Source organism: Manis javanica, chromosome 4 (genome assembly GCF_040802235.1).
Source record: "Manis javanica isolate MJ-LG chromosome 4, MJ_LKY, whole genome shotgun sequence".
NCBI classification, from domain to species: domain Eukaryota; kingdom Metazoa; phylum Chordata; class Mammalia; order Pholidota; family Manidae; genus Manis; species Manis javanica.
Window position 1 is genome coordinate 17,885,922 of NC_133159.1, and position 53,853 is coordinate 17,939,774.

The window sequence follows — 53,853 nt, forward strand, 5'->3', positions numbered from 1 at the left end:
TCTGGGCTGGGTGGGGCGGGGCTGTGGGGATTCCTGCTAATAGGGTCCGGGCCTAAAAACACTGGGACACCAAGGCCTTGACCCAGCTCCCAGGGTCTCAGACACTGCCCTCTAGCTGGTTCCAGCGCTATCGGCAGGCCTGGGCTGCCTGCTCAGGAGACCAGAGATCTCAGGGACCCAGCGGCCTGGTGCCCGCCCCTCAGTGGGGACAGGGCCAGCCTGATGAGGGTTATAGGACTCAGAGCTTTTTCCCTCTCCTCGGGCACTCAGATTCCACCCCCAAAGAGTTAAGGAGGAGTTGGGACATCTGTCTGTCACCCCAAGTTGCTTAGAGAGTTCTGTGGCTCCTATGAGCTTGAGGAAATGTTTATGGCTTTTAATAAAAACTGTGAGTTCCTGTCCCACTTTCTTGGTGAGAACAGTCCAGCTGTTAAGTTGTTTTTCATTACTGAATAAGGTGAAGACAGTCAACCTTTGGCCAAGTTTGCCCCAAGTGACGGGAAGCAGATTTGTTTGCAGTGAGGCGGGAGGGGGAGCTGCTGCTGAGAGAATGGGCTAGGGGTGCTCAGGAGGGTGGCCCACCCCTCTGTTATGGAGATATTGGGTCTAGGCCAGTGACCCTGAAGAGATGTTAAATATTAATTACGCGCAGATAAGAACACCACCACCAGGTGCTGTGTCACCGGGAGGGGAGATGTACAGAGAGGAGGGGAGACATACTGGGTACAGGGAAAGGAGCACACTGTACACTGGTGAAGGGTCACAACCGGACTTTGATCCTGTTTCTCAGAAATGTTCACAAAGGACTTTGGGACGGGAAGGTGACAGGGAGCATTTGCCCTCCAAAGACCCCATTGGGGCCCTCCCCTCCTTATGTCCCATTAGGCTCATACTACAAGAATCCAAACCTGTGTGGACAGTTCTTCTCTTATGAGGATGAAAAGCTCTAGGCTTGAGCTCCAACTGTGTCCCGGCCTCAGTGGGGGCCCTTGGGAGAGTCCCTTCTCCTCTCTGGGCCTCCGTTTCTTCATGGTAGGGGTTGTCTGCGTTGCACGTGATACAAAGGATGCCGAGCATTCAGAAAGCACAGAGCAAGGGGCCCTTTGCTTACACAGGAGCAGGTGTGGGGGTAGGAGGTCAGGGGACCACTGCGCTGTCTCTGGTGGGGTGTCGGGGAGGCAGGCCTGGGGGCTCTATGAGGAGGAGGTCCTCCAAGAACACCACCCCCCCCGCCAAAGCAGCTTGCACCTCCAACCCCAGGGAGAAGGCTCCATTTGCCTTTGGACCCTGTTTCTAGAAGGCCCTGTATACCCCCACCTCCCCCAGGCAGCCCAGCCTGGCCTGGAGCAATCCTGAGGAAATCAGGATACTTGGAGCCTCCGGAGAAAATGCCCAGTCTGAAGCCAACCTGCACTGGGGCAGGGGTCTCCTGTGCTACCCAAGGACAAACAAATCACAAAAGGACACAGCTACCATTTATTGGGCACTGCCCATGTATCAGGTACCATCAAGCACTTTACAGACATTATTTAATTTCATCCTCACCATAGTCTGGTGAGATAGGTATTATTCCCATTCTACAGATGAGGAAACAGTGATTCAAGTGTGCTTGAAGTCATGCAGCTGGTAAATGGCGAGGCTGGAATTTGGACCCAGATGGGCTGAACCCAAGGCCTGACTTTCCAAAGTTGTGAAGTAAGTACAGCTTCTTGTTGCGTCTCCTTCAAGGGCCCCATGTCTCCATGGTCCCATGTTCCTTTCAAACCCTGCTCTCAGGATAGGGACAGAAAAGCCGTGTGCGTCCTCCGTCCCCGGTGGGCCTGCACTCTGTCCCGTCGGAGCCAAGCTGGAGTGGTGCAGTTTCAGCAGCAGTGCTGGTGGGGAAGGCGTCTCCCCAGCTCATGACCTCTGGCTTGGCAGACACACAGTTTCTCTGGTTCTGCCCCGTCTGCTATGAGGTGCCCTTTTCCTGACTCCTGTCCTCATTTTGGGGGAGTCACAGAGGAGGCAGAGACCTCACTCTGTCGAACTACGTCATGGAACTGGCCAGGAGTGAGGTGAAGAGAGGTAGGCTCTGAAAAACTTTGCAGCCAGTGGTTCAGGAGCTGGGGGCCCTGGGGCCCCAGGAAGTCTCACTGCACCTACTCCTTACACACTAGCCACCAGACAGGCCCCGCAGAGCTCCGCACGCAGGTGGCACACGCCTGTAACTCCTCTGGCCGGAGTCCTCGTCGTGCTTCTTTGCTTCGGCGGGAGCTTACCTGTGGCAGGGGCCCTGCGTCCCCTCCCCCTGGATCTCTCCAGGGCGCCCACCGGACACTGGGCTGCAGAGGCCACAGCGCGGGCAGGAGTGGGAGTGGCCGGGGATGTGAGGTGGGGCCGGGGACAGGAAGGAAGACCTGCCCTGTTCTCCGCTCAGGGCTCCCAGTGCACCGTCAGGGCCAGGCCTCTGAACAGGGAGTCCAGCTCTGGGGGCTGCTCCAGGTCAGAGGGCCGAGGGCCTGGCCTCTGAGCCTCAGCCTCAGGCATGGGACCCTCATCACCGGGACACACGAGGGACTCCAGCAGGCCCCAGGGACTTGGCCCCTGGTCAGCCGGGGAACACGGGAGAGAAGGAGTGTGCAGAGGGAGAGACATGGGCTGGCCCTCGATCTGGACAGAGGAGAGGAGGGGCAGCTGGCCCTTTAGGCACCCTGGTGTCCCTGGCTCCCCTCTGTCCATGTGAACCCCCAGAGGCTGGTGGAAGGATTTTGCTTCTCCTGGCTCCTCCAGATCCAAGGAGATCACCCCCTGCAGGGAAAGGCCGCCTGGGATGTAGTTTCCAGCCGGTGTCTCTTTCTGGAGCTCAGCTTTAGGCCTGAGGTGTTTGGGACTAGAGAGGGCCACAGGTGGGGAGTTTTTGCTAGATCCTTCCATGCACATCCCATAGGAAAGAGGCCAGCTGTCTGGAGTGACCTGAGGGGTATAGGAAGGAGGCTGGACCTCAGAGATGGCCTGTGGACTATAGACTGGGGGTGCGGCTTCCGGGGTGACCTGCGGTGCATACGATGGGGGCTTGACCTCAGGGACAGCCTGGGGAGCATAGGACAGTGGGGACAGTGTCTGGGGAGGCAGTACGCTGGAGGGCTGGAGGATGGAGATGTCCGGCTGCCCAAGGTAGGTGACCTCAGACCGGCTGTGCCGTGGTGGGGCTTCTGAGGGCTCCCTGGGCCCGGAGACCTTGACTTGGGAGTACTGGATGGGCGGGGCCAGGCTGCCGGGGCCGCTCGGGTCAAAGACAGGGATCAGGATGTGCTCCCGGATGAACCGCAGAGGCTGGAAGGTCAGTACGCGCTGGACATTCTGTGCAGGGACAACGTTATGCCTGTTAGGGTGCATTCTAAACTCCCTGAGAGTGTGTGTGTGTGGGGTCCTCCACAGGAGGGCATGGGGGGGTCATTAGGGGCTTTCTCAAGATACATAAGTGGCACACCCCCTTCCCCTCCCAGAGAGGCCTGTCGATGCTGAGGCCTTTGCTAAGGGACATCGAGGGGCCACGTCTAAAGTCTGGGTTGTCTCAGGGAGGCTGTGGTTTCTCTAGGAGGGAGTAAACCAGGAAACTGGTGACCCAGATTTGGGGTTGCCTTGAGGTGCACTCTCAGTGAGGTGGCCCACACTGCTGCTCCTCGGGGTCCCTGATGTGGGCAGGGAGGTGGGAAGGATGGGGCTGAAGGGAGGCCGGAGCTGTGCAGGACACGGCCCATGCGGGCTTTGGCTTTGAGCAAAGTGGCCTCGAGCTCCTCTGTCGCTCCATGGGTGGGAGCTGGTTCCCGGAGCCCCGCACAGCTCGGCTCAGGCCTCTGAGCAGAGACACAGTTCTGGCCACAGTGGGGCTGCCCACGGGACTTGTGTGGTTTACATAGGGCTCTGCGTTTTAAAAATTAGTTGCCAACATTTGAAAATTGGGATTTCCCACTATAATCTGAAATTCTGACTTCTCCTGAAAAAAATGTGAAGGTCTGACAGTGGTGGGCCTGCGTTCCCAGGGGGCAGTGCTTGGCTGCCGCTTGGACAGGGCGCGAGCACCCCTTCTCGGTCCCTTGCGGGGCCTGCTCTCTTGGGTCCTGTGTTACCTGCCTGGATATGGATGCTTGGGATTCATGTGGGTTTTTCATCTCAAGTCCACCATTTCTGATCACCTTCCCCTCTTCAATACACCCTGCCGGCCATGACTTTGGTGACTTGAGGTTGGAGGGGAGAAACGAGGCCTAATTTTGCTGATCCCTGCCCTTGAGGGAGAGCCGGGGGGCCCTGGGCCTTGCCTTCTGCTGCTCTGGGCCCTCCCCTGGACCTCGCCCTCCTGCCCCACGTGCAACTGCTCACCAGGGAGTTGGGAGGGGGAGGCGGCTTGGTGACATATCTGTAGCTCAGGAAGCAGAGCCCTGCGACGAGGAAGCCCATGGAGAACAGGAAGGCACCCGAGAAGGAGTAGGTCCAAGTCCGATCTGCGTGAGCAAAGAAGCAGAACAGGACGGTGAGGCTGAGAGCTGGTCTGAGGCCAGTCCCAAGTGTGGATGCTGCATACCCGAGCTTTCCCTCCCCTGCCCTCTCCTACCCTCAAGATTTGCAGGGTCTGGGCCCAAAGAGAGTATCATAATGCCTAAATATTCAGAATTTATAAACCATGTTTTTATACTGTAAAGTGAAAGTGTTCTCTGTTTACCTTGACAAATGTACTTTTCATAACACCCTAGAAGGCCCAGTTTGGAGTTTGAACTCTTGGATTTCTTGGGGTACTGTGCTGAAATGGGGAGGCCTCCATGCCTCCCACACTGCCGGGGGCCTCATGCACATGGCCAGTTCCATGATGTAGTTCGACAGAGTGAGGTCTCTGCCTCCCCAGCTCACTTAGCCAAGCTCACCCATGTCTCCCAACAAGTAGCCGCCTATTGGCCACCCTTAGGGCCACGGGTCTGCACATCAGCAGACTGTCTCCCCTCATGAGGAAGGGGGCGAGGAAGATCTGCCTAGACCAGACAGTATTGAGGCATTTGTACAGTGAACTCCAGGGTCGCAGGCACTCAGAGTGTGGGCTAGAAGGGAGGTCACAGGCTGCAGGAGGACCTGTCCACTTGGACCCAAGGACTCTTCATCTTGTGGGGAGGGTCACGGCCAGAGCAGGGCTGGAGCAGAGCCTCCTAAAGCAGGCCCTTCTTGCCTGGGTGTGGGGACAGTCTGGCCTTCCTGGTAGGGAGTGTGCAGCAGAGATGGAAAGAGGGACACGACAAAGGCAGGGGCCTGTCCCCCAACCTCCCTACAGAGGTAATGGGTGAGGTACCAGGGAAGACCTTGGCTCTGGAGGGACGCTGGGGAGACACAACTGTTTCTAAAAGAGAAAAGAGAGTGGACTAAGGGCTTTGCTGCTGAGCCTTCTCCCTGGGTCGCACATCTTTGGGATGGACATGGTCAGTTCTTGTTATGACACCCTTCCTGCCACCAGTCCAAGATGGACTGGTGAGAAGCATGTAAGCTCTACCGATGTTATCCACCCAAACAAAGGGGCCAGGGATGCTCCCTTCTTACAGATAATGAAACTGAGTGTCAGAGAGGCTGAGTGACTTGACCAAGGTCACACAGTTACTCAGGGGAGAAGCCAGGATTGACATGTATAACTCCAAAGCTCATCCTCACAGCCACTACATAAGTGTGCCTCAGTTTCCTCATCTATAAAAATTGGATATTGGATGAGATGAACCCTAAAGCCCTTTCCAGCATCAAGATTCTTGGATGTTGCTCTGTGACCCTCCCAGACAGCCTGAGAGGCAGATAAAATGGGCATTCTTGGCTCTGAGGATAAATGGGCCCCAGGATACAGGGTCCAGGGCACACCATATTACTCTGAAATTGAAGTAAGGGGAATAAATCTGCCATAAAGGGGACTAGCTGTAAATAAAATTGCAGAGTGGTGGTTAGAGTCCAGGCTTCGGGATTAGATGAACCTAACTACGTCACTGACAAGCTGTGTGGTCTCCAACAAGTTACCTAACCTCTCTGAGCCAGAGTTCTTCCTTTGTAAAATGGGGATGATGCTACCCAATTTACAGGATTGTTATAAAGATTAAATGGGATAATATATATAAAATATTTAACACCGTGCTTGGCAATAGATTTGGTGCTTAATAAGTGGCAGGAATTATTATTAATATACTTTGTTTTTAAAGATAAAGTACCTTCTTCATGTCAGCAAGAAATAGCCCACAAGAAGTGTAATTTAAATAAAAGCAGCTACAGTCTTAGAAAAAAATGGTCTCACATCATGAGCTAGACCGTGGAAGGACAAGCCAACAGCAGGCCCAGGGTGGTGGCTGCATGCTGCAGGGCAGGCGTGGGCCAGGAATGGGTCAGTTTCCTTTTTCTAGTTCCCCTCTTGCCAAGTTCTATTCTGGGCTCTGCAGTGGCCCTTTCCCCAGGAAGGGCAAAGCCCGGCAAGTGGCCAGTGCCAGCTGGTCCACCAGGCACATCTTCCCCTGGAAATGAATGACGCAGGTAGAGAAATCAGTCTCTTGTGGGCTCCTGGGAGCAACAGATGAGTCAAGTTTCTGAACAAAGCTGAGGGCCAGAAGCAACTTGATGATTCTGCCAAGCTGCGGTTCAGCCCCAGGGCCCAGCCTCTAGCAGCCGCCTCTCCTGTGTTCACTGCGGCAGAAATCACCTACTGACATCGTTACTGTGAACATGATGACTGAGGTGGAGATGGTTATTCCAAATCCATCCAATCTACCTCACTTCCGTCCTCTCAGCTTGCAGCTTTGAGCATGACGACATTTCTATCTCTATGAAAAGAAACACTAATTAAAATATCATGTCGCTTATGAGGAGAGTTGAGTTTCAATGTGCTGGAGGGAGGGAGCACCCAGACACCCTCTCATTTTGAGCAGATGACTCAAAACTATTTCAATAGTAGTGCAATGGAGAGGATGTGGTCTCCAGAATTAGACTTGGTTCTTCTCCTCACCACTTGTGTGATCTTGGGGAACTGACTTAACCACTCTGAACCTTGGTTTCCTCAGTGAAACAAAGATGGTAATAGTACCTGCCTCACGGGCTGTGCAAGAGGACTGTGCTTACCAGTGCCTGGTCCCTGGTTAGCACTGAAGAAATTCACAGCTATCATCACCTGGAAAGTACTGAAGGATCTTTTCATCTTCTCTGCTCTCCCTTCGGCAGGTTATTTCCCTGTATATCTCATTTGGGTTAATATTAAGGCAAATTTGTTTTGCCAGGGTACACACACAGCTTGCCAGAGAGGAAATGCAGACAGAGGCTGACAGGTGGAAATTAAACATGTGCTGTGATAACCCATCAGCTCACTGATGTGTGCATAAACAAAGACTGACTTTGACAATACACTAGTCCTCCTTCTGTGGTTTCTTAGAGCACTGCCAAGCCTCCCCTTGGCCCAGGATCAAGACTTGAACTGACCACCACCACCACATCACCACCACCACCACCATGAGCACCACCATCTCCCTCTGGCGTTAGCTGAACTTACCTGGCAGCGTCTTTACCCGGCACATGTAGGGGGCACTCTCTTTGGACCAGGTTGGAACAAAAATCACGATGGTCCCAAGGAACTCTGTGTCAGGAGTCAGGCCAATGAACTCGTATTCTCTCTGCTTCCCTCCAAGGTGCTGAATTTGACAGAGAACCCAGAGTGACTCTTCATTCACACCCACCTCCACATGGAGCCCAGGCAAGCCTGCTCACGCCTCTGCTTGGGCTACTGCTCTCAGTAAAATGGTACCGCCAGCTGCCCAAACCAGGAACTGGTGGGTCAGTTTGCAGTGCTCCCTTCCGGTTCCCATCCCCCCACCTTCTACGTTATCTTCAAAGCCAGTTGGTCCAAGCTCCGTGAATGTCCACTGAGAATGGCATCTGGCACACAGTCAGCCCACTAAATACTAGCTCCTATTGTCACCACCACCACCACCACCACCATGACCACCACCACCACCATGACCACCACCATCACCATCACCACGACTACCACCATCACCATCACCACCATCACCACTATCACTACCACCATCACCACCACCACCACCATCACCATCACCACCACCACCACCATCACCACCACCACCACTACCACTATCACCACCATGACCACCACCACCATCACCATCACTTCTACCACCATTCTCCCATCATCCTTTCTTCTTCTAGTTCTTCTCCTCCTCCTTCTTCTTTATCAAATATCAAAAACTATTTAATGTCCGCCCCTCTCTTGCCTCCCTCACTGCTTCTACCTTCGCTGGCTTCAACATCTTTAGTCTGGACTCTTCCAGAGGCCTCCTTACTGGTCACCTGTCTGTGGTTTTGCCTGTCCATTTCCATATTCAACTTGGTGCCATGGGGATCTTTCTAAAAGATTAACTACAAAGAAAGAGAAACTGTGATCCATATTCAGGAGGAAAGATGGCCAATGGTGGCCTCACCCAAGAAGACCAATAAGGTGGACTTAGAAGATGATGATTTTAAAGCAGCCAGTAGAAATATGCTAAAGAAAATGAAGGAAAATGTACTCATAATGAATAAATAACTAGGAAATATCAGTAATATAGAAACTCTAAAAGTTGGAAACTTTAAAACTGAAAAATACCATATCTGAAAAAAAAACCCACTGAGTGGTCTTAACAAAAGATTGGAGATGACAGAAGAGTCAGAGAACTTATCAATTAAGATGAAAAAGTTAGAAAGAATTAGATAGTGGTAATGGTTGCACAACATTTTGAATATACTAAAAATCATTGAATCATTCAGTTTAAAAGGAAGAATTTTATGGTACGTGAATTATATCTCAATTTTAAAAAAGTCAAAATGTCAAAATGCTGTCTGTAAGAGATGCACTTCAAATATAAAGACACAGATAGATTGAAAACTAATGGAGGTGATGTCAAAAGATATACCATGTAAACTCTGAGTATAAGAAGGCTGGAGTGGCTATACTGATGGCAGGGAAGGTGGACTTCAATACGAAGAGTGTTACTAGAGATAAAAAAGGATGCTTCATAATGACCAAAGGGTCAATTGATCAAGAGGCTTTAACCATAAATGTGTATGTATTTGGTAATAGTTTCAAAATGCATGAAGCAAATATGCCCAGAATTAAAGGGGAAAAGAGACAAATCCACAATCATAGTTGGAGATTTTAATGCTCTCAGCAATCCAAAGAACAGCAGAGCTCCCCTGAATCAGGAAAGACAGAGGATCTGAGCAACACTTTGAGCCATCTTTATCTAATAGACATTTACAGAGCGCTCCACCAACAACCGCGAGATACAAATTCTTTTCAAGTACACATGGAATATTCACTAAGATAGGCCATCTGCTGGGCCATAAAACAAGTCTCCATAAATTGAAAAGGACTGCAATCACTCAGATTATGTTTTTGGAACACAAACAATTAAAGTGTAGGTCAATAACAAAAAAATATTCAGTAAAACCCCAAATATTTACCAAAATATGGTTGTGATAAGGACTCTCCCACCTCAACTATCTTTAACAGTTCCCCTTGACGACTGAAATAGTGAAAATTCCTCTGTTCACCACCCAGACCCCTTACAGCACAGCATGGCTGACTTTCCAGGTTTATCTCCCATGGTTCCTCTACATCAGTGGTTCTCAAACTCCAGGGTGGCTAAGAAGCACTTGCTCACTAAAATTCAGATGCCAGGAGTGCAATCTGAATTTAATTTAGTAGACTGGATAGAGGCCCAAGCACCTGCATTTGAAACAACTGCTACAGGAGATTCTGATGCCATAGGTTTGGGGCCATGTTTTGAGAGACTGTTCTATACATCTCTATCTCTGTGCTCCAGCCAGACTTGGCAGTTTTGTGCTTTTCAGTAATGTCCTGAGTTTTCCTGCTTCTCTCTCTGATCACATGTAGGCCAGTGGGCTTTGAACAGAGCTGGATTTGAATCCTGACTATGCTATCATTTGCTGAACAATCTTGAGCAAGTGACTGAAGCTCTCTGAGTCTCTGTTTTCTCATTCAGGAAATGGAGAAAAGAGCTCCTACCTTACAGGGTTGTGGTGAAGATTAAATGACATGACAAGCACATATTAATCAGCACACCCAGAAACTGGTATTGGCAACAGAGAGTTTTCCATTCTGGGAGTCTTCCCAGTTCTCTCTGAGCTGACATCTTCCCTGTCTCCTCCCCACTCCCACCCCACCCCATAAAATAACCTTATTTTTCTCTACCTATAGCTATTTGAATTCTTGTTTTAACTCCTTCCCACCCACTAGATTATAAACTCCTCAAGTGCGGGAATGGTCATTCAATGGAATTATGGCTTATTGACACATGTAAGGGGGAAAATACTACATTTTCTAAGTGCACAAATAAATAATTTTTATATTTATCATTTGACAATTTATGCCCTTGCCTTCTACTTTTCCTTATTACTCATCTTAAGACTGCCTGTATCCAGATCCAGGAAATAGTGGAGAATTAGCAAAAAGAACTGCAGCAGTAGAAATCGATTTCAGCATTTTCCAAAGTGAACACCTGAGAATGTTAATAGAGGTGGTTCCCCAGGATATTAGAAGGCATTAGGCAAAAAAAAATTATGCAAAGCCAAAGGAGTTTCTCTGGTCAAATAAATTTGAAAGATGTTGTATTAAACAAATTGAAACTGGCTTCTTGGCTTGGCAGGACAGATTAGCATACACAATTAACATGCTATTGTGTATGTGAATCTGCAAGAGGGACACTGTAGATATGTTTTGTGAAATGCTAATTTATATTAACACATCCCCTGTTTACCTACAACAATGCTAATGTAATTGAGAGAGAAATGGGTGTCCCAGGCAGGGAAGGCCCAGGGCAGTGCATATATTTACCATTTGGTAGGTGTGGTTGATGTGGAGCTCTAAGTGGTAGAATAGGTCATGGAAGATGTCCTCAAGGGTTAGCCGGTGGCCATCCCCTGCGTGGATGGGCGTGGGGGTGGGATGGACAACCATGTGGATGGATCTCACCTTTGGAGTACAGGTCACATCAGGTGGTTTGATGGTAGCTGGACAAATGGAGAGAGAAAAAAAGAAAAAGTCAGAACCAGCCGCCAGTGTCTGAGGTTGGCCTGGTTCATAGAAATGACTACTTCCCCTCATCTCCCAACCCCACCCCAGCTATGCTTCTGAAACCATCAGCTAAGCTACAGGGGAGAAGAAAAAGACGAAATGACCTTTACTGGTTTATAGACCCTTTGGGAATTTGATTGAATGCTATGAATCTTTTCTCCTCCCCAAATGGACATATACAAAAATCTTGTGCTCAATTTTAGAGATTCATGAGTCCCACTCCTCCTGAAGTTAATTTATGAAAGTCCTTCAAGGGTCCATTGATCTCCAAAATTAAAAACATCCGAAGTAGAAGAATGTTCAGTTCAGTGTTTTCTATAAAACCAAGAACTGCTTTAAAAGTCTTAAAAAAGGGACTTTGGGAAATAAAGTAGGGTGCCGCCATAGAACAGATCATTTTGCAGCCATGAAATATTTTGTGGGAAAATATTTAAGGACACGGGCAATGTTCATGATACCATTATATGAAAAACAAAACAACAACCAGATTACAAAAGACTAGAAACAGGTGTGGTTATATTCCAGTGTTCAGATTATTTTGGGCTACTTCTATTTTCCTTTGTGTATTTCTGCATTTTCCAAATTTTCTGCAATACACATGTACTCATTGAATAAGCCAAGAAAAAAATAATTTATTTAAGTTCATTTCTCATTTTCTTTAAAAACCAGGTGACCATTCAGTCAGTTGGTGACCATCACCACCTGCTTAACTTGTGTGGCCACTCGTATTCATTCATTCATTCGTTTATTCATCCATTCATCAATTATGCACTGAGCATCTCCTACGTGTCAGGCACTGTGTTAAGGGCTGGGAATACAGGGGATACTCCACCCACAGGCATCCTCCCGAGCTCACATTTCAGTGGGGGTGGTGGATGGTATACATGGAAGCAAGCACAATAGTTGCAGATTGTGAGTTGAGCTACGAGGACGACCTGTTTATTGTGACAGAGAATAATAGGTGGTGACCTAGTGAAATCAGTTCTGGGGGCTGGGAGTGGGGACGCTCACTTAGGAGGTGACGTTGAAGCTGAGACAAAGGCTAAGAACTGGAAAGGAGTCAAGGGAGGAGGAGGAGAGAGACCCAGTTAGGAGCCGTGGCTCTAGTCAAGAGGAAGATGAAGGTGGTCAGGATGCAGATGGAGAAAGAAGAGCAAGCACACTGGGCATGCTCTCCAGGGGCACCATCCCTAAAAACCACCTGCCTGATGGCCTCCCCCCAGCCCAGGAGGCAGAGGCCCTCTGGGCCATCCTCCCCTCCCCTCCCCTCCTCAGCAATATGAGCGGCTCCTACTGTGTTGCAGTGAGCTGAAACGGTCGGTCATCTTGGTGGCTGACCGGCCTCCCGCGCTGACGGCAGTTACCCTGGCATAGTAGAGCTCTGTGAGGTTGCCCGTCTCCATGGTCAGGTTGCAGAACCTCCGAGTGATCTGCTGGCAGCCCTCCTTCACCAGCCACTCTCTCTCTCCGTACCTGTAGGTGAGGGAGGGGCAGGAGCACACCTTTAATGAACAGGCCTGGCACCAGGCCTATGGTTTATTAATAATGATAAGATATCTAATATTTGCTTAGCACGTTCTGTATCCCAGGATCTTTATGTGGACAAGCCATCCATCCTCACAATGATCCCTTGAGGGTCAAACATTATTCTCCCTCTTTTTCTCTTGAGGAAGCTGAGGCTTAAAAGTAAAAATTTCCCAGGTGTTTGGGCAGGTGGGATTTGAACTTCGTCAGTCAGGATCTGCATTCCGGGCTCATCATCCCCATAAGCCTTTGGGGCAGGCACTGTTATCCATCCCCACTTTGAAAATGAGGGAACTGAGGCTCAGAGGGGGAGTGACTTGCCACAGGACGAAGTGGCAGGACCAGGCCTGGGACCCAGGTCTGCCAACCCTCCTCTCTTGCATGGGAAGGGAGATGAGCAGAAACAGGGACATGGGCTGGAGGGGGCGGGCACCACTTTTTGTCAACCTCCTCTGTCCAATAATAGTAAAACAGTTATTGGTACCTTGTTATTTGCCAGGCACAAGTGCTAATGACTGTCTTATCCAATCCACCTAACAACCTTATGATGAAAGCACTATTGCTATCCTTATTTTCTGGATGGGGAAACTGAGGCTTGGTGAGGTTACTTCACTGCCCAAGGCTATATAGGCAAGAGCTGGCATATAAGGATGGGCAGTGTGACTCCAGAACCTGTACCTTAACCATTATTTTACCCTCCCTCTGCAAATGAAACAAAGAGGAGGGGAGCTATATCTCTGGGAAAGAAGGCTGTGTAACACCAGTCTGGGTCGGGGTGTGGGAAAGGGGGGTGCTATTTTCTTGGAAGATTGGTTTTGAGGCAGAGTCAAAAGAAGCCAAGTTGGAAGGGAAGCCTACTTCTTATACTCAACACTGTAGACCGTGTCTTGGGGGGTCTCCGGCCCGCTGTCCCACATCAAGATGTTTTCGAAGTTGCTGGACTGGAATTTCACTTGTTGAAGAAGATCCGAAGTGTCCTCAGCGATGTAAGCTGCAGGAAGTGGGAGCAGGGTGAGCAGGTCTGCATGAGGACCCTGCCACCGCCTTCCAACACTGTCCAACGAGGAGGGTGAGAATTGAACCCCCCCACCGGAGACGATGCTGACCCTCACTGCTCTCCTTCACTGCCGTTTTTTCTCTTTAGTGAACTATAATTCACATTTCATACAATGCACTATTTGAAAGTGTACAATTCCACGGTGTCTTAGTATATTCACCAAGTTGTGCAACCATTACCACTATCTAATTGCCACTATCAGAATATTTTCATCGCCTTAAAAAGAAACCCTGTGTCCAATGTTACTCTCCATTCTTCCTCCCTCCCCCAGCCCCGGGCAACCACTAATCCACTTTTTGACTCTCTGGGTTTTCCTATTCTGGTCTTTCCATATAAAACATAGTTATATAATATGTAGCCTTTTGTGTCTTGCTTCTTTTGCTTGATGTATGTTTTCAAGGTTCATCCATATTGTAGCATGAATCAGTACTTATTTCCCTTTTATGGCTGAATAATATTCCATTGTATGGACATACCACATTTTCTTTATCTCCTCATCAGGTAGGCATTTGGGGTGTTTCTACTTTTTGGCTATTATGAGTAACGCTGCTGTGAACATTTGTGTACAAGTTTTTAAGTGGAATATGATTTGGTTTTCTTGAGTCTATAGCTAGAAGTGGCATTGCTCGGTCATATGGTAATTCTAGGTTTAATTTTTTTGAAGAACGCCAAGCTCTTTGCCAAACTGTTTTCCAAAGTAGCTGCACTATCTCACATTCCCACCGGCAATGTTGGAGTGCTGTCATTTATTCTGCATCCTTGCCAACACTTGTCATTGTCACTCATTCACTTTTTAACATCATCTGAGTTGATGTCCTCACCAACTGAATATTTTAAAGATACTCAACTAGAATATCTAAGTAACTTGCAGAGTCAGTAATTTCAAACAAGGGTGGAGATGATGTTGTGAATTCCTGTCTCTTTGCTGGCAGAACAACCCCTGCCCACCACACCACTTCTTAGGAAGGAAAAGGCACTTTCTGCAGCCACATGGACTCCATGGAGAGAGGGATGCTGACTGAGGCCACATATGGGTTGGGTGGGGTGACACAGGGGAAGCTTTGTCAACAGTTAGAACATCAATTCATCTCTAAAATGGGAAGGATTTGACTTACCTAAAGACAAACAATAATGATAGTAGCAGCAGCTGATATTCATGAAATGCACATGTAAGTGCCAAGTCACTTCATTAACTTCTCGTGACAACTTGATAAGGCAGTTACAATCATTATCCCTAATTTATGTATGAGAAAAACTGAGGCCCAGAGGCGGTTACATGCTTAGTGTCACAGTTAGCATGTCACAGAGCCTGAAGTATTCATTACGGTGCTGGACTGGTTGTGGGGTGGATACAAAAGGCCAAGGAAGGGACAGCAAAGGCCAGAGCCCAAAGAAGAGGACCGGGGAAGGGCACTGTCCCCAGGGCAGCCTTCACTGTAAATGAGAGCCCTGAACTCACAGAACTCTTCTTTCAGCCTCCAAGCTGGGTCTGTGGAATGGGACTGGGTGCAGGAAAATGGGGACCAGAGCTGGCAGCTGGCTCTGAGTGTGCTCAGAAGGGCCTGGTTGCCAGGGGTGGGAAATAAACAGGTGCAGACCCAGTTGCGTCAAGGCCTTGAGGCCTTGTGTATATATGTGTCTGTGATGTGTACATGTCGCCCCGGTCATGGCCATGAGCACCAGCAGGCCCAGTGTGTGAGGGAGTAGATCATTAGTTATTCTCCATTTCAGGCCCACCTATAGTATTTCTGCAAGAGGGGTCCATAGGCTTAGGGGGCACCTGTGGGAATGGGGAAGAATATTAGGACAGCCCAACCCTTCTGTGCACCCACTTGCTAAATCTAAGGCAACATTCCTCTCTGAGTCGGTCTGGTCAGGCCCAGCAGCTGGAGAAATCTTTGTGTTCCAGGCTTCCTGGGGCCCCCATAAGGGGGTCCTGGAACCTGGGTGGGTCATACTGCCTCTAGCCAGTGTGAAGGCTATTCTGCTGAGCCCCAAGGTGAGGCTGACATCTTGTTTGAATCTGAATCTGGGCAGAATTGGGTTATGTTCTGGAGGGATGGGTCCTTGACTCAGGGCTATGGCTTATGTTGAGCGAGGGAGTCCACTTGAGATCGGAACTGAATGGTGGCTTCAGCAGGGTGAAGTCAAGGGCAAGAAGGAGAGTGGGTGGAATTTGAGAGGCGGCCAGGGTCTGTCTCCCCTAGTGGTGGGTTGGGGTCTGCTGTGGGAAGCTTGCTGGTTGGGGTCAGTATCCTGGTGGGCTGTCTGGGTTGGGAGATGCTGGTGGCTGAGGCTGGGACATGCTCAGGAGTAAAGGGCTTAGGCCAGGTTGAGATTGGCACTATTTTCCAGGAAGGAACTAAATCTGGCTTCCTGAGGTTGGTGGGTGGGCCCTGGCCAGCAAGATCTGCCCTCTCCTCCCACCCTACTCATTCCTTTTCCTCCTCAAATAGGTCATCTGTTCCTCTACCTGTGTCACCTCTGTGCTTCCCAGGCAGAAGTCTACACTGTGAAATCCAGGGGACATAGGTACTGTCTAGAGACCGACAGACTGGTGGACTTTATAGGAGTTCGCACATTTGCTTAGAAAAAGTTAATCCAGCATGCTTTGGTATCGGCCCAAGAACACTGGTGTGAGGAGACCTGGGTCCCAGAGTGACTTACTGCTCTTAACAATCCCCTAAGAGCTGTTCCTTGGTGCCCACCTTAAAGAGCTGAGAACCTCTAAGACTTCCAACAAGAATTGGGGTGAGGGGGTCTAAAGGAAGATTCCTTGGGGTCTTTGGGGACGTGTCAAGTCCTCTCACTCATCATGGGCCCAGTGTAATGCCAGCAGGCGGACAGACTGCAGGGTCCTGGAAGCAGCTGGAAGCACTGCGGGTCAGGGGATGGCAGTGGAGGGTGCAGGGAAGAGCTGGCCCTTTAGGGGCCTCATCCTGCCCTGGGGCTGGAAGGGGCCCTGCAGAGGCCACCCCTCTCCACTCTTCAGCCAGAACTATGCTTCCATTTCCTGAGAAAGTTCCCTGAATTTTATTAAACATCTCAGGGAGAGAGGGACCATCTAGGATCTCAGGCATCCGTCTGAAAATTCTCCATAGTGATAAAAAAATTCACTTTATTGGATTTGAAAACTATACAGTGTAGTGCTGTTTTCAAAAGGGCCCTCATGTTTTAAGACCTATTAATGCAGCAGACCCGACTACTCTGGGAGAAAATGCTCTTTCAAATGCAGCAGGAAGGCGGGAAGAGGCCCCACCGGGGTGTGGAGGAAGGCAGCGGCTGACAGCGGAATCAAGCTTGTCCACCCTCCTCTCCTACCTCCCCTCGTCCTGCCAGTGCCAGCCAGAAGTGGAGGAGTGGATGGATGGCATAACTCCTACCAGAATGTTTCGAGGAATCAAAGGATGTCCGACTCCTTCAAGTGAATTCTCCATCCACATGGATGGGGGCACCTGGCACCCCAGTTCAGACATGGACTGTGTCTCTGAGTCCCGAGGGTCAATTGAGGCTCTGGAAGAGCCCATGGTCTGAGGAACCCTCCTGCCCAGTAACCTGAGCTGGCACCCACTTCTCCAGGGAAACTTGGCACCCAGCTTGGCCCTAGCAGAGAAGAAACCGAAACTGGGTGGTGTGCAGGGAGCAGACCACCCTTATTACTGGTTCCAGGCGGTGGGGGGATTCTGGTCCCGGGGTGATGGGCACTCACCAACCAGGGATCCTGCAGCTGCAGCCAGGATGGTCAGTAGTGTCCTCATTGGGGCCGGGCACAGAGCCCTCTTTTGGCCTCCGCTCTGGGCTGAGCACAGAGGGAAAGCTGGGAAGCTTGGCTGCCTTGGCAGCTGGCTCCACCCTAGTGGGCGGGGAAAGAGGGGAGCCGGGTACAAAGGTGCCCAGCCTCCTTCGGAATTCCAGGTCCTGGGCGGGGTCCAGGGGAGTTCCCTTCCTAGCTGCAGGACAGCAACAGTGACAGGCTGGCCTGTTTATCTGGTCTGGTGGCTGATTCATCCCAAGACTCTTTAGTGGTTTCTCAGAGAGCTGAGGGGCAGAAAAGGTGAAAATAACCCAGGGCGAAAAGCTTTATCAGAACAGTTTGGCACAGGGCACCAGAAGCCTGCAGCACACGTCCGCCGTCTGTCCCAGTGATTCTGTTCTCAGGGATTGTCCCTGAGGCAACTAACTGGAGCAGTCAAAGAAGCAGAAAATATGTTCTAGAATTTTCCGGTGTCAAAGGCGAAGCTGTGAGTCCTTCACTTTTTTTTGGCAGGAGGAGGTGTACGAAGTCTGTGGCCACTCCTTGGGCCCCATGTCAAAGCAGGTCCCCAAGCTGGACGATAGGCTTGAGGGTAGACTCCCCTCATAGAGAGGCTGATGGGGGTGGGAAGCCCAGGTACTCTTCCCTTGAGTCTTTGGGGTCTGGGGCCTGTAAAGGGCAAGGAAAAAACAGTGTAAACTTCAGCAACTCTACTGTGCCAGAGATGGGAGCAAAAATTCATGAATGAGCCTCTGGTTTGAGACACTGAAGATTCAAACTGCTCAGTCAAGCTGTCATCTGCCATCTAGAGCTGTGTACATACAGATTACTATGAGATTCAATGGGGTTCAAGTTTAGGAAATGATTTCCTTCTGCTCCCTGGGCCTCAGAGAAGACTGAAGGGGTGGACATGGTCAGAGCTCCGAGTTCCTAGGAGAGTTTGGCTGGTCCTAGTCAGACAAGAGCAGGCTGAGGCCTACGGCAGGAGAGCTGGTTCCCGAGGGAGGCTATGAAGGGTTTGGCTTTTGATGCAGTAGGCTGTGATATCTGGGAATCTATATTTAAGATTTTCTTTTCTGTGTTGCAATAGTTTACTATTATCCCTGAGTCTTTGATAAAGTTTGTTTGAAGCTGAATTTGAGCTGTGCTTTAAAGGAATTAAAATATGGCTCATGCTAGTCCTTTATTGTAATTTCAGGAAACTACGTTTCTTACATTTCCCTTATTTACTGCTTTCTGATAGACTCAACCAATGGGAGGCACTGGAGGAAACTGGAGAACTGGAGGAGAGAAGGCACGGCATCTCTCCCCTTCTTTCTCTGTTTTGAGCAGCAGCCCCAGCAATGGCTGTGTCTCCTCTGAGCTGCAGTTCCCTCCGGCCAGGCAGCCGCCACCATCACTCTGTCGGGTGCCAGCTCCTGGGCTTTGGTATCACCCCAATTTTTCCCTTTAGCTCAGAGGATGGAACAGCTCCTGCTGTGGGGAATCTCTGGGCTGGTTCCCAGGCCCTGACTGAATTCTCAGCTCTTCCATCACCTGGGTAACCGACTCCCTTGTATTAAAGCCTCTTGGTTTGAAACACTCAGGAGGCTTCATATTCCTGAAGGGCCATGATGGATGCAGGGCCTTTGATGATTTTGCAGACAAGGTGGAGGGGAGATCATGGTTGTAGAAACAGGTCACAAAATGCCAAGAAGGGCCCATAGGGAGAGGAGCAGTCACTGGAGCAATCTTGGCTGGCTGGCTGGGGACAAGCTGTGGCTCCAGCAGACGGGCGGGGGGTGGGGGGCTTCCTTGGGGACTCCTGGCAGCACCTGCCGGAAGGAACCTGGTGGAAGAACTAGGCTCCCGAGAGTTATGAGGGACTATGGTTATATAGGAATTAAGGTGAAGGAAGACACTTGGACTGTTAATGAACTGGGGAACATCCAGACTTCATTTCTGAAAGTAGAAAGAAAAAAAAAAATATATATATATATATAGAGAGAGAGAGAGAGAGAGAATGGGGATAGCTTCATGTAACAGTAGGGGTTTGGTTTAATAGAATAATGGTTTGTCTGCCCCGTGGAAGACAAGTGCAGTCTTCCAAAAATGTTGTAGCAAAATGTTTTGTAGGCTGGTAAAGATTCACCATATTTCATTAAGTGAAAAGAAGCATGGCCTAAACTATGGTGAGTGCAAACCTGGTTAAAACACATAGAGAAAAAGTCTTGAAGGATATATGAAAACATTAATGGAGTGAAGTGATCTGTGGGTGGCATTAGGATTACAGGGGGTTTTTGTTTTCTTATCTTTGCTCATCTGCATTTTCTAGAGTTTTTATAGGATAATTTTAAATTATGTATATCCTTATAAAATACAGGAATATTATTATTATTATTATTAAATAACATAAAATATTATTTTATATTCAGGAAAAGCAAGGGTACTTGCAAAACAAGTGGGCATTAAAGACGTGTCTTGGTCTGGGCCATACCCACTCCTGAAATGCCATTACCTCTCCCTTAGCCAAACTCCCTCTTCTTCAAGGCCATCTGGAATGTCCGTCTCCTCCTGCGGGCTGACTGTGACACCAGCTCCAGCCCACCGAGGTCTCACTTATAAAAACCCTTCTAGAGCTCTGGTGTGCTGTGCATTTGGCACATTATTCTCCTGTTTGAGATGCGAAAGTAGAGACTCAGGTGAGGCAGAGGTGAGATGCCAGCAGCATCTTTAATACGGGAGGGGCTGTTGCATGGAGAAGGGTGGAGCCCCCCTTTGTGTATAGGAAAACCAGGTGGGTAGGAGGGGACATGTTAAGGAGGCAAATTTCTTTTGATTTAAGAAAATAGCTCTTGCCATGATGGTGTGATTGACTAGGATGGGCTGCTCTTGGTTGCTGGGAGGGCTGTGACCACTGATAAATGTTCCCTTGATAACCTCGTTCGATGTTCTCTAAAATTCAATGGTTCTTGTCTCCCCAGTGAGGAAGAAAATGTCCTGAGTGCAAAGAGCACCCCTTGTATTTCTCTGTTCCCTCCACGTGGCTGAATATAGAGCAACTATCCAACACTGGCTTACAGAATTGGCCTGTATGGCAGCAGATTCACCCTAGTGATTCTCTCTGACTCAGACTGCCAGGAACATGCCTTTGTTTTCTCACTGGTAAATTTCCCCAGTGCACTTTGCTTTCTCTTGCCTCTGAGTCTTTGTCCAGCTGTACCTGCTGCCTGGAACACCTTTCCAACCCCCTTTCTTCCTAATTCTTGTTCATTCTTCAGATCTCTTCTCAAATTCACTTCCACCAGGAAGCCTTCTGTATGTGAGTCACTCAAGGACTGGGTTAGGGGCCCCAGCTCTGTGCTCCTGTGCCCCTTCAATCACCCCCCATCCCAGTGCATATGGCAACATGTTATTAGTTTCCCCTGCTGCTTCCTATGGGGACAAAGTGTGTAACTTGCTCTCCTTGATAGCTCAGCGTCCACCATGAGCTGGCATGGAACAAGTACCTAGTAATGTTTTCTGAATGAATGAGTGTGCTGGGCGGAGCTGGCTTCTACTGACTGTAGAACATCCCTAAGCTGTAGAAAAATCATATCCTCAAACGACAAATATGAGTGTGACCTGCTCCTGTCCCTTCTTTCAACACACACAGATGCCGGAACCTGTTTTGCAGAAGCAAGAACTTCAAAAGGCAGTGAGCTGTGCTCTGAAGGAGGGCAAGTGCTATGTCCATGGTTGGTGACACAGCAGTGACAGAGCCAGAAGGGGGCTCCTGATCATTCATGGACCAGAGGAGCAAGAAACAAAGCTTTGGCAACCCACCCCAGGGCCTCTTGTTACAGAAAAGCCTGACAATCAGAGTCGTGTTTGAGTCCATCTGGCTCCAAGCCTGGGCTGTATCAACCAGGGACACTGACTTAAATGTCCCAGGTGTGGAGCCTGGGTCTGGTCCCAACCTTGCACCTAACTCCAGGTGACCTTGACCGATCCCTTCTCTGGGCCTCTGTTTCTCTGTCTGTAGAGGAGGCAGAGTAAAGAAGACCTTAAGGGCCCTTGGAGCTTGAACGGCCCCCTGATTCTGTGTCAATTTGGGGTTAGAAACCCCCTGACATCCCAGAATTCCTTTCATGGCTACCGTCAGTGAAGAAGCACAAATTCAGCTCCGTGTTTATTGACTCGGCTTATAACTTCGGCTCCCTTTCAGGGTAAGGAGCTCCTGAAGCTTATGGCATGCTTATATGACCAATGCTTCTTCATAGAACATTAAAGATCCTGCGTCTCATGCTGGGATTGGGGGAACAGTTTCACATGCACCCTGGAAGCCAGGAAGCAAACAGAATATGGGCTTTTGGCAGGCTGCCCCGGGTTGGAATCCTAGCTCTGCCACTTTCCCACAGTGTGCTTGTCTCTTAATCACTTACCGCAGCTTTCTCTCTTAACAGCTAGATGAGCGGTGAGGAGCCTTTGACAAATAACCCCCTTAGGAGGACAGATAACAGTCTCTGCTCCTCGGGGTTGCTAGGAGGATTAACAAAGCTGGTATCTCTGGACAGTTTCTGAGCAGGAAGAGTCTCATGCAGCTAGTGTCCTCTGTTACAAAATAAGGAACCAAGGACCAAGAGAGGTCCCTTAAAACCCTTTGCAAAAACCTGGACTCCTGGGTGTGTAGGCTTGGGGATTGTGGGATGGAGCCATGTGGGCAGCGAAAAATATTCCCTTAAAAGTCTGAGTGGCTGATAGTTTCTGAGGCCAATTCCAGGGATGGGGGAAGTGAGTGCATTGCATCCTACAGGTTAGACCATGTGGTGGGATTAGAGTTATTTAGAGGGGGGACATTCCATGAAAGGGCCTGGAACTCTAAAGATGGGAGTTGGGGTGGGGGGATTCTGAGCTCCTGTTGGAATCTGGCTTCCAAGACGACCATACCATGCCCAGAGAAGCCGAGGCTTAGAGTAGGGTGGGACATGCCCTGCAAGAATGAATGGGACTCACCCTGCAGGCATTGGGACCTGAAGAGGTGCCCCCACCTGCTGACGGCTTGCATACCAGGGCAGTGACCTCCGAGGCGTTCTTACCTTGGGATCTCCACTTCTCCTCCTAACCCACTTAGAGAGGCTGTAAGGAGGAGAAAAGACTCTTGATGGTTTATAAAAAGCTGTCACCCCTCTATCCTGTACCATCGCATGTGGCAGGGCGGGGCTCCCTGGGCTGGAACTGTCCTGGTGCCAACCAAGTATCTCTTCAACAATTGACTCACAGAACTGACTCACCCATTTAGATACAGTAACTTCTGATCTGTTTTTTTTTTTTTTATAACCCCACAACCCTCATCACAATCATCCCACTCTGTGCACACAGGAATGAGCTCAAGGAAGCTGTATGCCAGCAGCCATTCACGGAGCCTAAGTCATTAGGGAGAAAATTAGAGTTCGGGGATGAAGGTGCTGTTTTGCCTCCTACTTCTGCCCCCTCCTCCTCATTCCACTCACCAAGCAGCAGGGACCCCCTCTGGCAGATGCTGGAGTGGGGGACGGCAGTCATGAGTTTGCAACTTACAGGTAAGGTGACTGGAGATCTTGCGTCAGATGACACCATCCCAGATCCCAAACGACCATGTGGCCCCGGGAGAATCTCTGGAAGCTGGGAGCCCCTCCTCAATAGAGATCTGCTGGAATGAGTTGGGGTTTGCTAGGCCAGCCCCAGAGGATGTTCTGTAACCTATGGACCTTCGTTGCCACAGGGGGAGCTTCCAGGGTGGTGTGCATAGCTCTGGCCTCACTGTAACAGGCAACGTGGGTGTCCTAGCCCACGTCCCCCGACACACACACTCATTTTTCTCACACACTCAGCTTGATAGATTTCAAATGGATGTACCTCTGTGTGGGGCACATCTACCCAGGGCTGATGAGGGCTGGTGGACAAATGCCCCCACTTCTTCCTCTGGCAGGGGAACAAATCTGAAGGGTCCCACACTTAACTCCCAAAGCCCCCCAAGGGGGACTGAGCCCCGGTGGCCCAAGCAGTGCCCTGTTTGATTACGTACCTGGACTGACTGCCTTCCCTCCCTGTGTCACTCCCCGCTTCCCCTATGGGTGCCTTCTGGAATCACTGCCTTCACTTTACACTCCCAAATCCCAGGTTCTGGGTCTGCTGCTGGGAACCCAACCCAAGAGCCTTGTAGCCTTAACAGCTAGATGAGTGTGAGGAGCCTTTGACAAACAAGAGCACAGGCATTCCCATTCAATTCTGCCTTTTTCTCTAAGAGTAGAACTTTTTATTTAAAACAGTTTAGGATAGATACCAACAAGCATTAGGAAATTATTTAAATATGGTATAAACAGAGGACTAAATTAGAAATAAATACAAGTACCTAAGAATACTATGTAATCTTTATAATGGTGCTTTAACCTGAGACATCGTCCCTTCCTCACCTTACGTGCTCCAAGCGTGGCCTGGAGCTCATGCTATGCAGTTCCAGGCTGCTGTGTATGGGGAAGGGGCTTTGTAAACAGTGAAGTGCTGAGCACACCTGACACATTATATATGGGTCACAATGCTCTTCCTAATGCTTCCCATGGTTTTTTGTTAATGACTTCATGACTAAAAAGGAGCTGGAATTTAGAATCACTAAACCTATCTCAGACATTAAACACTGAAAAAAAAAATACTTAGAGATAATAAGGCCTAAGACAATAGACATGATAGCTTTTAGTTTTTTGAAATTACCTTCATGAAGCAACTTGGCTGGGTCCTAGAAAAAAACTTCAGCCATGGTCTGGGTATTTTCCTGGGATCCTGCCCTGAGCCACAGCCTTCCCCACTCTGTGGTTTGTGCTTCCTCCTGTGCTCAGTGATGCGGCTGTGAGGTAGAGATGCACATGGGTGCATGCAGGCATGTGAATGCATCCTGGCAGAGGTGAAGGCCTCCAGTCAGCATGGTGCCCCTGGGAAATCCTTGCTAAGACCTTGGCATTTTATTGACATGGCCAAGGCCAGCTAGCCAGAGACCAAAGATGTCACCCTTAGGGATATATATAAGAAGTCAACATTTCAGCATCTTCATTTTAACAAGACAGGTGTTCAATTTAAAAAGTGGTTTGCTAACTTTTTCTTGAAAGTGGAATGCTCTCAGTTCCACCTCCACGGAAGGCCACCTGTGTTAAGTCAGGGCAAAACGAGGCAGCTCTGGCTGACGTGGGGGATCCTATAGCCCACAGCTCCCCCTGCAATTGAGACTTCTCCCACGAAGCCCAAGACCTTTAGGAACATGGTTTGAGAACTCCTGGACCAGATGCCCTCGAAAGCTTTTCCAGACCTTTCATTTAAAGCTATATGCTCATAAGGGCTCCAAAACAACACAGCCTCTGTGGGTGAAGTGGCTACAAAGACTCTTTTTTTTCACAAATGCAGAAATCTAAGTCCCAGCACATTAAATGGCAGGTCCCAGGTCTCAGAGCCAAGATTGTTCAGATCCCTGGCCACAACACCATAAAAAAGTTGGTCCCTATGGCTGAAATCTCAGCTATGCTCATCCATATACTGGTAGGTGTAGGTTAACAAAACAATTGTTTGAGAACACGTATCACTACCCCCAGGTAAGACAGTCACCTATTTCCAGAGGACACTGGATTCTGATAGCTGGAAGGAAAATGAGACTTCTTTACAACCACAGTCATCAACAAAAGGGTCTGAGGTGAGGTCTGAAACAGGGTCTACAGGCCCAGGTGTCAGTTCCCTGCTGGGCTGCACTCTACCGCCAACAAATCAGACCCCTGGAAAGGTGGGCCATTTGTTTCTTTCTTTGTAGGGAAAAGGGAGAGACCAGGAGCCCCCTTGGTGACTTGTGCCTCTGAGAGCTTAGTTTCCTGACCAGGAGGTGGGGGCAGGAAGGGTGGACGGCAGGAGGTAGACAAGAGGTGAGGCACGCTGATCAAGTGAACACTCCCAGGCGCTCTGAGCTCAGGGGCCCAGAGGTCTCCGGGGAGCCTGGGGGAGGGAGAATCCTCCCAGCCCTCGGGGAGCCTGGGGGAGGGAGAATCCTCCCAGCCCTCGTGTGGACAGTGCCAGTGACGAGCAGGGCACTGAGTACACACATCTCTTTCGGAGCCCTCACCACAGCGCAGTGGTAGCTGCAGATGAGCAAACCGCGGTGGGGAAGGAAGGAGGCTTACCCAGAGTCACTCAGCCAGTGAATGGCAGAGCTGAGATCTGAACCCAGGTCTGTCTGATATTAAAAACCATGCAGTTCCATGACTGAGAGAGTGGGATCTGAACAACAACCACCCTTTCCGTTTCACTCCAACACCCTCTGCTAACAGACAATTTCTACTGCGGCCCACCTTAGGGGCTCATGAATCAGCAGGGTGAGACTCCGGGGAGGAGGCAGCTGGGTGGATGCTGGAGAAAGGGCATGAGACAGACAGCGATGGGCCCCCACATTCCCTCCCCCAAATCGAGATGGCCCCTGTGGCGTCAGTCCTTGAGGCCCACTGTGATTGACCTCACCTGTTTCATGTTGTCCAGGGATGGGATTTCTGACTGGCCTGTCACCCCAGAGACAGTGGGGTGATCTGACACTCAGTCTCTGACCTCAGCCCATCCTTGTCTCTACCACTGTTGGAGCTCAGCCCAAAGCTGAGGCCGTGGGATGGGGTGGCCCCTTACTGCTCAACCCAACTGAGAAACAGCGTCCAGCTGGGGTCCCCCTGCTGCTGCAGTGTGCAGGATGACCTCCCCTGCCAGGTCAGCCCAGGGATGGCGCCCCCAGCTCTCAAGTCTCAGTAGCATCTTGGGTCCTTGGCAAGCTCAGCAGCACCAGACTCGGGGGCAGCTGGGGGAGGCTCACCTGGCCATGTAACAGCCTGGCATCCCACCTCTGACCTCGGTCCTTGGGAGACTCCCGGCCCTGCAGCTGCCAGTGCTGCTATTCTCAATTTCTGACTCCCTCCCACCCTCTTCCTCCTCTTCCTCCGAGCAGCTGTCCCAGAAGATCAGTGTCTGAAGAGAAACCGGGGGCTTCCCAGGGTCCAGATGCAGCTCCAGTGATGAGTCCCAGTTGGTCCAGGAGAAGTCGTCTTTCGGGGGCTCTTTCAGGGAATCCGAGTCCTCAGAGAATTGAGGTAGTGGGAGATGCTCCTGACACCTGTCCCCACCTGGCCCTGGGCCCGGCCCCTTCTTGGCCAAAGAAGCAGAGGACCCAGCCTCGTCCCCGGGGGAGGAGCCCACAGGGCTGGCCCAGCTTCCACCTGAAGAATCCCAAACAGGGGAGCCTCTGACCCGGACCAGAGGAGCCCAGGGCCCCCCTGCCTCAGCATGCCCGGGGAGCCGGTGCACCCGCCGGAGGAAGGGGGGTGGCTCACTGTAGGGCTGGAAGCTGAGGCTGCCGCCCGCATCCGCCTCATCATCCTTCTCCTCAGCACTGCCCTGTGATGCCGCCTGGACGGTGGCTGGGGCCCTGACTCCAGGGCTCAGAGGGACCCTTCTGGTCAGTTCCTTTTGCGGGCAGAGGACCAGGTCATCTGGGGACTCTGGGCCCCTGGGCTGAAAGGTTGCCACGGGGTGTCTGTGTCCAGAAAAGTCCTGATTTGGAAATGGGAGACAAGAACAGAAAATGCAGGCTTTCCTGACGCATGAGTGTACTCATTTGGCTTCCCCTGGAAACAGACCCGATACAAGGGTTCCAATGTAAGTAGTTTCTTTGGGAAATGACCCTAGGAAATGCTATCAAGGGAGTGGGCAAGTTGGATGGCAGTGTGGGGAGCGGCCAATAGAGGTGTGTTATCAGGCAAGCTGGAGCTTCCACCCGCTGGGGATGCAGAGAGACACTGAGTGCATTTGTCTCAGAGCACCATCAGGTGAGAGACAGAAGGGGTGGTGGAGGTGTTAATCCCCTGGCACTTGGCAACCTGCCACGTGGGGACAAGAGGCCCGAGGAAGCCCCAGGAGACGGATGCTGGCTGCTAGAAGTGGAGCTGGTGACTTTCCATGTGATAGGCTTGTGGAGGGATGGGGCCGGGGACAGACTTGACTAACAGAGGTGGTTGCTCAGTGAGTGGGACTTCCCTGCAGCTCCCAGAGCCAAGAACTTAAAAAATACTCATGTGTGGCAGGGCCACTCAGAATCCAGCCTCAGAGTCCCGACGTGACCCAGGTGCCCAATGAGCCTCACCTATAGCCCCCGCCTCCTGTTCCACACCCTCATCTGCACAAGTCTGACCCAGCTGACCTCTCTGGATTCCCCCCTCCACCCAGCTGGCCCCTAGGTTCTAAGAGTGAGCCAGCAGCCGAGTAGGAAATTCCAGAGTCGGCCTGGGTAAGGCTCACCCTCAGTTGAATTGTGAAGTTGTGAATGCTGGGACCCTTCTAAGACATCACCTTTTGGCATACCTCCTCCCCAGCCCCGTCTGTGCATCTCCCCTGAGTCCCAAGGCTGGGGGCTCTGCTCTTGGCACCTGACAAATCCTTAGCAAAGATGAAGCTATTTCACTAAAGGGGCTGAAGGAACCTTTCCCTCCCAGTTATATTTGCTATTTGAAATTAGTGCCAAAGGAGTGAGTTACTAATGGTGGAAATTCAGACACGAAGTTGGGTGATGTTTGGCATTCTGGATGATTTGATATTCTACATGAACTATCTCCAAGTCTGCCCTCACGTCCTTACTCAGCAACCCTCCCCCTCTGTTGCACATCCCCAGATCTGCCATACCAGGGCCCGTGGCGTCTTTGCCCGCTGAAGCCAAGGATTTCCTGTGAAGCTCTTCCAGATCACACGGCCGGTGGCAATGACCAACAGCAGTAGCCCCAGAAGTGGTAGCAGCACCAGGAATGCCCAGCTGGCTCCTCAGGAAGGAAAAATAACAACAACTACAGACACAAGAGTGGCTCCCATCTAGCAACTGCCTGTGTGCAGAGGGCTTCGCGTACGTTATCCAAAGTCATCTTCGTGAGAATAAACCTCTCCTACAGATTGGGCAAACCAAGATTCAGAGAGGTTATGAAAGCTGCCCAAAGACACACAGTGTGTGGTGGAGCTGGGATTCTAATTGAGGGGAGTCTGTCTCTGGACTCATCCTCTTAACCACCATTATTATGAAGATCCTGAGGTCCAGGGGGAAAAGTCCCCACTTCCGTACCACTTTGTACCCACCTGGGGCCTCCAGGAAGAAGCAGGTAGGCTTGGAGAACTCGCTGTATTTAGGGTTCCCAAAGGTGTAGATGGTTCTGGCGCTGAGGCAGTGGTGTCCGCTGGCTGCTGGCTGGAGGGGGATGTGGACTGGCTGGTCATGGGGAGTGACTGGAAATCGGGTCTGTGTGGAGAGAGATGCAGAGGTGAGCAGATTTGCTGTAGGGACTGGTCTGAACAGCCAGGATGGGGTGGGCTTGGCAGGCGGGATACAGCTATGTTCCCCACATATTCTTCTCCTGCATTAAAGTTTGAGCATTAAGGGAGCACTTCCCAACATTATCTGGTTTCTTTTCCATTGAGTCTCAAGGTAGAGGCGTTTGGGTTCAAAAACTCTGCCACTCAGAGTCACTCCTGTGTGCACCCCCAGGGCCTGCTGGTCCACATTTTTGGGGGCAGATTCTCCTCAGGCTTCCTACCCTCAGGGCCTCTCAGTTTATCAGTGGGGGGGGGCATCATTCAGCCATTCACGGACACAAAACTCTGGGGCTTCCCTGTCCAATACAATAGTCACTGCTGAGCCCTTGAAGTGTGGCTGGTCCAAGCTGAGATGTGCATTAAGTATAAAATACACACTGGTTTTCAAAGACTTATTGGAAAAAGAATGTACCATATCACAGATTTTTATATCAATCACACGTTGAAATGATAACATTCTATTGAATGAAATAAAGTACATTTTAAAATAAATTTAGAAGGGACTAGCAGTTACCAAAGGGAAAGGGGATGGGGAGGGCAGGTAGGAAGGAAGGGAGAAGGGGACTAGGGGGTCTTATGATAAGCACACATAATGCAGTGGGGGGCATGGGGAAGGGAGTATATGCACAGAAAAGACAAGTAGTGACTCTATGGCATCTACTACGCTGATGGACAGTGACTGCAATGGTGTATGAGGGGGGGACTTGATAATATGGGTGAATGTAGTAACCACAATATTGCTCATGTGAAACCTTCATAAGAGTGTATATCAATGATACCTTAATTTAAAAAAAAAGAGTAAATTCCCCTGTTTTTTTTACCTGATTGAATGAGGAACATTTAAAATTACCTATGTGGCTCACATTAGATCTCTACTGGACAGTGCTGGTCTAGAATATTTGTGAGGTTCTTGGAGACAGGGACCATGTGGAAAGAAGATCTGTGTCCCTAGAATTCAGAGTGTGGAGGTGGTGGGGAATGAAAAATGAACAGGCATCAGTAAACTATAGTCCCTGTGGGCCAAATCCAGCCTGCCACCTTTTTTTGGAAATAAGAGTTTTATTGGCACACTTAAGGTCAGTGGCTCACAGGTGCAGAGCTGAGTGTGAGCATGTGCAGGGGCAGGATGCCCCCTACTTGGCCTCTCAGGTGGAGAATGGAAGGGGTGGGCCACAGGCCAGCTGCACTGCACAGAGTTGGGGGGCACTGCCAGGAGTGAGGGGTATGTGAGAAAGCTTCCTGGAGGAGGTGTGCAGGGAGTAGGCTCAGGAGGGTGAGGAGCTTGGGGGTTTGGCGGGCCAGTGAGGGAGGGAGCCCAGCCTAGGGGCAGGAAAGGGGCTTCCCACCTTGTTCCCAGTCCCCTCCTTCCAGAAATCCACTTCGTACTTCAGATCTGGTGCAGGCATGCAGAGGGGTAGCTGGTATGTGGCACTGATGCTCAAGATCTCCTCTGTCCGCATGACTACCAGGGCGGGCGGGGCCGGCTCCACTGCAGAGAGAGAGCACACCTGTCAGTGCCCTCTGGGGGCCAGCGTCCCCAGGCAGGCTGCTCCTCACGCAGCACAGAGAGCTTCCCCGGAAGGGGTAAGTGGCATCAGTGTTTGTCTGACACCTACTGGGTGAGAGCCTTACGTCCATGAACCACTGCAGGGGTTCATCCGCTGTCCTGGCCGGACGGCCTTCCTGCCTCCTTCCCACCCTTCCTCGCCTGTCCATCCAGCTCCCCATCCTCCCTTCTTCCTAATCATTCTCCCTTCCCGCCAGTGTTCCTTCCTTTTACCGAGCCAAACGCCTACCTTTCTGCTCCCCCATCCTTCCCATCCACCCATTCCCCTCCCCTCGCCGTTTCCCTCCCTCCCTCCCCCCTTCCTCCTGTAACTCTCCTTCCCTCCTGTTCATCCGTCCCTTCCGGCAGCCTTCCTTCCCTCTATACTCTCTACCCAAGGACCATCCACCCGCCTTTCCCTCCCCGTCCTCCATCTCTCCATCCTTTGCTCCCTTCCTCTTAAGCGTCCTTCCATCTAACCTCCTCCCCCCCGCCCCCGCCATCCTCTCCATGCTTCTGTTCTTATCTACCCACCTTCCCCTCCTTTCATCCATCAGCCCAGCCAGCTACTTCCCGCCCAGTTCATCTCTTCCTCCTTCCCTGCCATCCCCTCTCTTCCAGACCTGTTTTTCCCTCTCATACTTTGAGGAGCCTAGGCCACAAGTCACAGATCCCAGCTCCCCAAGGCTACGGTCTGAGAACGTATCCTCCCCTCACCAGCCCACCTCACTCTCGATCTGCTGAGGGCCTTGCCTAAGATCAGAAAGATCTAGATTCACATTCCATCTCCACCACTTACTAGCTGTGTCTCCTGGCAAGTTATTGAACTGCTGAGAGTTTTGCTTTATTTATTTAAAAAAAATGAGTTTATAAAAACAAACCTCACAGGTTGTTGTGAAGATCAGAAATAAAATATGTTGGGGAAAAAAGTGCTGCCTTCACTCAATGTTAACACTGATGATTTCTGAATGCCGTTAAGCATGGGAAATGTTTTCCTCTCTATTTTTAACTTCTTTACTTCCTAAATTTCTACACTGTATAGTAATTGCTTTTGCAACTAGAAATTTTTAAAATTGTTTTGTAGAGAGGCTGAATATCAAAGAAAATAGGAATAATTATATAAAGTTCCTGGTGGAGTTCATGACCAAGGTTGTGTTCAGTGGATAATGGGCATCTCTAGCAGGAGGTACGAACTGAGTTGTTGTACAGACTCAGGCTGGTGGGACTCCCCTAACTGCCTGCCATGAAGTCAGGCTGCATGGACATGGGTGGGGGCTCACGGTGGGCTGCCCCAGAGAGCTGCCTTCTGCTTTGGAGAAATGGGAGACGGATGGCTAGGACAGCAGGACCACTTCGCCAAGTTCCTGGAAAAAGAGGTTCCCCCTTGTCCCCTACCCACAGACCTACCTTCAAAAAGGTAATCCAGGTACTCAGACTCTACCCAGGGAGACCTGGCGTGGAGAGATACTGCCTGCACACGCCCCTTGAACTTGTTGTACAGGTCTTGTTTCTCCAGGCACATCAGAGAACACGCCAGCTCTTGGATTCCCAGACACTTTCCCACTTTCCGCCACCGTCTGGGGTTTGAAGAGCTGAGGAGGAGACAGCAGAGCTTGGGTTGCGGACAGCCTCTCGGGTGAGGGGATGCAGAGAACATGTGCTCATGTGTCTCTCCATCCGTCTGTCCAACCAGCCAGCCATCGGCCAAGACAGAACAGGAATAGAGAGACACGCGAGGGAACCTGGTTGTGCCCCTCACTGGCTCTGGGACCTCACGCTGATGGCGGCTTGGGGAAGGAACAACAAAAGCAAAAGCCTTGCAGCAGGGAAGGAGCTTGAGCTGCACAGGAAGAAGCAAAGAGGCCAGTGTAGCTGAAGCCCGGTGGACAAGGGAGGGCTGGACATGCATGCAGAGAGTCGGTGGCAGACAGAGCCGGGGCAGGGGCTACCCACCTTTTAAAAAAAAATTTTTTTATTAACATATGATTGATATACACTCTTGTGAAGGGTTCACATGAAAAAACAATGTGGTTACTACATTTACCCATATTATCAAGTCCCTACCCATACCCCAGTGCAGTCACTGTCCATCAGTGCCGCAAGATGAGGGGCTACTCTTCTTAAAAGGAGTTTGGATTTTATTCCAAGTGTGATAGGAAGCCAGGAGAAGGTTCTCAATAGGGGCCTGAGGGGATCTAACTTATGTTTTTAAAGATCACTCTGATACAGCAGCAAGGGTTTGAGGTTCAGGAGAGAACATGGGAGATGGCGAGAGTGGTTGCCCCGGGGGTTATTGGGGAGGAAAAGCCAACAGGATATGCTCATGGGTTGGAGGGAGAACATGAGGAGGAGGATCAAGGGCTACTCCTGGGTCTGGGGTCTGAGCAGTGGGTGAGCGAAGAAGGCTTCAATGGAGGAAGGCAAAGAACAGGTCAGGGAAGAATTCCTCTGTCATGTTCTTGGTGGAGTTACACTATGTAAACAATAACCAAAAAGGCTAAAAGGACTGCTGGAGTAGTTATATTAATATGGGACAAAATATTAACTCTAAGGTAATAATAAAAATGAAAAGAATCACCACATACTAGTAATGATTCCATTTACCAGGGAGATATAAAAATTCTAACCTACTAAATAGCTTCACACTACACAACAAAAACAGCCCAAACTACTTCTTATGTTATTTATAATATTAAAATACTAAAAAACTGTTATTATATGAAAGATACACATACACACAAAGAAATAGAAACTCCATGGTTATAATGAGAAATTGTTCGTATGCCTCACTCTGTAAGCCAGGCCCCACTGCTCACATCTGGACGCTTCAGTGCAGGGACCGGGCCAGAATGGGAGGGGCACAGCTTTAGGGTCAGATAGACTTGGGGTTTAATTCTGGCTCCATCACTGGCTTCCTCCAGCAAGACTCTGGGCTCAGTTTCCTCACCTCAAAACTGGGGGGAAGGCAGTGCCCGCCCGGTGTTACTGGGGGAAGAGGTGAAGTACTCATGGAGGCTTTAGCGCCCTGCCAGGTGCAGAGTGGGTTCTGAGTACCCAGCAGCCCCTTCCCATTCCTGCCTCCTCCTCCTCTCCTGTTCTAGACTAACCCTCCTGAACTGTGCTCATCATCTTACTCACCTACTAAAGACCTTCAAATAATCCCCACCTTTGTGCCAAGAAGGCAGGTGTGCTCCCAGCAGCAGTGGCTACCTGGGCTGCCAAGCTGAGAAGGACGCCAAGACTCTGAGCACGCTCTGTGGGGAAAAGGGCGACCATCTAGCGCTACGAAACAACTCGAGCAACTCATCCAGGGCCTCAAGAATTCCATCATCCGGCCTCATCGCTCTCCTGGAGCCCCTCTTCAACTTGCCTCAGAGACCCACCCCAACCCTGGGCAGGCTGGTCACCTGTGCACGTTCTCCCGTCAGTGTCATTCCCACCTCCAGACCTTTACCAAATGCCCTCTCCAAACGCAGGCCACATGCCATCTCCGGTGGGAGGCAGAAAAACCAGGAATGCTGACCGCACTGAACGCAGCTGTCCTAGGGAAGCCCCCGACCCCGCCCACCAGCCTGGTGGGGCCCCTCTACCTTTGATAAGCCACTGAATAGGTGACGTTCTGGGGGTTGCCAGGGCCTGGGAGCCAGGTCAGATACACACTGAAGTTCCGGGAGAGCAGCGACACATTCTGGGGAGGGGCCAGATGGGGTCGCCCTGTGGTGGAGAGAGAGGTCATGGGGCCTGGAGACGAGGGGCATTTGGGGTGGAGGAGGGGCCTGGCAGGCAGTCAGGTGCTCACTGATTTGAGAAGCAGGAGTCATCTGGGGTGGCTGAAGTACAGAGGCCCTGACAAAGGCTGGGAACCCGGGGGTCAGGATTCCAGTTGCAGCTGTGCCACCCATTGGCTGTATAGCAGCCCCTTCCCCTCCTAGGCCTCTGTGGCCTCTTTAAGCATGAATCTCCTGCCCACTCTGGCACCTGACGGTTCCAGTAGAACAACACAGAACAGGAACCATCTAATGGATTCTTGAACTCCAGTGGGAACAGCCCCGAGGGTCTCAAGAAGCAGGGGCTCTGTCCTATTCTCAGCCACGTGCCCAGAGTCTGCCTGCAGGGCCGCGGGCACATTGTAGATGCATAGTCAGTATGTGTCGAGTGAATGAATGAATATTGTGATAACCTGGATTATTCCAAAGGCCTCCTAACTTGTCTCCCTGCTTCCAACCTTGTCCCCTCAATCCCTTCTCCATACAGAGCAAGGGTGAAAGTCAGATCACAGCACTCTCCTGCTTTAAACCCTCTACTGGCTTCCATGTCACTCAAGGCTAAATCCAAAGTCTTCACTGTCATCCACAAAACCCTATGCGATCCCACCCACTGCCCTCCCACTCTCCATCCTTTCCAAGCTACACTGGCCTTTTTGCTGTTCCTGCAGCATGGGAGGTGCACTTCCACATCTAGGCCTTCCTGTGAGCTGTTCCCTCCGTCTAGACTATTCTACCCCTAGATGCCCATCTGGCTCACTCCCTAGCTTCCTTCACATCTCTGTTCAGATGTCACTGCCTCAGGGACACTTTACCTAACCACCTTTAACTGGCCCCTATTGCCCCCTCCTTTGGCACCTCTTCCTTCTCATTGTTAGCTGTCATCTTCTGAAATGCATATCTGATCATACTACTCCCCAGGTTCATGCCCTGCTCAGAATAAAGTCCCTACTCCTTATCGAGGTATGTGAGGATCTACCCAACTTGGCCTGGCCAGGTCATCTGGTTGACTTCTTCCTGACAGCTCCCCCACATGCTCACCAGGCTGCAACCAATCTTCCTTCTTGCAGACCTCAAATCACTGCAGTCTTTGAACCCAGGTGTCCCTGACTGCCTGGTGTTCACCATCTTCTCTTTTAGACTTGATTCAGTTGTCACTTCCTCCACGGAGTCCCCCCTGACATCTCTAAGAAGTGGTGATGTCCCTGCAGCTGTTAATAATAGCACCTACCACATATCAAGCCCTAACTCTCTGCCAGGCACGATGCACATTACCTGCATTTTCTCTTTCAATCTTCCCCACATCCCTAAGAGGTGGGTACTAATTATGATCATCACATCAGATGAGGAAATGGAGGCCCTCTCAGCTAATAAGCTGTAGAATCAGAATTTAAATCCAGGCCTAGCTAACTCCACAGTCGAGTTCTTGACTGCCTGCACTTCCTCCTCTAGGTTCTCATGGCACCTGCTCAGCTTTATTCTCCCAACATCTAGGGACCACTACTGGTCAACAACATCCATTGACCACCGCATGTCTTAAGTTTCAAAGAGGAATACAGCTCCATTTCTGCCCTTTAGGAGCTCATGATCCCATAGAGAATTCAGCGCTCTGAAGCATCACATGGGCCTTGGTGAAAATCCACACAGTTACAGAACGGTATCAGGAAGGCAGAAGCCACATCTACCGATGGCCCTCAGCTCTGCTCCCCACCCCTGGCTTTTAGAGCCAGATATGGGGGCTACTTCCAGCCCATCCCATGTCTTCCAGTTGGAGCTGGATCACCAGGTTGCTGATGCTGTCACGCCCAGCTTCTGAACTTTCTAGCAGGTGGCTGGCAGGAGGCTACAGTCTGTCTGCAAGTAGCTTATAAGGTATCCTGTGGGCAGGACAGGTTCAAAGTCTGAGCTTGGCCACAGTGGAGAAATAGAGGCCAAAGTATTTACCCTCTTTTGAACCTTCAAAGGGTGCCAGCCACTGGTTTGGCACTTGATACACAAAACCTCATTCAGTCCTCAGGACAAACCACCCTAGGGGTGGGTATCATTCTCCTTCATGCAGGGACACTGGACTCAGAAACAGAAGGCAAGTAATTTGCCTGAGGCTATACAGCCAGTCTGTAGAGGAGCCAGGATTTGAACCTGGATCTTTATCCTATACCATCACACTAGCTTGTGTGGTGTACATTTCAGTAGCCTTCAGGTAAAGGTACAGCCAGGTCTAGACAGGAAAACTATTGGATTTGGGTTTGACAGTGAAACGGGGGGCAGAGGACCCTCTCCCCTCCCCCCAATAAATACACTGTCTCTCTATCAGCTTCAATGACACTCACTGCCTGGGGGCGCCAGAAGCTGGGCATCCCTGAGCTGACCTGGGTCCATGGACAGTCCCTGCCCCAGCTTCCCACTCCACAGCCAAAACCGGTTGTGACTGTTCTGTGTGTCTCACTTCTGCCTTCCTTCTTGGGCAATTCCCTTAATCGCTCTGAGCCTTAGTTTCCCATATGAAAAAGGAGGGAGAAAATAATACCTACCTCATAGGACAGATGGCTGGTGATTTTTAAATAGGATAATGGGGTGCCTAGCACAAAGAAGCTGCTCAATAAATGTTGACTTAATATTAGTAATAGATCGTGCCCAAGGTCCCTTCTAACTCTTACATTGTTAGTCCGAGACTAAGAAGATGGCCTAGGGGCAAATTCTGAACTTCTTCCTGGATAGTTGGGGCTTGGTGGCTGGGACCTATCTGAGAGTATTTGGTACTGTGCCCCGTTTTTACCAGTGAGAGCTCAGTTAAAGATGGCTTGTTATAATGACAGTGGGGCACAGGCTGAACTGAACCCTTCCCTCAGGCCTGGGTAGGGCTCCTGACACCCCCACTCCGGGCGAAGGTGATGGGGAGGGCAGGGCACTTTGGTTGGCTTCCCTTACTAACGAGGGTCAAATGTGATAGTAATGCAGGGGGCAGTGCTTTTAGGAAACCTTAAGAAGCACTTTATAAATAAAGGCCACAGATTTTTAAACTGCCACTTTATTCCTGTTCACCTGAAGCTGACGTGGGATTAGGAAACTGGAGCAGATTCCTCCCGGAAAGGAATTTCAAAGACTGGAATCTGTTTGGTTCGTGGCAGCAGAAAACCGGTGGTGGGTGGGCAGGGCCGACTCGGACACCTGCTCCGGTGGCTGCGGGCAGGCTGCGGCCCCCGTCCCTCCTCCCCGAGCTCAGAGTCCGAGGGCGGGCGCCCCGCCACCCCCAGCCGCCCGCCGCCCCGCGCCCGCCACCCGGCAGCCACCGCCCCGCGCGCCCCGCGGCCTTACGTGGCGCCGACTGCAGCAGGCACAGGAGCAGCGGGGCCCAACGCCCGGCCCCCACCATGTCGCCGCTCCGCCGCGCGCTGGGGCGGGGGTGGAGGTGCGGCCTCCCGACACGGGGGTGGCACGGACGCCGCCTGCAGCCAACGGGAAGCCGAGCGCCGCCCGCCCCGCCCCGCCCGCCGGGGCTCCCGGGGCCTCCCCTAGGGCGGCCCCGCCGCCCGCGTGTGTAGCCCCGGCTCGGAAACCACCCCGGGCTCCCGGGTGCCTCCACTTCGCTCTGGTTTGCCCAAAAACCCTCGCTTTGGGCGGGGGACCAGTAAACCCGTGTCTGGGGGAAGGGATGGAGAACTTTGTTAATAACCACAGCTAGCATTTCTGAGTTGGGACTTTTTAACAGGACTGAGAGTTCGGGGCCAGCCTTACAAGTCTCAGACCACTGGGCGCATCCAAGCGTGCTCTGTGTGCCAGGCCCTAAGCCAAGCCCTTTCTACCCATTACGTACCGTACTCCCCGCGAGCATCCTGTGGGCCGGTCCTGTTCCTCTACATTTTTCATGCCGGCGTGGCAGCCTCCAGAATGGAGTGAACTTATTCTGGGAAAGCGGGTCTCTCCCAGGCCAGAGACTGTGTGTGGCGCATTACCAGACACCTGAACAGTAATCACTTCCAAATAATGGAACCAGCCCCATGGCAGAAAGGTCTACAGTCATTAAAAAGGATGTTGCCGAGGGACACGTAGTGACTCCGGGATGTTTACAGGACACTCAGTAGCAGAATAGCAAGTACTGAAACACCGCACCATTTTAAAAAATGTCTATCTGTAGGTACTGAGAACAGAAACGTTGTTAACATTGATAACACCAATATGTTATTACCTCTGGGTGGTGAGGATATATTTTCTTGTTTCTTCTTTTTGTTCATGTTTAGTTTCTAAGGTTTTCAGTAGTGAATATGTATTGCTTTTCCCACAAGAAAAGTCACTTTTACTATAAACCTTTTCATGGCTCTCCTTTTTTAAGTGTTATTTTCTGTCCTTCCACAACTCTCAGGGGAGGTATTGCTTCCTCTTTACAGATTCTGAGAACCCACAGAGCGTATGCAGGTGCTGGATTCTGGTTTCAGCCCCATGCCTATCTGATTCCGCAGACACACTGCCTCTGGTTAACTGCTTTGAACAGTCTGTGGGTTTCAGTGACAGGCCAGGTGACTGTCGGTCAGCTGTGGCCATGGCCACGAACAAGGACCTGACAAGTAGCAGAGAAGATCCTGCAGCTGGTCTCTGTCACAGATGCTGGCTCTTGCTTGGATCCCAGCAGTTCTGGGAGACAGAATGTATTTTCACAGAGCTTAGTGGATCCCAAAGTTGCCATGAGAACCCTCCTACATTGCTGATGGGATTGTAAATTGGTACAGCCACTATGGAAGGCAATGTGGAGGTTTCTCAAAAAACTAAAAATAGAAATATCATGCAACCCAGAAGTTCCACATCTTGAAATTTGCCAGAAGAAAGCCAAACACTGATTTGAAAAGATGCATGTACTCCTATGTTTATTGCAGCATTATATACAAGAGCAAGATGTGCAAGTAATGTAAGCACTGATCAATAAATGAATGGATAAAGAAGATGTGGTACATATGTACTATGGAATATTACTCAGCCATAAAAAAGAATGAAATCTTGCCATTCCCAGAAACATAGATGGACCTAGAGGGTATTAGGCTTAGTGAAATAAGTCAGACAGAGAAAGACAAATACCATATGATTTCACTCATATGTGGAATCTAAAAAACAAAACAAATGAGCAAACAAAAAACAAATAGACTCATAGACACAGAGAACAGACTGGAGGTTGCCAAAGGGAGAGGGTAGGAAGATGGATGAAACAGGTGAAGGACAAAAATTTTAGTGAGAATGTTTGGTATCTTGATCCAGGTGATGGTTACATGAGGGTATACACATGTCAAAAACTCATGGAGCTATATGCTAAGATTTGTGCATTTTATTGTATGTACCTCAATTTAGAAAAAAATTTTAAGTGCCCTGAGTGTTGCCCTGGGTACAGACATTTGGAAATTTCAGGAGGATTCTGGAATTTGCATTATGCTTCCAGCACCATCAGGACTCTTACCAGGAGCTCAGAGGGGCCATATGGAAGAGGCCTCATGTGGGAGGCATGCTTAAATATCTTTGAATCTCCTCTGAAACTGTGATTTCACCCAATCAACTGCACCACTTTCAGACCCAGAATCCCACTGAAACAAGAGCATTCTGGCAGTGAGGACAGAGGTGTCTTTATTTGTCTCTGCAAATAAAGCCACCTGCATGGTTTGTCTGAATTTTTAAAATTTTATTATAAAATTTGCCACATACTTGTTCTCTCCTGTTCCCTTTCCTTCAACCCATGATCTCAAGTTAGGAATTGTGGATGCCTTGCTGCATCCATATGAAAGGACATTTTGTGACACAAAGGCTAGGCAAGTTACATCTCTCAAAAGCTTAAAAACAGTCATCTTAGATGCAGGTCAGAAAATCTCAGTCAATTACCATGACCTAGGTTCTATACAGGTCCTCAGTGTGCTGCTTCAGTTTCTTTTCAGTATTTCAAATACTGATGATAAATCCATTCTGGAGTAATATGGGTATATGTGTGTTGAGATCTCTATCGAAACATCATTCAATAGCTTTAGTATTTATTTGTGTCCTTGTTATGCAGCAGGCACTACAGTTTACATATATGATAGTATTTAATCCTCACAACTCCATGAAGTGGGTATTAATATCCCTTTTAACAGATGAAACTCTGAGAGGTTACACTGATTGCCCAAGTCACACAGCTCATTAGTGACTGGGTTGGGATTTGGACAGGGGTCTGGCTGTCCTCCAAGTCTGTGGGTTTAAAACCTCTGCTACTCAGTCTCCAGATGTTAAAGGGCAGACAAAAATAGAAATCCCCCCTCTGGAGCACTTCTCAATTTGCAAAGATCACAGCACTAAACTCCTATAAGTGCTTGAGTGTGGCTTCCTCTTTGGATTGGATTATAGGTGGAAGCAGGGATGCTGGTAAACATTTAACAGCTGGGCCTTGGGGAACAGGGGGGAAATGCCGCTTGACAATATTTGCTAATTTCTGTGGTGTAAATACCTCCACCTGGTCAATTTCAACCTGAGGTCACTGAACACAGAGTCGGGAAGATACACACACAGTTGGCCCTCCTGAACCTGTAGGAGCCTACCCAAGCCTGCCACAGGGTGGAAGAACTACGCTGAGCTTTTACATGTGTAGAACAAACCACATCCCACCCAAGCCCTAAAAGGACTAGAGGGATTATGTTGAAAGTCTCTGGTCCACAGCATGAGGCTCAAGATCTCTTACACAACATTTGAAAGCTTTTAAACTTGGCCTCCACCTACTTTCTGAAGCTGCCCTCCAGTTCTCCATGCTCCAGCCACAGAGTCCTGCTGGTTCCCGTCTCTCGCCCTCTCTCTTTCTCCCTTGCCAGGCTTACCCTCCCCTAATCTTCTAGCCAATTCCTGTTCTTGCTCCCAGTCTCAGCTCTATGGCAGGAGCTTTCCTCAATTCCTGACTTGATTTGCTCCTAATCCCGATGTACATCTTCTTTGCAGTACTTAATCACCATTTCATAGAAATCACTTTTGTGCTTTTAATATCTCTCTTCCTAGATACCTGGCACACAGTAGGAACCCAGGGAAGACTAGCAGACCTTCAGTATACAGGGCTCAGTCCAATGCAGTTTAGTAAGCCCCAAACAACTCAGCCCCCCTCCTGGATCTTAGCTAGCACAAGGTAGCCACTCACTAAACTGTACTGAGCTGAAGTTGGCATGTGACTCATACTCAGAAGACCTCAGAATCTCTTCTAAAAGTATGACTTCACAGTCACACCTCCCTTCATAGATGGGATTTTATAATCATACCTCTTCCACTGACCTGAGAATAATGTATATAAAACTACATTACTGTGTGAGGATTCCCAGCCTTCCCTTCTTTGCTGGTCTGGTACCAGCAAAGGGTCCAGCAAAGTTGGACTGATGGACATTGGAAAAGGCAGGAGAAGAGAAAAAAAGTAAAAGCCAAAAGGGTTTGGGCATTTGTAAAAGAAAGGAGCAAAATTAGGGGCCAGCTGCCATGCATATGAGATGTTAAGAAGCCAGAGGTTGAGAAAATGGATTAAAAATTTTTTTGCTCTGTACTAGGACTGGAAACCCTTTTGGTGAATTTTTTTAAAAAGGCTAAATAAAGGTCTAAGTGGTTTGAAACTATTATTTTGAGTGTTGTTTTTCTTGCTGCTATTGCTGTCATGCAATGCAGGCCCCAAAACAAGAGCAAGAAGGCCCATTTTTAAATGGTAGTATTATTTAAGACTTTATCAGTGACAAGGATGGAAATCCCAAACCAGTTTAAGGAAACAAAAATTCTTCAGGCTTATTGAATTAGGAAATTCAAGGATTGGTGTGGCTATGGGATGGCTCTAACAGAAAAAGATTCTGACTGGCCTGGCTTGGGTCACATGTCATTCCCTAACCCAGTAAGTGTGATCAGGCAGATGGCATACTCTAAATGGTCAGTCTGGATATTACGCCCTCCCCTGGGGAGGGAGGGATGCATGGAGCACCCTGATTAACAGGCCCACTAAGTGGAGCAAAGAAAGGGTGCCCCCACCTCCTGCCCCCACCAAGAATGGATGCTGCAGAGACGAAGAGCACACACCCACTACAGAGGGTCAGGTATGAGGCGACCTCAGAGATCATCCACACCAACTTCCTACTCTGAAAGTTTCCCATCTCCAAAATCCTGGAAATATGAGCATCCATTTGCTGCTTGGACTCTCCAGTGATGAGCTCTTACTATCTTTTGGGGCTGCCCATTCTTTTCTGAGCAATTCCTGTTAGGTACATCTTAAATTGACCTACAGCCTTGTAACATCCTGCAATCATCTAATGCATCCTTTTGGAACTGCACAGAACAAAGTAACCCCCTTCTCTCGATGTGGACCTTTCAGATGTTAAGGTGTCCAGATCCTTCTTATCAGATGGTGTAAAGGTGATAACCAGTTTCCAGGGGACAAGAGCACCAGCCTAGAAATCAGGAGGCCTGAGCTCCAGCCCCCAGTCTGTCTTTAATGCAGAATCATGGCCTTCTGTTTCATAGATGAGGTTACTGTGTCCCCCCAAATTCATGTTGAAATTCTAACCCCCTAGTGATGGTATTTTGAAGTGGGATCTTTGGGAGATGATAAGGTCATGAGGGTGGGACCCTCATGCATGGAATTAGCTCCCTTATAAGAAGAGATCATTTTTCTCTCTGCCATGTGGGAATGCAAGGAGAAGACATGTTTGTTGTCTGCAAACCAGTGTGGGAAAAATGAAAGTTCCTATGGTCAGGATCCTCACCTGACCCTAACCTACTTGATAATGTAATTGGCCTACTGCTAGGCTAATGCTTTCACACCCTTGGCAGTTATTGACTGAATCACTATATAAAGAGCTCTGTCCAGTGCTCTGGGCAGAGGCAGAGATGAAGGTGGATTACAGACCTGCAGACTGCTGGATGCAGACATGATTCTAGTGCTCCACCTACTGCCGTGAGAATTAAGGTGGGTATAAACATTTTTACCCCAAGAATGTTCCGTTGTCATTTCTTGGTCTCAGTGAATCCATAGTGAACTTGTCTGGGCTGAAACTCTTAGGCAAGACAATCAGGAAGAGTGTTTTCATTAAGACAAACTTGGCTGACATCTGATGTCCCTGCCTCCAGACCTGTGAGAAACAAATGTTGTTCAAGCCATCCAGCCTATGACATGCTGTTATACCAGTCTAAACTAAGACAGATACTGAAGTAAAGGGAAGTTAAGGGACATGACCAAGGTCACACGACTGGAAATGGGGAAGCTGGAATTCGCATCCAGGACTACATAATTTCAAAGCTTCCATTCTTAATCATTTTATGACCTCGAGAAAGTTATATCTTTTCTCTGGGTCTCAGTTTTCTCATCTGTAGCTTGGGAATTTTAGTGTGAATTAGAATCACCTGGATGGTTTGTTAAACTGCAGATTGCTGGGGCTCATCCCTGGAGTCCCTGATTCAGTATTCCTGGTGAGGCCTAAAGATTTGCATTTTAACAAGTTCCCAGGTGCTGCCCATCTGGGTTCCACACTTTGAGAACCACTATAGTAGTTGATTGCAGCTCTAACACACCATAATGTGGGGTGGGGGAAATTTTGCCTTTCCATTTAGCTTGGGCTTAGGCCTTTATTAAATGTGGGGTGTGTGTGTGTGTGAGACAGAGAGAGAGAGAGAGAGAGAGAGAGAGCGAGCAGACAGCAGGAATTTTGTTCCACAGTAAAGTTAATTCAAGGGAAATTCAAGAAGTTGGTAAACAAATAGGGATGAGGAATAGATGCCCAGTTAAAGGGAACTGAAAGGAACAGGCTCAGAATGAATTAAAATAATGCCACTTATTGAGCACCTACTATGTGCTAACTGCTTTTGCTACTTTATCTCATTTAATTCTTATAGCCAGTCTGTAAATTATGTAGCATCAATACTGTGCTTTCCCAGCAGGAGGCTGAGGTTCAGAGAGGTTAAGAAAAGGAGCTAATGGGAATGTAATATGGTACAGCTGTTGTAGAAAACAGTTCCTCAAAAAGTTAAACAGTTATCATATGACTCAGCAATTCCACTCTTGGGTTTATACCCGAGAACTGAAAACATGCCCACTCAAAATCTGTGGTGTGTTCATGATAGCCAAAACGTGGAAGGTGATTGTCCATCAACTGATGAACAATGAACATTATGTGTTGTGTTCACACAGTGGGATACTAGTCAGGAATAAAGGAACTGAAGAACCAGATACCTGCTACACCATGGATGAACCTTGAAAACATGCCAAGGGAAAGAAGCCTGACACAAAAGGCCACATATTGTCTGATTCCATTTATAATGACATGTCTAGAACTGACAACCTTATAGAGACATAGGTAGATTAGTGGCTGCCTGGGGCTGGAGGAAGGGAGGAGAACTCGGGGTGACTGCTAGTGGCATGGGGTTTCTCTGTTCCTGATGATGAAAATGCTCTGGAATAGGTAGTGGTGATGGCTGCATAACTGAATATATTAAGCATCGTACACTTTTAAAAAAGTGAATGTCTAAGGTGAATGTTATGTAGGTGGATTGTATCTCAAGGGGTGGGGGAATTCCTAATGGCAGAGAGAGAGAGAGAGAGAAATGTACAGTTGGGATTTGAGCCCAGGGGCATATGGCAGCCTGGGAAGAGCCCATGACAGCGGCTCTTGGCCCAGCCCCTAACCGTGGGCAAGCCCTCTCCTCCCTTTGCTGCCTCAGCCTCCCCTGCTGTCCCCCGCACCCCGGGGCCAACGAGAGGAGGGCTCGGGCAGGTGCTGCGCAGCGGATGGGGCAGGGGGAGCGGGGGAGTGAGGGAGTGAGGGAGCGGGCAGGGCCGCTCTGTTCTGAGAACCCTCCGCCTTCCCGTCAGGACAGCCCGGCGCTTTCCAAACCTGCCTTTGCGCCTTCCTGGCCTGGGACGATCCCCAGGCGTGCTGGCCTGCGGGCGGACAGGGACCGACGGCGCGCCTGCCCAAACCCGGCCGGGGGCGGAGGCCGAGGCGCACCCGCAGCTTCTGGGAAAGCCGAGGCTGCCGGGCGCGAACCCGTGGCCCAGGCCCCTCTCTGCGCCTGAGCCTTTGCAGACACCCGATTCCTCCTCCGTGGGGTCTCCGTCCTGCGCGCCTGTCCCAGCAGGCCTGCTATGCGCTGCATTCTCGTCGGGGGCTCCCCACTCCCTTTCTTCCTTTTATTCTTTCTCTTATCTCTTTCTTTTTAATAACTGATTTTTAATTGTGCAAGCAATAGATGAATACATTTGTCTTTTAATACGTTAAAATAGCGTAGATTCACCATTACGTCACCCTTTCTCCTCCCCCTGCCCCAGTAACTATTACCCGTTTCCGGGGGACTTTTCACATCTTTTTCTATGAACTCGTTGAATATATGATATTGTGCGTCTCTCTGTGTGGTTTTTATATAAATTGTTTCGTACTTTACCATTCTGCAACCTGCTGCTGGCATTTTTCACTCAACAAAACTTCGTGGAGAACCTTCCACATCAATACATTGGAGACCGTTTTTGTTATCTGCTCGAAGTATTCCGCGATTCAGGTGTGCCATTTTTATTTAAACGTTCTCCAGTTGTTTAGAATGTTTTCCACTTTTCATAATGACTAAAACGCCGCACGATGACCTTTGCTCCCCACGCCGCGTACACCGGGGCGGGTGTTTCTATGGGGTAGATGACTGGGAGATGTGGATCTCCCGGGTCCTGGGTGTGTGCACTTTAAAAATATAACAGATACTGCAAATTGTGCTTTACAGTGGCTGAACCAATCTAATTCCTACCAGTTCTATACATGAAAATAGCCTTTTCCCAACATCCTTATCAATCTTGGATCTCATCAAACAGCATTTTTTGCCCCTGAGGTTTTCTCAGTGCTAATTTGATTTTACGCGGGAGTTTTCTGGAAGTTCCAGGTTGCTGGTGTCAGAGAACCCAGAAATTGGGGCTAGGTGGTCTGAATGCCAGCCTCACTCTGTCACCATCTGCTGTCACCTCGCTGGTCCTGGGCACACCCATAAACACACTCTGTCTTCATTCTGGATGTCTCTCTGTGGAGAATATTGGTCATGAGTTTTTTTTATAGGTTCCCTGTTTCCTTGCCTCTGAGATGCAAAATTTCTCAGTCCTTCTGTTTCCCCTTCCATCCCCTGCCTGGACTCTGAAATGCTTGGGCAAGTCAGGGGTCCGAAGCTGCCCGCTAGAATGCACACGTTCCCACCAGCGGACAAACCTTCAACTCACCCATTCATCACCGAGTAGCATTCCAGAGGGGACATTCTGACCAGCTCAGCAGGTCACAGAGGACACCAGAGGAAAGGGCTTTGTTTATTTATTTTCCTGTATGAAACTTCACTTTAGAATAGCAAGATGTGTTCCGTGTAGAAAATTTGGGAAATAAAGAGAATTATAAATCAAATCAAGTCAAACATAATCCCACTCCCCAGACTCATTTGCTGCCATTTGTGTCTGTCTTTGATAGATGAGTATATAGACAATATTTAAAAAAAATTATAGTTGACATTATAGTTTCAGGTGTACAACATAGTGATTTGACATTTTTATATATTACAGTGCTCACCACGATGAGTATAGTTACCATCTGTCACCATACCAAGTTATTACAATATTATTGACTATATTGCCCAGGCTGTACCTTTCAACCCCCTGAATGACTGACTTACTTTATAACTGGAAGTTTGCACCTCTAAGTCCCCTTCCCTATTTTGCCTATCCTTCTACCCCTTCCCCTCTGGCAACCACCAGTTTGTTCTCTGTATTTATTAGTCTGTTTCTGGGTTTTTGTTTGTTTGTTTTGCTCTTTAGATTCCACATGTAAGTGAAATTATATGGTATTTGTCTGTCTTTGTTTGATATTTCACTTAGCATAACAACCCTTTAGGCCCATCCGTGTTGTTGTAAATGGTAATATTTCATTCTTTTTCATGACTAATATTCCATTGTGTATATGTACCACATCTTCTTTATCCATTCATCTATTGGTGGACACTTAAGTTGTTTCCATATCTTGGTTATTGTAAATAATGCTGTGATAAACACAAGGGTGCATAGATCTTTTTGAATTAGTGTTGTTTTCTTTGGGTAAATACCCAAAAGTGGAGTTATTAGATCATATGTTATTTCTATTATTAATTTTGGGGGGAACTTCCTTACTAGTTTCATAGTGGATGCACCAGTTTACATTCCCACAAGCAGTGTAGACAGGTTCCCTTTTCTCCACATCCTCGCCAACGCATGTTATTTCTTGTCTTTTTTATATTAGCTATTCTGACTGGTGTGAGGTGGTATTTCATTGTGGTTTTGATTTGCATTTCCCTGGTGATTAGTGATGTTGAGCAACTTTTCACGTAACTGTTGACTATGTGTATGTCTTCTTTGGAAAAACGTCCATTCAGATCTGGCTGTTTTTTAATCAGATTATTTGGGGTTTTTGGTGTTGCACTGTCTAATTTTTCCCGTAGCATTATGTTATAAGCATGTTATTTAAAACCTTTTTTTAAATCTTGATTTTTTTTTTTTATGGCAGCTTTCAGAAAAGCTGTACCAATTTGGGTTCCCATAAGAAGGTGTAGATGGGTAAGCATTCAAAGGTGCAGCATGGCCCTCACCCACGTGGACATACAGTCTGGGCTCTAAGGGACAGAAGACCCTGCTGGGGGGAAGTTCTTCTGAGAGGGTGGTCAGACAGCCCCCAGGCATTTCACCCTTAAAGCCTGCCCTCAAAAGCTTTCTTAGCTATCACTGCATTTTGTAAAAGTGAGCACCAGGGGGCACCACACACCAAAAGAAAGTGACTGAATGTGAACCATTTGGACAGACATTTCCAGGGCCACCCAAGGCAGAGAGAAGACTGTCTCTCCTGGCTTCCTTGAAATCCTCCTTACCTGACCTCCTGCGTCCTCCAGGTGGGGGTGGGAGGGGACCTTCAGATGGACCTTTAGGAGTCGGAGGGGCATATCTGGGAGGGCCAAGGCAGTGTACAGTATAGTGATAAGAGCCCTGAACTGCAGCTTCCCCGTACTGCATCTTTAGGCTGATCACATCACTGTTCAGAGCCTCAATATTTCTCATCTGTCAAATGGGAGTGACAATTCCCTGCCTTCTTTCCGTGTATGTGTGTGTGTGTAGCTTATGCAAAACTACCCTACAAACCAAGAAGGCCTGAGAACTCTGCCAGCAGTGTGTAGACTAGAGTGTGGAGTGTAAGTCCAGGGAAGATGATGGTGGTGGTAGCTGTGGGGCTGATGAGCAGTAGTTGGATTCTGGATACATTTTGAAGGTAGAACAAACGAGATTTGTTGAAAGATTGGATGTGGGGTGTGAGAGGAAGGACGGCTTGAGCAAAAGAGGAAGGCTTTGGCTTGTGCAAACAGAGCCCAGTGATACCTTGTGCTGAGGTGGGGAAGATGGTGGGTGGATGGCTCTGGAGGTGCAAGTCGAGAATTCATATTTGGACAAGTCTGAGATGCCTTTTAGGTCACTGAGTGGATGAATGAAGGCAGAGGTGAGAGGAGTGAGCCCTTTCTCAGGGTACCATAGGTCACATTCCGCAGGATGTCAGGCTACGACAGAGATGAAAACATACCTGATGTACATGCTGCCACATCCCTTCCAGATGCACTCTGGCAGATAACGTTAATTCATCATAGCATGCAGAATTCTTCTCAACCCAGAGTTCTGAACAGCCACAACCCACCAGGTGGAGATGATACAAAGATGGACGTTTCCGTCATCCTTGGATTTAAAGGGAGGCCCAAGAATGCAGTGGGCTTCTGAGTCAGGGAGACCTGGGAAAGCTAATCTTGCTACAAACTAACCTGTGATACTCAAAAAAATAATTTTTTTCTCCCTGCCTCCTTTTTCTCTTCTGAAAAATGGGGTTAATAATAGTTCCTATCTCATGGGGTTGTTGTGAGATTAAATGAAATAATCCAAGGGAAGTACTTGGCACAGTGCCTGGGATCCAATAAACTCTTAATCAATAAAAGCAGAAACAGCAGTAATAGTTGTTGAACTGTGTTATTCTGGCTCAAACAGTCTAGAATATGTCCCTCTTGCCGTTTTCGACCCCTAGGACAAAGATACTGTAATTCTGGGGATGTCCAGCAGGAGGCACTGTTGATATTTACATATTTATTGCCCACAGCGATTTCATGACTCCAGTAGCGATTTTTGCCCTGGAGTAGGAAATCCTCCAATGATTGTCCTGGCAGCTGCCTAGACCCCTTTTTTTGGTATAATAAACCAAGCTCTTAGCTCCTTGCAAACAGTAGAGTCTTAGCTTTCTTCACTGAGTCTGGTCCTATCTTCTCAGATATGGTTCCTGGCCTCCTTCTGCTTACAGAGTCAAACCATGCCACTGACCCTCGCCTCACAGGCCCCCGGCCAACCCCCTCTCACTATCCAGCCTCCCAGCTGAGGCTTATTTCCCCAAAGCGACCAGGCATGCCTCAGTGGCCTTCATTTGCGTGTTGTGCCCACGTGGAATATGCGTCCTGCATCCTCTTTCCCCCTCAGCTCTAGAGCAGGCCTTACACCAATTCCTCCTCTTCAGAGCAGGAAAGAGGTGGAAGTGGGTTCCACCAGCCCCACTGTTTGGATGGACAAAATGAATGCGCATTTTCCATATGGTACTCAGGCTTGAGTCACGTCACCGGCAAGCTAAACGGGCAACGAGAACCTGGCCTCCCCAGCCTCAGGCATAGTTGAGTCACTCAGCACCCAGACCGTATTCATCTTCAGACTCAGGTATTCACTTGGCATTTGTTGAGCACCTGTGATATGCCAGGCACCATGCCCAGTGCTGGGCTAGACCACGCTGGAGGAAGACCCCATGCTGGGTCTCAGGAGGCACACCGCCTGAGAGAGTGCAGGGCACATGTGCCCTCCCAGGAGGGTGGGTTACTGGGGGGTAACAGGGTGCTGAGCGGCGGTGCTTTTTGGATGCCTGTGGAAACCCTTCCAACCACAGCCTCAGTGAAGTGTGTGCCTCTTTTAAAGGGTCTTTCGTGCCACACCTGACATCCAATCTGGTCTCCTTCTCAGCCACCATATCCCTTTCTTGGCCAAATGTCACCTCCTCCCTGCCTCCCCCAGCACACCCCAGCACACCCACACACACCCTGCTGCTCAGAAGAAGAGGAGTTCATGGGAAGGCCTTGGAAGAGGGCCAGTCAGCTGGGAAGCAGCCTTGGAACCACCTCCTTTCTTTCTCCACCCCTGCTGCTTACCTGCCCACCATCCCCGTCCATGGACCCCCTCCTTCATGCCCCCTCTTGGCTTGGCATCCAAGACCTGGAGAATATCTGTCCCCGACCTTTATGGCTTTCCACTCCCAGCCCTGGTTTTGAGCACAGGAGATACCAGTCCTTATGGCTTGATAAACCTCAGCACGCCTGCGCCACCCTCCCTCCCTCCCATGTATGAAATGTACAATCTCTGGCATGTGTGTGTTACACGGATTGCTACCAGCAGGTCATCAGCTGTCACTGTGAACAACCAAGAAAAAGAAAACGAAAAGCAGCCTGCTTCTCAGGGCTCTGGTGCCCTAAACCACAGCAGCACACCTGGTGGTTTTCCGTGGAAGGTTGCATGGGGTTGGCCCACGCGCTGACCCAGGAGTGTCACATGAGTCACTTGAGGTGGGTAGTGGTTACCCTTCAGGTTGATAAAAATAATCTCTCTCTCTTTTCTCTCTTTTTTTTCCATAAAAAAACAATCCACATTAGCTGTTAAAAAAAAAAATTAGGAAACAGAAATTTTAGATAAGACAAACAAAAGGCTCACCCCTTCACCTAGAAACAGTCCCCGGAAATGCCTTGGGATGGTACAAACAGACCACACACCTTTCTCTTCCCTTCCATAACATGAGCTCATCCTGTACATGCTTTAGACCATGCCTGTTTTATTGAACAATATATTTGTGAGTAAGAATAGCTAACATTTACTGAGACCTACTACATGCCAGGCACTGTGCATGCAGGATCTCATTTAATCAGCCCTATGTAGGTGACTGTTGCCTGTCCCCATTATCCAGGTGAGAGGGCAAAAAGGGCAAGTGCTTTCCAGGCCCTAAGCGGTGGTGGGAGGCAGCAGCAGGAGGCCAGGTTCCAGCTGTCTTCTCTCTGCCCCAGGGCCTGTCTTCTCATCTGTGAAACTGGGGGGCTGGGCCTCACTGGGTGGGGTGGGGGCACATACTCTCTCCAACCTACAGAGTCCACCTGACCCTGTAGGCCTGACTTCATCCTCCTGCCCAGGCCAACATGATCACCGAGCCGTGTGCCCAACTGTTGTAAGCACTTCATTTAATCCTTGAAATATCACTGACCAGGTCAGGGTTATTTCTATCCCTCTTTACAGGTGGCGAAACGGAGGTACGGAGAGCTAAAGTAACTTGCCCGATTTTGCTCCATCAGCACAGGGCAGAGTCAAGGGGCAAACGCAGGCTCACCCAGGCCCAGAGCCTGTGCTCTTCTCTGGTCGGTAGCTTGCCAGTGCTTCCTGAGCCACAGTGGGAAATCCATCTCACATCCTGACCTGGTAAACCCGCATGTAGCAATATTGAACTGGAACAAAGTCGTATGAGCTAGAAACATCCCTACTCTGTGAGCTGCTCTGTCATATTGTTTGTTCTAGTCCATTTTTGAGAAATTCTAGTTGCAGCCACAACACTGTTTTCAAGGCTCAAACTGGGTCATGACGTAGCTGGAAAATCATATCTCATGTATTTCATTCCCTGACCCAGGGAAGCCCTATTTGTTGGGTTCAGAGTCCTTTGCATTCAGTCCTAGGAAGTAGCCAGCACAGGTGCTGTGATCCCATTTCAGAGGGGAGGGAACTGAGAACCAGAGAGGGCTAGGGTCGGTCCTGTCAGGGATGCCAGCCAGGCCCCGGGCAAACGGAAGCACAGCAGACCTTCTGTGGAGTAGCACCTTTACTGAGCACCTACTCTTTGCAGGGCATCACATGACTTACAGGACAAGGTTTAGGTCAGTTAGTCTTCAAGGCAACCTGGGCAGTGGGGAGTGAGGAGCCCCTTGTTGTAGATGAGGCAGCTGAGTCTCAGAGGGGTTGAGTGATGTGGTTAAGGCCACGTAGCCCCTAAAAAGCCAGGTCTGGTTTGGGTCCCCACTGTGTTCGCAGACCCAAGCTTGGAGCCTGAAACATAACAGGTGCTCAGTAAACATGTCTGTCTGATCCCAGAGCTCTCTCCGCTGCCGCTGCTCTGTGAGTTCCTCATTAGCCCCCTTTCTGGGAAGCGCAGCCCTGGGGTGGGGCGCATTCCAGGGTAGTTTGGGGCTTGCTGGGGTTCTGCCCGCCCGGGGCTAGGGTCCCTGGGGTGAGTACTCCTTGCTGAGTTTCGGTTCCAGGTCCCTGCATGCTCACGGGCCCTGCCCTGTCAGCTGAGAGGCAGGGAGGGAGGGATCCAGCCCGCTCCCCTGGGCTGGGGTGGAGGAGCCCGGCCCTCAGAGCCTGCGCTCACCCAGCCTCCCCCGCCCACTACTGCTCCAGCTCACCTCTCCCTCCCAGGCCCCGCGGCGGGCCTCCGCTGCGCCTGAGAACTCTGATCTACCGCCAGCCTGAGTCTGGGGCTTCCTCCCTCCGTGCCCCAGGCCCTGATTCCTGCTCCTCTCCCTTGGGGAAATGGCTGGAGGTGAGAGCTGAGTCTCAGGTGTACCCCCAAGACTTGCTTCCCCTGGTGGAGAGGACAGACACAGAGCCTTGAACACCCTGTGCCTTTTGGGCTGCACATTGTCCCTGCCTCAGAGGAAAGCTAGCCTCCCCATCCCTGAGCAGGAGGGGTCCGATCCCTAGCAGGAGGCCCAGAGCCAACTCAGGAGATGATTCTGGACCTGTGAGGAGAGGAGGGGAGGAAGGAGGGCTGGAAGGCAGGGCAGAGGCCAGCAGCTGGCTTTGGCCGGGCCCTCCATGGTTTGGGAGGTGCCAAGTGATCCAGGGGTGTAGCATTTTCACCTCCACCCTCCTCCCTGCCCATCTGGGCCCCACCCCTCCCAAAGAGCTGGTTCAACACTCTCTTCCTCCAGGAAGCCTTCCAGATTGACTACACCCCACACTGCCTGGCATCGCTTTGCATCCTCTGTGAGGAAAGGAGGTAAGACTAAGACCAAGCAGGGTGTAAACTCACAGTCCAGTCATGAGCTTACACATTACGGAAGTGAGCTTACACACGGCAGGAGGCTCAATCTCATGCTTCTATCTCATGCTCAAATGTTGGGTCCCTCTTTGGCAATGGCGCTCAGAACGAGTTTGCAGGTGAAACACGCTCACACACACAAGCATATACAAGCAGACACATACATCTATCATTACTTGATTATGCTATCTTGTTTTGTTGATGAACAATACACGTTTTCAAAGGGAATTCTGGAGGATGCCCATTGAAGGTGACCCACTTACCTCACTCTCCCACCACAACAAGGCCGTCCTGTGGCCAAATAGTTTTGAGACCCTGGGACTTAGGGGTTAAACAGCGCTGATTGTTTCTGTACTTCAGGCTTTCTCAGATCCTTTTATAGTTAGAGCTATCTTCAAGCATCTGCAGTTTCCCAAATGTAGTTGGCCTCAATTTTTTTTATAGTGGTGCATCTCATGGGCCTAGGGTGCCACTCTTTGAGAAATGCTGAGATACAGAATATTCTAGAAAGGGCAGACCCAGCTCAGCACTAACTTAGAACAACACACATCCTTCCATGGTCTGAGGACTTACTCAGTGT

At 49.6% G+C, this 53,853-nt stretch overlaps 2 protein-coding genes and 1 long non-coding RNA gene across 7 annotated transcripts; 1 reads left to right on the top strand and 2 right to left on the bottom strand.

Moving 5' to 3' along the window:
• Window positions 1-1,467: 1,467 nt before the first annotated feature.
• Window positions 1,468-17,596, bottom strand: IL22RA1 (interleukin 22 receptor subunit alpha 1). 2 transcript variants are annotated; one of them, XM_017646132.3, is made up of 7 exons: window positions 17,422-17,596; window positions 13,514-13,646; window positions 12,426-12,604; window positions 10,892-11,067; window positions 7,532-7,670; window positions 4,363-4,484; window positions 1,468-3,342 (listed from the first exon to the last, which is right to left on the bottom strand). In XM_017646132.3, the coding sequence occupies exons 1-7, from the start codon at window positions 17,468-17,470 to the stop codon at window positions 2,416-2,418; spliced, it is 1,725 nt and encodes a 574-aa protein (XP_017501621.3). In that variant the 5' UTR covers window positions 17,471-17,596; the 3' UTR covers window positions 1,468-2,415. The 2 variants fall into 2 exon arrangements, with proteins under 2 accessions (XP_017501621.3, XP_073089508.1); XM_073233407.1 differs by lacking the exon at window positions 17,422-17,596 and having other exon boundaries at window positions 12,426-12,633; window positions 13,514-13,638.
• LOC108387777 (uncharacterized) lies at window positions 3,074-28,239 on the top strand. Of its 2 annotated transcripts, none has more exons than XR_005061252.2 (6): window positions 3,074-3,156; window positions 21,101-21,653; window positions 22,807-23,006; window positions 25,044-25,141; window positions 26,426-26,567; window positions 28,142-28,239. It is a non-coding gene; the product is annotated as an uncharacterized lncRNA (long non-coding RNA). The 2 variants fall into 2 exon arrangements; XR_012130065.1 differs by lacking the exon at window positions 3,074-3,156 and adding an exon at window positions 17,818-17,953.
• On the bottom strand, window positions 23,043-37,577 carry IFNLR1 (interferon lambda receptor 1). 3 transcript variants are annotated; one of them, XM_037017914.2, is made up of 7 exons: window positions 37,453-37,577; window positions 33,964-34,087; window positions 31,781-31,965; window positions 30,174-30,316; window positions 28,594-28,753; window positions 28,153-28,283; window positions 23,043-27,027 (listed from the first exon to the last, which is right to left on the bottom strand). In XM_037017914.2, the coding sequence occupies exons 1-7, from the start codon at window positions 37,508-37,510 to the stop codon at window positions 26,290-26,292; spliced, it is 1,539 nt and encodes a 512-aa protein (XP_036873809.2). In that variant the 5' UTR covers window positions 37,511-37,577; the 3' UTR covers window positions 23,043-26,289. The 3 variants fall into 3 exon arrangements, with proteins under 3 accessions (XP_036873809.2, XP_036873808.2, XP_036873810.2); XM_037017913.2 differs by having other exon boundaries at window positions 23,044-27,027; window positions 28,153-28,286; XM_037017915.2 differs by lacking the exon at window positions 37,453-37,577 and adding an exon at window positions 33,512-33,627 and having other exon boundaries at window positions 23,044-27,027; window positions 28,153-28,286.
• Between the last annotated feature and the right edge of the window lie 16,276 nt (window positions 37,578-53,853).

Excerpts from the sequence above, each read along its gene's own strand:
- IFNLR1 (XM_037017913.2), bottom strand. The coding sequence starts at position 37,510 with ATGGTGGGGGCCGGGCGTTGGGCCCCGCTGCTCCTGTGCCTGCTGCAG. Across the intron at positions 31,966-33,963 it reads TATTCAGTGGCTTATCAAAG|CTCTTCAAACCCCAGACGGT; the intron begins GTAGAGGGGCCC and ends TCTCCTCCTCAG. Across the intron at positions 30,317-31,780 it reads CCTGGATTACCTTTTTGAAG|TGGAGCCGGCCCCGCCCGCC; the intron begins GTAGGTCTGTGG and ends CTCTCTCTGCAG.
- IL22RA1 (XM_017646132.3), bottom strand. The coding sequence starts at position 17,470 with ATGAGGACACTACTGACCATCCTGGCTGCAGCTGCAGGATCCCTGGTT. Across the intron at positions 13,647-17,421 it reads AGCTGCAGGATCCCTGGTTG|CTTACATCGCTGAGGACACT; the intron begins GTGAGTGCCCAT and ends CACTTCCTGCAG. Across the intron at positions 12,605-13,513 it reads TACAGTGTTGAGTATAAGAA|GTACGGAGAGAGAGAGTGGC; the intron begins GTAGGCTTCCCT and ends CCTCACCTACAG.